This window comes from Lithobates pipiens, unplaced genomic scaffold (genome assembly GCF_037356315.1).
Source record: "Lithobates pipiens isolate NorthernLeopardFrog02 unplaced genomic scaffold, aLitPip1_a1.2 Scaffold_16, whole genome shotgun sequence".
NCBI lineage: Eukaryota > Metazoa > Chordata > Amphibia > Anura > Ranidae > Lithobates > Lithobates pipiens.
In genome coordinates, this window is record NW_027507748.1 from 15,508,072 (window position 1) to 15,580,160 (window position 72,089).

The following is a 72,089-nucleotide window of genomic DNA, read 5'->3' on the forward strand; positions in this document are numbered from 1 at the left end:
GAGGTCAGATGATCTGTGTTCTGTGCCACCTGGACGGCTGTCTGGGTTAATGTGTGTCATGTGCCACGGGCTGTTAGGCCGGAGATTGGGTCTATCCCGGGGGGCATCTAGCTGCCATGCTGTGTGAGGGCCTATCCAGAAGTAATAGGGCAGTGCAGGGATGGGATTGTGGCTTGCAGTCCAATCAGAAGTGATGGTTCTGCCGGCCGGAGAACCTATCGAGGTCGGAGGTAGAAGAAAAGCTGTCGCCACTAGGGCACCAACCACCTTTACCTGGGACCACAGTGAGTAACTGAAGCTAGTACCCGAGTAGTATTCTCACCAAACGGGCATGGTGGAGAATCAGGAAACTTCAGGCAGTGATCGAGTCAGGGACCCAGCCAGCGGAGGTGGCAGAGAGCAGCCTTGTGAGTCAAGCCAGGGACCGAGCCGGTTAGCGGGGGTGAAGCTTGAGATTTATCTGGAGTGTTAAGCTAGGGACCCAGCAGGGAAGCGTGGGTGACGCTTAAGGGAGATACCACCGCAAAGCTTTAAGCGCTCCAGGGATTTAGAGTCAGTGAATCAGAAGGTCCAGTGATAGACCAGGAGCTCAAGGGGCTGAAGAGCTACAAGTAGAAGTTGTAGTGAAGCAAAGAGGACTGTAACGATTTGTGTTAGGAACTGTTAAAGACTGTTGCCATAGGAGACAGCAATCCTGCACATGCAGATGTGGTACCTTGCTGGGGGTCTTTCCCTGTACGGCTGTCCTCCTATTGAAGTCTCTAAGTCTGCCAAATGAAATTGTGACTGCTTAAGGGTGTCCTGGTCCAACCATCTTTCCCCCTCAAAACATAAAGGACTGTTAAAAGAAATAAAAGCTATTTTACATCCAAGAAGTGTCTGGCACCCAATAACTTCATTCACCTTGAACCCACTATGCCTCACAACCCACCACATACAGGAGGATGTCAGCTGTCTTTGGCCCTGAAGGTTCTCAGACTGGAGGAGGCTAGAAACTTTGCTACACATTAATGTGGAATGCATTTTCCATGCTAAAGAACATAATTTTTTGCCAATCTGTTATGGGTAAAGTTTTGCTTTAAGTTGCCGCTACAAGAATGGCGCCATCTACTGGAGGGATCTTCACACCGTATCCTGATTTATACCAATCACAAGAACCTCCAGTTCCTGCAATCTGCCTGACGTTTGAATCTAATGCCACGTACACACGACCTGGACTTTTTGACAGCAAAGGTCCGACGGAGTGAGTCTGTCGGACAATTCGATCTTGTGTGGGCTCCATCGGACCTTTGCTTGCCAAAAATCCGGCGGACTTTAGAAAGAGAACATGTTTTAAATTTTCCCACCGGAACTCCGCCGGACCGAGAAATCCGTTTGTGTGTGTGCTAGTCCGACGGACAAAAACCGACGCTACGGAAGCTATTGGCTACTGGCTACGAACTTTCTTATTCTAGTCCGGTCGTACGTCATCACGTTCGAATCCGTTGTGCTTTGGTGTGATTGTGTGTGGCCAAGTCCGTTCATTCGGAAAGTCCGTCGGAACTCCGCCGAAAGTCCGTCGGACCTAGTCCCTCGAAAAAGTCCGGTCGTGTGTACGTGGCATAAGACAAGAGCGATGGGCTCTATTTTCTGCCAGGTTTAAGTTTGATATTACCTTTCAGCCTAGTTCCAAAAATGGCTGTGCTGATGCCTTGTCCAGATCATTTGACATTTCTGGCTCTGAGTGACATGTTGTACTGGAACTCGTTATTCCTGCCAATTGGATCTTGGCCACCACCCATCTTCAACCTTCATGTATCCCACCCGGAAACACCTTTGTGGTGCCTACCCTTCACTCCAAGCTTCTAAAATGGGCACATGACTCTGAACTCTTGGGACATCCTGGTGTACAACGTACCTGTGATTTCTAGCAGCATTATTACTGGTGGCCTTCCCTTTGGAAAGGATGTTGAGGGTTATGTTCAGGTTTTCTCCATTTGTGTGCAGTCTAAGTCCTCCACATCTGCTCCAGCAGGTCTCCTTTTCCTTCTACCTATTCCAGATGAACCTTGGTTTTGCATCTCCATGGACTTTATCCTTTATCTACCCACCTCAGCAAGCTCCACCATTATCTGGGTGGTTGTGGATAGGTTTTCTAAAAGTGTCACTTAATCCTATTCCCGGAAATACCTTCAGCTGTCATTCTGGCTTCCATTTTCATTAAGGAAATCTTTTGTTCAAGTACAAAGTAGCTGCAGATCATCAGCGCCGTGTGAGTCACAAATTTCTTCCTGGAGATGAGGTTTGGCATCTACTAAGAATATCCATCTCCGAGTACCCTCTTTGACATCTGCTCCTCATTTCATTGTTCCCTTTACAATTCTCCGACAGGTTAATCCTGCAGTTTTCAAGTTCCATCTCTCTTCACATTTAAGGATCCCTAATGTCTTCCGGGTTTCTCACCTGAGTCCATACATCATCAGTAGGTTTTCCCATCCACTTTGTCGTCCTTCTCCAACGGTCAATACCATGGATGAGTATGAAATCAAGCAAATCTTGGGATCCAGGGGAAGGCTTTTATATCTAGCTGACTGGAAGGGATATGGCCCAGAGGAAAGGTGTTGAATTCCTTCTACTGATGTTTCCACCACCCGGTTTTTGTGAAACATTTTCATCAGAAGTTTCCACTCAAGCCTGACCCTAAACGAATGGGGAACTCTTGTAAGGGGGATGGGGAGGGGGGACAGGGGGGCGAAGTAGGTACTGTTATAATTTAGCCTGCAGTTTTTCTGCCTGTGGAATTCTTACCTTCTTGCTGCAATGTCCTCAGGTAAATGATTGGATTTACTAAAAGCCAATTGGCCACTTACATCTGGAAAAAACAAGCAGACGTATCTGGATGTCTGAGGCTCTTAACAAAGAGGTTTGTTGAAGAAGTGGATACTTTGAAATGTGTCACCCTATTGGTCTGTGGCATCTCCCGCCTCCTGCTGATGTCATCTTCGGTCCGGCGGCTTCCGCATTCCACGCTGGTTACTTCTGCCTTCCAGCTGGTGCCCCTATGTTTTTCTAAGGACATGCCAGGCTCAGGAGTACCGCACATCTTGGGATCCCAAAAGATGACTTTGGGACACCCAGCCACATTGGCCTCAGACATCCAGCTATTCCTGCTTGTTTTTTCCAGGTGTGGTGGTGATTAGGGACACTGTGACTGGTGTGGCGGTGATCAGGGACACTGTGACCGGGGTGGCGATGAGCAGGGACACTGTGACTGGTGTGGCGGTGATCAGGGACACTGTGACTGGTATTGCGGTGATCAGGGACACTGTGACTGGTGTGGCGGTGATCAGGGACACTGTGACTGGTCTGGCGGTGATCAGGGACACTGTGACTTGTCTGGCGGTGATCAGGGACACTGTGACGGGTCTGGCGGGGATCAGGGACACTGTGACGGGTCTGGCGGGGATCAGGGACACTGTGACTGGTGTGGCGATGAGCAGGGACACTGTGACCAGGGTGGCGATGTGCAGGGACACTGTGACTGGTCTGGCGGTGATCAGGGACACTGTGACTGGTGTGGTGGTGATCAGAGACACTGTGACTGGTCTGGCGGTGATCAGGGACACTGTGACTGGTACGGCGGTGATTAGAGATACTTTAATTGGGGGGCGTGGCTTGCGCCTGATGGAATAGGCAGCGTGGTGTGCTAGCTCTGCCAAGAATCTGAGCTTTTCTCCTGTTCTTGCAATCTTGATACACCCGATTTACTCCTAACCCGCTCTGGAGGGATCCCTTCATCACTCCCGGAGAGTGCGAAAATCTGCGATCCAGCAGCTGATATGTCCCGCAAGGGGGGAAAAGACTCTCTGCCTGCAGCAGAACATGGAGGGCAAGATGGCAGCCGGACCCAGCGGTCAGCTAAGGAGGCGGCCATGAGGATGTTCGGCGGATCTCTGGGAAAGGGCACCCTGCCCAAAATGCCTTTCCTCCTCCTGGAATTTCCAGAGACTGCATGGCCTGAGAATAGGGTTGCGACCTGTCCAAGATTCACCCGGACAGTCCGGGTTTTGAATCATGTGTCCAGGTTTCAGGGGGACTGAAACCCGAACACATTATTCAGACCGGAAAGTGATCAAGATAGTCACACACAAATCTGTTGCCATCCTAGAGCTGTGGCGGGCTGTCTGGGGGCAGGTTCGGCATCACTGGGGAGGGGGTGCAGGGTGATGATGTCAGCAAAAGAAATTTGGCTGCACCCAGGGGCGTTTTGCTAGGTTCTTTAAAAGATCTTGGGCTGGAGCCCATAGCAGCGTAGTAAAGAAAGTCATACACTTGGGCGGGCATACACATGTATATACAGTAATATACGTGTGTGTGTGTATATCCCCAGAGAGCCCTCCACTTACATCAGGGTCCCCAGAGAGCCCCCCCCCCCCCTTACATCAAGGTCCCCAGAGATCCTCCTCCTTACATCAGAGTCCCCAGAGAGCCTCCCCCTTACATCTTGGTTCCCAGAGAGCCTAAAGAAACGGGAACAATCATTGCAAACACAATATAAGAACAAAAAACAAATGCAAGCTGAACACTATAGGCAATCACATATGCCTAAAAATAATTTGTAAAACAATGGTAAGTGCAGTGCAAAAAATCTATTAAGGAGAAGAAAAAAGTCCAATTCAAATGAATGGGAATTCCAATAACCAGATAGATGGAATAAAGGTCCCTCGTGAAGAAAGGTGGGGATAAATTCTTCCAATATTAGCCAAAATACGCTTACCAGAAATGGTGGACCTACTTTTTACAGAAGGTCAAAAGCGCGTTTATCCCCACATGGATGTAGTATAACCTCCAGCAGGGCTTGAACGATTCTCAATCTAGGTATATGGAGATCCTATCCAGCAATGAAATCCAGCAATGGAAGCCTCAAAACCCAGGGGTGATAGGTGGTATAAAAACCCTTCCCAAAAAGAAAAAAGGGACACACTCTTAGCCCTTGTACACACGGTCGGAGATTCTGACAACCAAATCCGCCGGACTTTTTCCGACGGATTTTGTCCGAAACTGTTGCATACACACGTTCGGACAAAGTTGTTGGAAAATCCGACGTGATTACGTTATTTCGTTACGACGGGACTAGGTTCAGGCTAGTAGCCAATAGCTTTGGTGTAGGAATTTGATCTGAGCATGCGTGGCACTTTGCCCGATCGGAATTCTCTACACATGATCGGAGTATGTCCGATCGGAGCATTTTGTCTGAAAATTTTACCGGCAAGTTGGAAAAGTTGGTCCGTCGGATACTCCGATGGAAACAGTCCGATGCAGACCACACACAGTCGGAATATCCGACAAAACGGTCCAATAGGACACATTCCGTCGGAATCTCCGACTGTGTGTACAAGGGCTAAGTGTACTCCGCTAATTTATTTAAATGTATAAATATGATAATACAGCGCTCGCTAGCACAAATGGATAAAAAAAATGGCAATAATAAAATTGAGACAGCACAATCCATGGATCAAGTGCACAGCACATAGAGGTGGCAGTGGGTGACATCCGTGCGGTAAGCTCCTCCCCCGAACGGACGTCACCCGCTGCCACCTCTATGTGCTGTGCACTTGATCCACAGATCGTGCTGTGTCGATTTTATTATTGGTGGCAACCCTACCTGTGGACTCATCATGGGATGCAGTGAGTACACCAGCCCCTGATCGCACACCCAGGGGCTCTAGAAGGCCAGGGGCTGCATGTACGTGAACTGACCCTAATGCCGCGTACACACGATCAGACCATGAGGCGGACTTGGGCTCCTCCGCTAGTAAAAGAGCTAGCAAAATAGCAGAAGATAGTGGAGGAGTCCGGCGAGAAGACTCCCAAACATGGAAGAAGACCCCCAGAGCTGTCTAATAAAGTACTTTAAAAACCTGTGTTGTGTTTTTTTTATTAACACTTTTTCCCCCCAGGTGAATGGGTAGGGGTACATCGTACCCCATACTCATTCACATAGGGTGGGGGCCGGAATCTGGGGCCCCCTTATTAAAGAGCCCCCTGCCCGCAGACCCCGACAACCAACGGCCAGGGTTGTCGGGAAGAGGCCCTTGTCCTCATCAACATGGGGACAAGGTGCTTTGGGGTGGGGGGGCCGCAGGGCGTCCCTTCCCCAAAGTACCCCCCATGTTGAGGGCACATGGCCTGGTACGACTCAGGAGGGGGGGGCGCTTGCTCGTCCCCACCCCCTTTCCTGATCGGCCGGGCTGTGTGCTCAGATAAGGGTCTGGTATGGACTTTGGGGGGACCCCCACGCCGTTTTTTCAGTGTAGGAGTTCCTCTTTAAATCCATACCAGGTGACGGGCTAGCGAGGTGTCGATGTCGCCGATGGAGGCAGCGACATTGACTTCCTTTGCTAGTTCTGTCTACCTGGAACCACATTCAAAAAAATGAATGGACTTTACACCGTGTGTGGGCAAGTCCGTTAATTTCAAAAGTCCGGCGGACCCCAGCCATAGACCGGCGGATTGTCCGCCGTGCCTAGTCCGCCAGAAAAGACTGGTCATGTGTGGGCAAGTCCACTCGTTCGGAAAGTCAGGTGGACCTCCACTGCAAAGTCTGGCGGCTTGTCCTAAGTCCGCTGGATAGTCCAATCGCATTAGAGACATTTTTGCAGCAGTCATCTCCTGTAACATGTCTATTACTACCCTGACCACTGAGATTAAAGGGGTAAAACTGGAGCTGAATCTAGTTAGACAGGATATGCAGAAACTGTGTGACCATACTGCAGCCATAGAGGACAGAGTGAGCAATGTGGAGGATGATGTTGTGCCATTGCAGAGAGAAGTTTGCCATATGCAATTGATTATCACAGGCCACTCAGCCTGTTTGGAAGACATAGAGAACAGACAGATACGCAATAATGTCCATGCGGTGGGCATACCAGAGAAGACAGAGGGGAAAAATTCTGTGGCATTTATTGAAAACTGTCTCCTTAACACATTTGACAAGGACTCCTTCTCCCCCATGTTTGCTGTGGAAAGGGCTCATAGAGTCCCACCCAGGCCGCCTAAACCTGGAGAGCTTCCTAGGCCATTCCTATTTAAATTGCTTAATTTCAAGGATCGGGATGCCATACTATATCAGGCCAGAACCAGAGGCTCCCTTATGAAGATCGATAATGTACGCATATCATTCTACCCTGATTTCTCTGCTGTCCTACAGCGCCTCAAGGCCAAGTTTACTGAAGTGAAGAAGCGTCTCCGCAAATATGATGTCACATATGCTATGTTGTATCCAAACTTAGAATTGCAGCGAATAGCGAGACGCAATTTTTTGATATTCCTGCTAATGCGTCCAACTAGCTGGATTGTATGGAGCACACCCTTAAAAAAGCACCAGCACCCATGGCCTAATTGTCTTTTATTTTCTACTACCGCTGAGTGAGGCTACATTTCTTTTCTCAGTCTTTCCTTTAAGGTGGATAGGAATACATAAGTTGTTTGCACTTCATTCAGGGCCATTTTTAAGGTAGGGCAAAAGGGGCAGCTGTCCTGGGCCCTGCCATTGTTGTGGGGCCCAAAGCAGCTGCCTTATACTTGGCAATTATCCCAGTTTAAATTCCCTTGTCCCTTGAGGTGTCCTGGTATCTCAGTGTGAAGTTTTGTTACTAATGCTGCCCAGCTCTGCCCTATTATTGTGTACAGACGACTCACCTGCAGACCCTGTGTTTATATGTAAATACCGACATTGATATGTAAATAGTGATGGCATTCATATGTAAATAGCGGTAGACCGGCAGGTTTCATATGTAAATAGAGGTGGTATGCATATGTATATCTTGCCCCCCTGAGGTCATATCCGCCATCACCTGTACTGAATGCTGCCCACTGGGAGGTAAAGGGGCATGCTTGAAATCCCTGCCTACAACTGTGGTCATTAAGCCTGATCTGAGAAGGTAAGCAACTTAGTGGGAGGAAGGTAGTATGGGGTGTGCAGAATTAGGCAGAGAAGGAATTACAGTTTGGGTGCACGGGTCAGCAAGGAGGGGATGTATGGAGGTAAGTAAGGTGGGTGCAAAGATGAGCAGAGGAGGCAGGTAGAGTTAAAGGGGAGGGGGAGTGGAGAGGATGGGGGAGGTTTGCAGTGCAGAGGTAAGTAGGGGTTTAAGGATGCAAATGTGTACTGACCGGTTGGATAAAGATGTAGGTCACGTGTAGGGCAGCCCATTCATTTCAATGGGCTGCTCTATGCGCTACAAATGTGGAAGAAACTCCCAAACCCTTTTCCAAAATCACACGGTGGTGGCACTGCTGTGTATCTGCTAAAGGACAGCACGTTTCTGTGGTGTCAGGAATTTTGCATGCTTTCCCAACACACAAAAAAGTGAACGCAGGCTAAATGTCTCAATTACATTGGTGGTCAGTGTAAATCTTCTCATTACATTGATGCTTGTGTAGAATCCTTTCATTCACACTAATGGCCAGTGTGAATGCCCCCCTTACATTGATGATCAGTGTAAATCCCTCCTTACATTGGTGGTTACTGGGAATGCTTCTATTACATTAGTGGTCAGTGTAAACCCCTATTACATTGGTGGCCAGTTTTGCAACTCCTCTTTACATTGGTAGTCAGTATAAAAAAAAATCAGCATTGCCACAGATCACAATCTCCCCTCCCCCCAGCACTACCACTGAGCCCAGGAGTCCTAGGATCCTTAGGAGTTTTCTGTCTATTAATGTGCCCCTCACCTCCCCAGTCCATGGTGTGCAGGCAGTGAGGAGATGATGTGTTGTAACCTCTAGCAACCAATCAGTAAGCAGTAATGATGTACAGTAACCTAAAGCAACCAGTGAGCAGTATTGATGTACAGTAATCTCTAGCAACCAAACAAGCAGAAATTATGTGCTGTAACCTCTAGCAACCAGTCAGTGAATGGTAATGTTACACTGTAACCTCTGGCAACCAATCACAATCGCTGTCTGATCTGATTCAGTAAACAGATTTTGAGTCTAGCTGCTTTTTATTGTATGTCTCAAAGCAGGTGGAGAGCGAAACTGCATGGAGGTGGGGTCCAACAAATGCTTTTGCCCAGGGTCCAATCAACATTAAAGACGGCACTGACTACATTATACCACTGACTTGGATTCGCAAGTCCCTTTGAATCACAGTTGAACTGAGACGTTGGGGCCCCCCTACCAACGTCATTCGTGGACATGCACTATGTTACCTGGCTCCTCAATTGTTAGAGGATGCAAAGACCCTTTTCCCTTTTTTTTTCTTGCCTTTTTGTGGCAGACAATGTCACCTATTCACCTGGACTTTGTCTGGGGAATCCTTTTGCTCACAGCTACTAAGTGGAGATGTGGGAAGTCCCCTGATGACTTTCTGCACCTGGAACTGTCCCTACAGGTTACTTACCATTCCGTTGTCCTATGTCTAATGTGTGTACTTTGATTTTGTGGAATGTGAGTGGGCTGGATGCTGGAGTGAAGAGGGGGTCATTTTTCTCTACAGTGAAGTCCCACAAACCTGCTGTGGTAAGCTTACAGGAAACACACTTAGCTAACTCTATGTAGCGCTGACATGCTTGTTTATTAATGTGTGTTTCCATGTAATTGTAGTGCCGGCTCCTGAAGAGCACCCGCTATGTTTTTGGAAATTTAAGGTTACACCTAAACTGCAGTTTGGTTACAATTGTTCTAAATTTGGGCCTCAGCATCAGTCTGACTGGACTATAGGGTGTTCAGCCTGGCCATAGGGGGCGCTGTCTCTTCTGGCAGGCATGGAACCACAGTCTGGTTGGGTGCTTTAAGGTTACTTTCTCTCGGAGCCTGCCCAGTGGAAGTGTCACTCTTGCTGTGCTCTCTGGGAGAGGGTACTTAAGATGTCACGTGGTTCAGGGTTCCGGTCCAGAAGTATGTTCTGTCTCCATGGCCCTGGTCCTCCTGACCAGCCCCCAGGAAGGCTATGGCCTGGGGTGTGGATCCACCCGACTTTATGTCTCGGGCTGGCTAGCCTGAGGCAAGGAAACTAACGAGAGGATTCTGAGGTGTTTGGGTGCCATCTCCGGTCATGGAGAGGCCCAGTAACTTCGTAGATATCCAGGGGAGGACTCTTCAGAAGAAGGCCACGTACGAGTTGGCTTCTTAGCAAGAGCCTGGAGGGGCTGAAGTACCTAAGTGAATCCAGTCTCGTGGGTATCGCCAAACTGGCTGAAAGATCCAGGTATCACACGAGTGTTCTACAAGTTTTAGTTTCCTGCATGTTCTACAACAACGTCTGTGGCAGAGATTTGTTCTTGAATTAAGCACCTCGTTGGCTGCTAGGCCTTGTGAGAGAGGAACTATCCAACCTGAGTAAACATCCAGTTGTGAATGGCTATTCTCTGGATCAAAGTAAGCAAGTCCTTCATTATTGATTATGACACTTGAACTTTCTTCCTAACCCTCTGATCCTATTTTAAGAGAGACTGTTCGTTGACTACGTTTTTGCAAATAAAAATCCCTTTATGCGGATCTGTCGTCAGTCTCTGAATTTACTGGGCCATCTACCACGGGAACCCCTAGACACGAGGAGAAGACGCTAACAGTAAGCCCAATCAAACCAGCAGCTCCTTCGGGGGTCAGTGCTACATAATAATCAAAAGTCTATTGACATTTATATGGCTTTGTATTTGGCGCCATCTAGCGGCCAAATACTGGTACTGAACCTAAATGTTTATTGCTTTGAAGAAAGCACAAAAGATATGTACAGGAAGTGACTGTTTTGATCAGAAAGTTGACCCTTTTACCCAGGAGGCTTGATGACTTACCCATGAACACTTTCTCTGGCAGTGCATGTTGGGTAGGACATAAAAGGACCCTGAGCGGCCATTTTAGCCCTCTTGGGATCGCATGGCCAGCTATGAGGATCTGTGGAGAGGCCCTCCCGGAGACAGCGACCCACAGCATTTGCGGAACGCAAATCTCGCTTGTTTGTGCGAGTGATCTGATGGTGCCAGAGAGACAGTGACCGGATTGGAAAGATCCAGAGACACTCGTTTGCGTTTCGGAGAACCGGGCTCACCCAGCGGAGCGGAGCGACAGGGCCACCTGACGGAGAAGCAAGCTGCAGTCACCGGACCAAAGTTACTACACGGAGCTCTGATCCAGTTGGTGAGCGGGTCACGGCCAACAGTTTAACTTTCACACGCAGTTAGATTCATACATAGGCCTCACTGGGATTTATAGTTCCACGGAGGAGGAGCAGAGTAACTGACACTGAGCAGGCTTGAAGCCTACCTACTCTGACATCCCAAGCCTTGTAGTATAAGTACTGAAGTTATACCAGGAGCACCTTTACCTCAACTTAACTTACTTTAACCTGTAGATTACAAATCACAAGGAATTTGTTTAGCTAGCGAAGACAAGAAGACCAAATACCAAGTAATTTAAGTGAGATCTCACGCATAGCTTAAAAAGTAAGGGGAGCTCCCAGGTATTTATCTATATGTACATTGTTTGAAATTGTTTAAATTGAATTCCAATTTCACCGTCGTCCTATGTTGGGATGACAGTGCAATTATTGTAATCACCTCTTTGAATATTTTCACAGTAAAATACACTGTTTAAGCATTCAGTTGTGTGGCGTATTGTTTTCTCCCAGCAGGTGGAGCCAGTAGATCCTGAGGTTATAATAAAGGTACCTTGCATTGTATTATATTGTACTGTATTGTATTGCACCACATCTGTGTCAAGGGGATAGAGAACCAAGTTAGTGGGGTGTTCTTACTAGAGTGCAGGCCCAAATCAAATCATCCGCTCCTTCGGGAATCAGTGCTACATCTAAATCTACACTTAAGAAACATAGTTGTCCAACCCAGTTCCAATCCACTCAAAACAGCTTACTCAAGGGGTGTCGGCATACTAATTGTGCATGCTGTCCCTGGTTGATGATCAGGGACGGCACATTTTTCTTTTATTATGCAAGCTAGCAGGGTTGACATGTATTATTGCAAACATCTATGTCCCTCCACCCTTCTCCTTTGACAGCATGAAGTGTCTAGCACAATTTATAGCCTCTTACTCCAACATCCCTATTTGGGTGATGGGAGATAATGTTATGGATAAGCAGCTGGATACATTTTCACCCAGAGCTAGTGGCAATCCTCAGCCGGGGGATCCTACCCACTTTGCTCGATTCCTTTCAGAAATAGGCCTGCGAGATGTGTGGAGGAACAAGAATCCTAATATGCACCGCTTTTCTTGCTATTCAGCGTCCTACAAATGCCTCTCTCTCGCATAGGTCTATGTCTATGTCTGGGCAACACCTCAGCTGACTGACTCCATGATGTACACTCCACGCAACATCTCAGATCACTCTCTTCTACGTGTCTGCATAGCATAGCTGTTTCTCCTAGCCGTCAGCATAGGCTGTGGAAGGTCAACCCCATCCGGGTGACCTCATCCACATGCTTTTTTTTTTTTTTAAATCCACAAAATAGAGGAGATACTTTAACTGGTGTGGCGGTAATTTAGGGACAATATAACTGGTATGGTGGTGTTTAGGGACACTGACTGGTGACAGCATGTAAAGAACAAAAAATAAAAAATAAAATGTAATTTAAGGCTTCACATGTTGTTTGTCTGTTTACTTGATGCAACCTCATCTTTTATATTTTACCAAAAAATTAGGTAGTATCTAGTGTTTGTGTGCACTAATAGTCAATTTAGTGTATTTTTTTTTCCCTAAAAATATTTGATAAACATTTGCGCAACTGTTGTACAACATAAAAAAAAATGCAATTACCATTTTATTTATTCTACAGGGCTTCTTTCAGAAAATGTATAAAATTGAATGGGCAAAATAAAGTGCCATTTTCTAAGGAACCCTAATCTTTCCCTATGCAGTTTGTTAGCTTTCTCTACACCAAGCACTTAACTAGGCCCCCCCATTAGTTGCCCTGATGGAAACCAAGGCAATTGACCTATGTTCAAAGGCCCGCAGTGGGCCCTGTGGATCATGAACAGGCAAGATCAGCCCGAACCTTGTCCCCACTCCCCACCTACTACAGTACGTACAAAAGACCAGACACCACTTCCAACTGAGTATTTTACAAAGCTTTATTGAACAATTGACATGGTAAATAGACAGGGACACTGCAACCATCCCTCTAGTAGTGAATACATTGCATCAGTGTAAATACTGTATAACAATAGTTGATTAAACAGGAAAGATAAGCATGTTGATTGGAAAGCGCATTTGATTTTGGTGACCCACTAGCCATTAAGATTGACCAACACTTAATGGCAACCAATCAGTGACCTTTATTTTTTTTCATCAACTGATGTCCTAGAGGCAGGTTTGGGAGAGGACTGACCCAGCCAATAGTCAGTGATGGCAGTAGGGAGGTAGGATAGAGGAAGGTAGTACAGCTTGCAGTCCCAGCCGGGTGAGTACCGGGTCCAGGGGTGGACAGCAGTCAGGGCGTGCTCCATACAATCTGGGACTTTGTACGTCTTTGGACTGGCTACTGCTGGTAATGCTTCCAGAGCCTTGATACCTATTGGGTATATCAAAAGTCAAACACTGATAATGGCAGTACTGGTTATATATTAAAATTTATATATATATATATATATATATATATATATATATATATATATATATATATATATATTACACACACACACACACACATACACACATTTGTGCCAATCATTTTAGGGGTAACTCCCCTCATAACTCCCATCCTGTTGGTACAGCACTCTGATGGGGGGCTCCGTTGGGGACCCTAATGCAAGTGAACTGCCCTGATGGGGACCCTAATGCAAGGGGACTGCCCTGATGGGGACCCTAATGCAAGGGGACTGCCCTGATGGGGACCCTAATGCAAGGGGACTGCCCTGATGGGGACCCTAAAGCAAGGGGACTGCCCTGATGGGGACCCTAAAGCAAGGGGACTGCCCTGATGGGGACCCTAAAGCAAGGGGACTGCTCTGTTTATATAAATATATTATATACTGTATATAGAGGCATATTTGTGCCAATTTCAGAGGTAACTCCCCTCATAACTCCCATCCTTTTGGTACAACACTCTGATTGGAGGGGCTCTGATGGAGACTCTAATGTAAGGTGGGCTCCGATGGGGACCCTAATGTATGGGAGGCTCTGATGGGGAGCCTAATGTTAGGAAGGGGGCTCTAAAGGAGACCCTATGGTAAGGGGGATCTGATGGAGATCCTAATGTAAGGGGGGCTTTTGATGGAGCTCTGATGGGGAGCCTAATGTATGGGGGGGCTCTGATGGGGACCCTAATGCAAAGGGACTGCTCTGATGGAGACCCTAATGTAAGGAGGGGCTCTGATGTAGACCCTAATGTAAGGAGGGGCTCCAGAGGAGACCCTAAATTAAGGGGGGTTCTAATGGAGACCCTAAAGCAAGGGGACTGCTCTGATGGAGAACCCAATGTAAGGGGGGCTCTGATGGAGACCCCAATGTAAGGGGGCTTTCATAGAGACCTTAAAGTAAGGGGGCTCCGATTGAGACCCTAAAGAAATTTGACTGCTCTGATGAGGACCCTAATGTAAAGGGAGCTCTGAGGGGGACCTTGATGCAAGGGGACTGTTCTGATGGGAGCCCTAACATAAGAGGGGCTATGATTGACAACCTAATGTAAAAGGGGCTCTGATGGAGTCCCTATTGTAAAGGGGGCTCTGATGGGGACCCTAATGGAAGGGGACTGCTCTGATGGAGCCCCTAATGTAAGGAGGGGGTTCTGAACGAGACCCTAATGGAAGGGCAGGTTCTGATCGAGACCCTAATTTTAGGGAAGGCTCTGATGGAAACCCCAATATAAGAGGGGCTCTGATGGGGACCCTAATATAAGGAGGACACTGACGTGAAAGACTGATGGGAACGCTAAAGTAAGGGGTGGCCTTGTAACCAAAAATGTCCTAAGACAATGCTTTAAAGTTAAAGGATACCTTGTGGTTAGGATGCAGCAGGGCAGCAGCTTGGCAGAGTACCCAGAATACAGCGACAATCACTGTAGTAAGGGTAACTACCACAGTGATTATCCAATTCCACAGCAGTCCCACAAGTATGGAAAATGTATACTTCCATTGGTTCAAACTGGTCTACCGTCCAATGCAACTATGCCAAAAAAAATCCATACTTCTCGTTCAGCTTTAAAATGTGAAAGAGATGAGACCAAGCACTCCAGAAACCTAGCATGTGCCCACATCTTACCTACTTAAATTTGCATCAACCTAATCAGGGTCAAAATTCATAGCCAGTGAGCTTTATAACATGGTTTAAAAAAAGAAGATTTAGAAAACTGAATTTTAAACAGACATATCATTTGAGGCCCGCTGAGCATCACATAAGAATTGTTTCATGCTGGAGACATGGATCCTGCACTCCTATCTGAAAAGGATGAGGGGGATACTTCCTGCTCTAGGGTGACAACACTGCTCCTCCATAAATAAAAGCACACAGTGAGCATTGTCACCCTAAATGCCGCGTACACACGATCGCACATTCCGACAACAAAAATCCATGTGTTTTTTTCCCTGATGGATGTTGGCTCAAACTTGTCTTGCATACACACGGTCACACAAATCTTGTCGGAAATTCCCATCGCCAAGAACGCGGTGATGTACAACAAGTAAGACGAACTTAATTTTTCTCGGCTCAATTGCCATTGCAGCTCTTCTGCTCGGTTTCGAGCATGCGTGGAATTTTGTACACACGATCGGAATTTACGATAACGGATTTTGTTGTGGGAAAATTTGAGATCCAGATCTCAAATTTTGTTTGTCGGAAATTCCGGCTAAAAATGTCCGATGGAGCCTACACACGGTCGGAAATTTCCGACAACAAGCTCCCATTGAACATTTCCTGTTGGAAAATCTGACCGTATGCACGCGCCATAAGACTGGAAGTGCATTACTTGCAGGATCACCAGGTTAAAATAAAAGAGGGAAAGATGAAAAAAATAAATAAAAATAAAAACTTTAAAAGGAAAGAGTCATGAGGCTAAGACAGACATCCGATACATATAAAATGTACACCAATGGCTAGGAACATTCAGGTGTGGTGCGCTCTCTGCAGTAACAAAATGCTACAATGTGTGCGTATTTACGTTATAGCTTACATTGATTGAGGTAGTCCTCGCCATAGCTCTCCTTAATATGCGCTGGAAGTTTTTCCCACATTTGGTTTAAGTTAGAAATATAATTATCCACAACCATGCACGCACGGGTTTTGAAAGCTCCCGGCTCAATGATAGAAACCTTTACACCAAAATCGCGCATCTCCCTCCTACAGAACAGAAAAACAGTACAAATGTAGTATAAATGTTTTGACACAGACCACAAAATCATCATGGACTTCAATAACTAGTTCACCGATTCTTACACCTGTACATCGTCTACGAACCGCAACAATTTTTACATATCTGTTATGGGCCTAATGATTCAGCAATAACTTGTAGCCACTTCAGCTTTGGAAGGTTTTACCCCCCCCCCCCCCCTCATGACAAGGACATTTTTTGCTATTCAGCATTGCGCTACTTTAATTGGTGTTAAACAGCGTGTTCGTGCCATGCTGTACCCAAATGTAATTTATATCTGTTTTTCACATAAATAGAGCTTTCTTTTGGTGGCATTTGATCCCCACTGGGGTTTTATTTTATATTAACAAAATAAAAAAAAATTATAATATATATATATATATATATATATATACAGTGGTGTGAAAAAGTGTTTGCCCCTTCCTCATTTCCTGTTCCTTTGCATGTTTGTCACACTTAAGTGTTTCGGAACATCAAACCAATTTAAACAATAGTCAAGGACAACACAAGTAAACACAAAATGCAATTTGTAAATGAAGGTGTTTATTATTAAAGGTGAAAAAAAATCCAAACCATCATGGCCCTGTGTGAAAAAGTGATTGCCCCCTAAACCTAATAACTGGTTGGGCCACCCTTAGCAGCAACAACTGCAACCAAGCGTTTGCGATAACGTGCAATGAGGCTTTTACAGCGTCCTGGAGGAATTTTGGCCCACTCATCTTTGCAGAATTGTCCCAATTCAGTTACATTAGAGGGTTTTCGAGCATGAACGGCCTTTTTAAGGTCATACCACAACATCTCAATAGGATTCAGGTCAGGACTTTGGCTAGGCCACTCCAAAGTCTTCATTTTGTTTTTCTTCAGCCATTCGGTGGTGGACTTGCTGGTGTGTTTAGGATCATTGTCCTGCTGCAGAACCCAAGTTCGTTTCAGCTTGAGTACACGAACAGATGGTCGGACATTCTCCTTCAGGATCTCTTGGTAGACAGCAGAATTCATAGTTCCTTTTATCACGGCAAGTCTTCCAGGTCCTGAAGCAGCAAAACAGCCCCAGACCATCACACTACCACCACCATATTTTACTGTTGGTATAATGTTCTTTTTATGAAATGCAGTGTTCCTTCTACGCCAGATATACTTGGACACACACCTTCCAAAGAGTTCCACTTTTGTCTCATCGGTCCACAGAATGTTGTCCCAAAAGTCTTGGGGATCATCAAGATGTGTTGTGGAGAAATTGAGACGAGCTTTGATGTTCTTTTTGCTCAGCAGTGGTTTTCTCCTTGGAACTCTGCCATGCAGGCCATTTTTGCCCAGTCTTTTCCTGATGGTGGAGGCATGAACGCTGGATTCCCAAAGCTTTGGAAATGGCTTTATAACCCTTTCCAGACTGATAGATCTCAATTACTTTCTTTCTCAATTGTTCCTGAATTTCTTTGGGTCTCGGCATGATGTGTAGCTTTTAAGGATCTTCTGGTGGACCTTACTGTGTCAAGCAGCTCCTATTTAAGTGATGCCTTGATTGTGAACAGGTGTGGCAATAATCAGGCCTGGGTGTGGCTAGAGAAATTGAACTCAGGTGTGGACAACCACAGTTATAGTATGTTTTAACAAGGGGGGCAATCACTTTTTCACACAGGGCCATAATGGTTTGGATTTTTTTTCACCTTTAATAATAAACACCTTCATTTACAAATTGCATTTTGTGTTTACTTGTGTTGTCCTTGACTATTGTTTAAATTGGTTTGATGTTCCGAAACACTTAAGTGTGACAAACATGCAAAGGAACAGGAAATGAGGAAGGGGGCAAACACTTTTTCACACCACTGTATATATATATATATATATATATATATATATATATATATATACACACACATATACATACATATATACATATATACACACACACACACACACACACACACACATACATATATATACATACACACTTTTTTGTTTTAAAATGTTATTTTCTGCTATAAAAACCATATCCAATACAAAAATTTCTTCATAAAATTTATTCTACTACACGTCTTTGGTAAAAAAAAAATAAAAAAAAATCCTAATAAGTGTATATGGATTTGTTTGTGTGAAAGTTATAGAATCTAGAGTAGAAAGGATAGGATATATACTGGAATTTTTATTTATGTATTTAGGTTTACTAGTAATGGTGGTGATCAGCGACTTATAGCGACTGACAAGCTGACACTAAACGGACATTTACATTTCCAGTGACACTAATACAGTGATTAGTGCCATTAACTGCTTCCCACCCAGCCAATGGTCATAAACGGCCTGCTGGGAGCTTCACTGTTCTGAGTGGACGTACCTGTACTGAAAGCCGACCGGCCTTTCCTTATATAAAAAAAAAAAAAAAGCCTCCACCCATTTCATGGAAAAAAATAAAATAGTTAATCTACAAAACATTGAAATGCTTGGCCAGTCCATCACCTTTTCACAGCTTCTTTAGCAAGGCAGTGCTTATGTTGGAATACTGCCCTACGGCCCAGTCTACGACGGGAGGAGGGCTATGTCACAGTACATGTTGGCATTCATGGTCCCCTCAATGATCTGTAGCTCCCCAGTGCCGGCAGCACTCATGCAGCCCCAGACCATGACACTCCCACCACCATGCTTGACTGTAGACAAGATACACTTGTCTTTGTCCTCCTCACCTGGTTGCTGCCACACACGCTTGTCACCATCTGACACCAAATAAGTTTATCTTGGTCTCATCAGACCACAGGACATGGTTCCAGTAATGTCCTTAGTCTGCTCATCTTCAGTGGGCTTTGTCAATCATCTTTAGAAGAGGCTCCCTTCTGAGACGACAGCCATGCAGACCAATTTGATGGTCTGAGCACTGACAGGCTGACCCTCCACCCCTTCAACCTCTGCAGCAATGCTGGCAGCACTCATACGTCTATTTCCCAAAGACAACCTCTGGATATGACGCTGAGCACGTGTTCTCAACTTCTTTGGTGGACCATGGCGAGGCCTGTTCTGAGGGGAACCTGTCCTGTTAAACCGCTGTATGGTCTTGGCCACTGTGGTGCAGCTCAGTTTCAGGGTCTTGAACAATCTTCTTATAGCCTAGGCCATCTTTATGTAGAGCAACAATTCTTTTTTTAAGATGCTCAGAGAGTTCTTTGCCATGAGGTGCCATGTTGAACTTCCAGTGACCAGTATGAAAGAGTGAGAGACGATAACACCAAATTTAACACACCTGCACCCCATTCATACCTGAGACCTTGTAACAATAACGAGTCACAGGACACCGGGGAGGGAAAATGGCTAATCTGGCCAATTTGGACATTTTCACTTAGGGGTGCACTCACTTTTGTTGCCAGTGGTTTAGACATGAATGGCTGTGTGTTGAGTTATTTTGAGGGGGCAGCAAATTTACACTGTTATACAAGCTGTACACTCACTACTTTACATTGTAGACAAGTGTCATTTCTTCAGTGTTGTCACATGAAAAGATATAATAATATAGTTACAAAAACGTGAGGGGTGTACTAACTTTTGTGAGATACTGTAACAGTGAACAGTTGCTTAGAGCCTGCTGAATCTTTTTCCCCTGGAATGTCTATCAAGCCAAAACTTTCCCATTTTGGAGTTGGAGACAAATACACTGCTAAAAAAAAAAAATGAAAGGAACACTTTTTAATCAGAGCATCAAGTAAAAAAACTCCTAGGATATTGATCTGGTCAGTCAAGTAGCAGAGGGGGTTGTTGTTAATTTCATTAACACCCAAAGCAGCTGAAACTGATTAACAGGTGAACTAGATGGGCAACAATGAGATGACCTCCAAAACAGGAATGGCTTTACAGGTCGGTGGAGGCCACTGACATTTTTTTTCCCCTCCAACTCATCTTTTCTGACTGTTTTTCACTAGTTTTGCATTTGGCTATGGTCAGTGTCAGTACGAGTCGATACCTGGACCCTACAGGATGGCACATCAATACATGCCATTGCCAGAAGGTTTGCTGTGTCTCCCAGCAGTCTCAAGAGCATGGAGGAGATTCCAGGAGACAGGCAGTTACTCTACTCTAGGAGAGCCGAACAGGGCCGTAGAAGGTCCTTAACCCATCAGCAGGACCGCTATCTGCTCCTTTGTGCAAGGAGGAACAGGATGAGCCCTGCCAGAGCCCTACAAAATGACTTCCAGCAGGCTACTGGTGTGAATGTCTCTGACCAAGCAATCAGAAACAGACTTCATGAGGGTGGCCTGAGGGCCCGATGTCCTCTACTGGGCCCTGTGCTCACTGCCCGGCACCATGGAGCTCGATTGGCATTTGCCATCGAACACCAGAATTGGCAGGTCCACCACTGGTGCCCTGTGCTTTTCACAGATGAGATAATGTTCACCCTGAACACATGTGACAGACGTGAAAAGGGTCTGAAGAAGCCGTGGAGAATGTTATGCTGCCTGTTACATCGTTCAGCATGACCGGTTTGGTGATGGAAAAAAAATTAGTACAATCCAAAAGAATTAATCAAAAAACATATACACACACATTATATATATATATTTATTAAAAAAAATGCAAAAAGTCCCAATATGAAGAAAAGGTTCAACAAGTCAGAAGCAAAATCGCCCTCCACCACATCAAACAGATAAGTAGATAGCAAGGTCCCGTCACCATCACCCAATAAGACAGACCCTTACCATCAATACATGGATAATGCACATGTAATGTCACCAATTCAGGTAAGCAATTTCTCCCAATCAGTACCCTGGAGCAGGCTCTCTGAAAGCATGGAACAGGTATAGAGATTCTTGCGTGGCTCAATAATCATATGAATGGAAAAAAAAAAAAAACCACACACACACACACACACACACACACACACACACACACACACACACACACACACACACACTATCTTAAAAAACATTCATCAATTTATTGCTGTTAAAAGTTACACTCACATTTGGTTGAATAATAAATGCAAAAATTGAAGCATCCAGCGCTTCAAAAGTGGCCGCTGTAGTGTAGTTCGTCTGCCTCCTATGTCTAGCCCGGCTCCGCCCCAAAGTTTCGTCATAAAAATTTGTCATCAGGGGCGACAAACTCAACTGGAAGTGGAAGCGCTGTGCGGTTTAGTGATGGGTCAGTGATGGTCTGGGGTGGCATATCCATGGAGGGACGCACAAACCTCTAAAGGCTAGACAATGGTCCCACTGGCTGCCATTAGGTATCGGGATAAAATCCTTGGACCCATCGTCAGACCCTATGCCGGTGCAGTGGGTTTCTGGTTCCTACTGGTACACAACAATGCCTGGCCTCATGTGGCGAGAGTATGCAGCCAGTTCCTGGAGGATGAAGGAATTGATACCTTTGAATGGCCCCACGCTCGTCTGACCTAAATCCAATAGAACGCCTCTGGGACATTAGGTTTTCGGTCCATCCGACACCCGCCAGGTTGCACCTCAGTCTTTTCAGGAGCTCAGTGATGCCCTGCTCCAGATCTGGTAGGAAATATCCCAGGACACCATCAGTCGTCTCAATAGAAGAATGCCCCAACGTTGTCATGCATGCATACAAGCGCGTGGGGGCCGTACGAACCACTGAGGACCATTCTGAGTTGCTGCAATGAAATTTTAGCAAAATGGACTTTCCTTCTGCATCATTTTTTCCCATTTTGTTTTTCGGGATGTCTTTGAATTCAGCCCTCTGTAGGTTGATAATTTTCATTTCATCATCAAAGAATGTGGCATCCTTTCATTCCTAACACATTACCCAGTCCATAAAAGTATACAGTGCCTTGAAAATCTTCCACATTTTGTCATGTTACAACCAAACACGTAAATGTATTTTATTGGGATTTTATGTGATAGACCAACACAAAGTGGCACATAATTGTGAAGTGGAAGGAAAAATAAATAAAAATAAATAAATAATAATAATAATAATAATAATAATAATAAATGGTTTCCAAAATGTTTTACAAATAGATAAGTGAAAAGTGTGGGGGCATTTGTATAGCGCCCCCCTGAGTTATTACTTTGTAGAATCCCCTTTCTCTGCAATTACAGCTGCAAGTCTTTTTGGGGGTGTCTCTACCGGATTTGCACATCTAGAGAGAGGGACATTTTTGCCCATTTGTCTGTGCAAAATATCTCAAGCTCTGTCAGATTGGATGGAGAGTGTCTGAACAGCAATTTTCAAGTCTTGCCACAGATTCTCAATGGGATTTAGGTCTGGAATGTGACTGGGGCACACATGAATATACTTTGATGTAAACCATTCCATTGTAGTTCTGGCTGGATGTTTCGGGTCGTTGTCCTGCTGGAAGGTGAACCTCCTCCCCAGTCTCAGGTCTTTTGCAGACTAACAGGTTTTCTTCTAAGATTGCCTTGTATTTGTCTCCATACATCTTCCCATCAACTCAGACCAGCTTCCCTGTCCCTGCTGAAGAAAAGCATCCTCACCACATGATGCTGCCACCACCATGTCTCACGGTGGGAATGGTGTGTTCATTGTTAGTTTTCCCCCACACATAGCATTTTGCTTTTAGGCCAAAAAGTTCAATTTTGGTCTCATCTGACCAGATCACCTTCTTCCACATGTTTGCTGTGTCCTCCACATGGCTTCTCACAAACTGCAAACAGGACTTCTTATGACTTTCTTTCACCAATGTCTTTCTTCTTGTCACTCTTCCATAAAGGGCAGATTTGTGGAGAGACGACTAATAGTTGTCCTGTGGACAGATTCTCCCCCCTGAGCTGTGGATCTCTGCAGCTCCTCCAGAGTTACCATGGACCTCTTGGCTGCTTCTCTGATGAATGCTCTCCTTGTCCGGCCGGTCAGTTTAGGTGGACGGCCATGTCTTGGTAGGCTTGCAGTTGTGCCATAATCTTTCCATTTTCGGATGATGGATTGAACAGAGCTCCGTGAGACGTTTAAAGCATTGGATTTTTTTTATAACCTAACCCTGCTTTAAACTTCTCTACAACGTTATCCCTGACCTGTCTGGTGTGTTCCTTGGCCTTCATGATGCGGTTTGTTCACAAAAGGTTCTCTAACAAACCTCTGAGGGCTTCACTGAATGAACAGCTATAAGTATACCGAGATTAAATTACACGTGTTCCGCAAAAAAAAAAAATATTATGATACACATACGTGGACTACATTTACTAATTAGGTGAATTCTGAAGGCAATTGGTTCCACTAGATGTTAGTTAGGGGTATCAGAGTAAAGGGGGCTGAATACAAATGCCCCCCACACTTTTCAAAATAAATAAATAATAATAATTGAAAAACATTTATCATTTTCCTTCCACTTCACAATTATGTGCCACTTTGTGTTGGTCTATCACATAAAATCACAATAAAAGACATTTAAGTTTTTGGCTGTAACATGACAAAATGTGGAAAATTCAAGTGGTATGCATACTTTTTCTAGGCACTGTAGATATCCAGCATGATATTTTTCCCCATTGAGATCTGATCTGTTTTCAAAGCGTTCCTTTCATTTTTTTTTTAGCAGTGCATTTTATTCACACTTTAAAGAGGAAGTAAACCCTGATGGGTTTACTTCCTCTTCATTTTCCCTGCAAAAGTAAAGCATAATGGGCTACTATGCATCGCATAGTAGCCCATTATGTGTTACTTTCCTGACACAGGAGCCAGCGAAGTCACCGCTGTACTCTTCTCCACGAAGCGTCAATCTTCCCTCCGGGTCTCGCGGCTCCGGTGCTGTGAGTGGCTGGAGCAGCGATGACGTCCCTCCGGCGCATGCGTGCGGGAGCCATAAGTGACGGCATGTTTGCCTTCACTTGCGGCATGCCCAGTGCGCCTGCGCCGCTGTCAACGGCGCACATGCGCTATACAGAGCGTTGCCCTTTTTTTTGTAAAATATCTCCTTAATGGTGTGGGTTAAGGAGATATTTCTTGGAACTACAGGTAAGCCTTAATCTAGGCTTACTTGTAGGTCAAAGTGGTCTGTAAGGGTTTACAACCAACCACTTTAAGAACTCCAACGTAATGCAACTTTGGAATGCAATTTTGACACAACTTTGGATGTGACATGTTGTCCCTCTGCAAAGTCAGACCCTCTGTTGCATGTAAAACATTCAGGTGTGACTTTCAAGCAACTTTTGAGGGTTAAATTTGAAGTCTGTGACCCTCAAGTTGCACGAGAGTCGGACCAAAGTGGTGTGTAGTGGCCATAACCCTTGCAGGGCGGCCTTAACGTTTGGGCTTACCGGTTACCTCCACTTGGCTGGTTCTTCCAGGTCTAGGAGTTCCCAGGGTTAGTACCCAACAAGTTTGGACGCCGACACCATAAAAGTCCTTTAGAAAGGTTTTTATTTGCAGGGGTAACATCCAACAAACACAGTCTCGTATAAGAACAGAGGGCAAGGGTGAAGAAACTCAGGCACCTTGAACTGCTAATCATCAGAAAGTCTCCAATACCACCCAGAGAGTAGCCCCTCGCAACTGGGTTCTTCAAAGCTGAACAAATCCCAAGCCAGAGATTATGGCAGTCAGCACTTTGATCCAGAACTTGTGAAGTCTTTGACCTTGAGTAACTTGTAACAGAAGTGAACAGGAACCTTTTTCCTCAGTACCTGGAACGTTCTCTGTCTCCTTTGCAGTATTGGAAAAAGCGTGGATTCGTCAGTGTCCTTCACAACCCAGCAACCAGGCACTTCTCAGGATGCCAGCTTGTTGGCCCTGCTCCGAAGAGTCCTCCCCTGGTCGCTTACATGAGCTGTGGTGCCCCTCAAAGCCGAGGGCACACCCGGATGCCTTGAATCCTCCCTCAGTTACTGCACCTCAGACCAGCCGGTTCCGAGACTTGGGAACAGACGGATCCCTATCCCAGACCAGGCGGGTCTATTGGGGTTAGCCAATCAAAGCATGTTGAACGAACGCTCCCGTGACTAGGACCCCTCGCTGGGCTACCCCGGTCCAGAATCAGGAACAGGCAGCTAAGGCCTCACGAACGAACCCTGAACATGTGACTTCCAGATCTGAAGTACCCCTTCCCTAGACTCCTCAGCGGGGCCCGGCGCACCCACTGATTGGCTCCAGGAAAGCTGATACCTAAAACGTTCAACCAGGCCTGGTTCTGAGCCTGTCATGTGCACCCAACTGTACCCATGACCAGGCAGAACTCTAACACAGCCCAGCCAAACTGATGTCAAAGTTAAACCTACATAATGAACCCTCAGAACCCCATTACTGTTCTGGAGGCAAAAACTAAATTTGAACATGACAGACACTTTGTCCAAAGTGTCATCACTACAGGTGCATAAACTACTGCAAAGTCGCTATGACTTTAGTCATGCATATACTTTTTGGAATGGTGATTATTGTAAAAACATAAAGGTACAACTTGTCATGCGACTTTGACATCCAAAGTGTAAATGGGCTGTAAGGATGTGGTAGCATAATGTATTACTGTGTTCCAAAATCATTTAAAATGTTGGAACACAACCAGAAGACATGCAATGGATCTACAGTAAGTGTCCTCATTTCAGCCCGCTAGAACAGCCAGGGCCGTCTTTAAGGCAGGGCAAAAGGGGCAGCTGCCCTGGGCCCTGTCGTTGTTGTGGGGCCCAAAGCAGCTGCCTCATACTTGACAACTATCCCAGTTTAAATTCCCTTGTCCCTTGAAGTTTTAGTCCTGTGCTGTGTCCCGATATCTCAGTGTGAAGTGCTGCCCAGCTCTGCCCTATTGTTGTGTACAGATGACTCGCCTACAAACACTGTGTTTACATGTAAATAACCGTCAATCATATGTAAATATTGTCAGCATTCATATGTAAATAGCAGCTGCATTCACTTGTATATAGCTGAGGCCGACAGCATTGATATGTTAATAAAGACAACATTCATATGTATACAGGGCTGGTGCAAGACTATTTTGCACCCTAGGCAAGATCGAGTACTTGCGCCCCCCCCCCCCCCCCCCTAAAAAAAAATCTAAATTAATTCAATAATTTTAGCACCAAAACTCCTGGTGGAGGGATGGAGCCAGGTGGACAGGAGAGGGGGGTGCAGCCAGGTGGAGGGAGGATGGAGCCAGGTGGTCAGAAGTGGGGGTCAGCCAGGTAAGGAGATGGAGCTAGGTGGATGGGAGAGGGGGGTGCAGTCAGGTGGAAAGGAGGGGGTGCAGCCAGGTAGACAGGGGGGTGCAGACAGGTGGCGGAAAGGAGCCAGTTGGACAGGAGAGGAGGTGCAGCCAGGTGGAGGGAGGCTATAGCCAGGTGGTCAGGAGAGGGGGGCAGCCAGGTGGAGGGAGGATGGAGCCAGGTGGACAGGAGGGGGGGTTCAGACAGGTGGAGGAATGGAGCCAGTTGGACAGAAGAGGAGGTGCAGCCAAGTGGAGGGAGGCTATAGCCAGGTGGACAGGAGAGGGGGACAGCCAGGTGGAGGGAGGATGGAGCCAGGTGGACAGGAGAGAGGGTGTAGCCAGGTGAAGGGATGGAGCCAGGTGGACAGGAGGGGGGTGTAGCCAGGAGGAGGGATGGAGTCAGGTAGATAGGAGGGGGTGTAGCCAGGTGGAGGGGGTGTAGCCAGGTAGAGGAATGGAGCCAGGTGGATAGGAGGGGGGTGTAGCCAGGTGGAAGGATGGAGCCAGGTGGATAGGGGGGTGTAGCCAGGTGGACAGGAGAGGGGGTGCAGCCAGGTGGAGGGAGGATGGAGCCAGGTGGACAGGAGAGAGGGGTGCAGCCAGGATGGGGGGGGGTCAGCCAGATAAGGAGATGGAGCCAGGTGGACGGGAGAGGGTGGGTGCAGCCAGGTGGAAAGGAGAGGGTGCAGCCAGGTGGACAGGAGGGGAGGTGCAGACAGGTGGAGGAATTGAGCCAGGCGGACAGGAGAGGAGGTGCAGCCAGGTGGAGGGAGGCTATAGCCAGATGGACAGAAGAGGGGGCAGCCAGGTGGACAGGAGAGGGGGATGTAGCCAAGTGAAGGTATGGAGCCAGGTGGACAGGAGGGGCGTGTAGGCAGGAGGAGGGATGGAGCCAAGTGGATAAGAGGAGGGGTGGAGCCAGGTGGACAGGAGGGGGGGGGGTGTAGGCAGGAGGAGGGATGGAGCCAGGTGGATAAGAGGGGGGATGTGGAGCCAGGTGGACAGGAGGGGGGGTGTAAGCAGGAGGAGGGATGAAGCCAGGTGGATTCAGACACACACACCAGTGAAAAATGTCTGACTGGAAGCCTTCATCCCCAGCAGCACTTCCCCCACCACCTGACAAGTTCTTACCTTGGGGCACTTCTTTTCAGCTCTGTCCACATGGCAGCAGACGATTTGTCACAAGTCCCAGGATTAGGAGATGGGGTTTCCTACAGGCTGCGAGTCATAGCTCATGCACGGGAGACCTCCTCCAGCTTGTCCCCCATCCGATCAGCTGATCATTTGGTTCCACCCCCGGGCTCCGGCTGACGACCGCGGAGAGGTTGGGTAAGCAGGGCGGGCTGCAGGACCAGCGTGTGTCCTATGGCCAGTCCATCCGGCTGTCTCTGTGCATAATGCCGCTCGCCCTGCTCCTCCAATGGCTGCACATCACCCAGGGAGGGAGGCGGGGCGGGGAGGGCAGAGAGCTTACACACACGGCTGCTGGACATTGGTATGGTTGGCTCTGGGGGAGGGGGGAACTGCCTCTTCCTACTCGCCGCCGAGTGACTCTGCAGCCAGCCAGATGGAGCTGCGGGAGCCACCTCCCACTATACTCGGCACCGCACCAGCCAACACCCACCAGTCCTCGAGGGGACCCAGCGGCTGTGGCTGCGCCCCTAGGCGGCAGTGCGCCCTAGGCAGCTGCCTAGTTCGCCTAGTGGGAGCGCCGGCCCTGTATGTATATATGCCCCCCAGCAGTGAGGAGAAGATGTGCTGTAACCTAGAGCAACCAGTCAGCAGTATTACTGTACAGTAATCTCTAGCAACCAATCAAGAAGCAGAAATCATGTGTTGTAACCTCTAGAAATTAATCAGTGAGCCTTAATGGGTGCTGTAACCTCTAGCAACCAGTCAGTAAGTGGTAATAATATACTGAACCTCTGGCAACCAATCACAATCGCTGCCTGATCTGATACAGTAAACTGATTTTAAGTCTAGCTGCTATTTATTGAATGTCTCAGAGCAGGTGGAGAGCGAAATTGTATGGGGGTGGGGGGGCCCCCGAGAATTTTTTTGCCCAGGGTCCAATCAATATTAAAGCAGGCCCTGAGAACAGCCTCTCTCAACTGGGGGTGCTGGAAATTCAAAAATCTGAAAAAATAAAGAAAAAAAAAAAAATCTGTAAAATTTGAAATAACTAATAATAACTATTAAATTATAGGTATTGGAATTTCCTTTCAAAATTTGTCTGTTAGTGAATGTAAGGAGTACGAATTTATCCCAAGTTACGAATTATCGAATGCCGTATTTAAAAGAATGGAACATAACGAACTAATAATAATAAAACCTGTGACGGATCCTAGCCCACACTCCGTTGATTGCTTCCATCAGTAATACTGCTTCCTCCAGTCTGACAAATCAGAGAGATATATTAGCATAGCTGCATTGAATATAAGTGTAGCGCCGGCTCCTGGAGAGCACGCGCTATGTTTTTTTTTTAAATGTAATGTTACCTCTGAACCGCAGTTTGTTTTGGGTTTAATTACTCCAAATTGTGACCTCAGCATCAGTCTGACTAGACTATAGGGTGTTCTGCCTGGCCAATGGGGGGTTCTGTCACTTTTGACAGGTATGTAAACAGTCTTGTTGGGTGCTTTAAGGTTACATTCTCTCGGAACCAGCCCAGTGGGAGTGTCACTCTTGCTGTGTCTTCTGGGAGGGGGTACTTAAGGTGCGGACATCACGTGTTTTGGGGTTCCGGTCCAGAAGTATGTTCTGACTGTATGGTCCTGGTCCTCCTGACCAGCCCCCAGGACTTCCATGGCCTGGGGTGCGGATCCACCGACTTTACATCTCGGGGCTGGCTGGCCCGAGGCGAGGAAACTAAAGAAAGGATTCGGAGGTAGTCCGGTGCCATCTCAGGTTATCCAGGGGAGGACTCTTCGGGAGAAGGCTACACAAGGGTTGGCTTATCAACAAGAGCCTGGTAAAGCTGAAGGACTTAAGTGAATCCAGTCTCGTGCGATATCGCCGGACCGGCTGCAAAATACTGTTACCACGCGTGTTCAAGTTTCCTTGTTCGTGTTCTATAACAAAGTCTGTGGCAGAGACTTGTTCCTGACTCAAGCACCCTGTTGGCTGCTAGGCCTGGTGAGAGAAGGACTATCCAACTAGGGTGAGGATCCAGCTGTGAACGGCTATTCTGTCAATTTATTCAAAGTGAGAGAGTTCTTTTTTTTATATACTGACTTTGATACCAAAAGTACTTTTCACCTAAACCCTCTTTTGCAAATAAAAATCCCTTCAAGCGGATCTGTCGTCAGTCTCTATAGTTCTTGGGCCATCTACCTCGGGAAAGCCCTAGATGCAAATTGAGGTGAAGAAGGCAACGGTAAGCCCATTAATCTCAGCCGCTCTTTCGGGGGTCAGTGCTACACAAAAGTCTAGCCAAAAATAGCTTGTAGAATCATAAATGATTTATTGGACAGAATACAGCCTTTTTTTTTATTTTTTTATACACTTAACACAAGGGGTTAGATAAAGAGGTAGGGCTGGCTCATTGATACCCCCCCCCCTCCCCTCTAGCAACAACTTAAAAGATAATTATATAATTAACATGTTAACACAGCACTAAAGGCAGCCTAGGTGACCAGTCTGTCTCCGCAGGTCAATGTGATCAACTCTTTCAAGGATCATGTATTGTTCAGAATTTACAACCAAGAATAGTCTTTGGGCAAATCCAAGAAAACCTTCTCACAATAGCGGGGTTAACCACTTCGCACCCAGGGCCAATTCTGACATTTCTCTCCTACATGTAAAATTCCTAATTTTTTTGCTAGAAAATTACATAGAACCCCCAAACATTATATATGTTTTTTTAGCAAAGACCCTAGAGAAAACAATGGCGGTCATTGCAACTTTTTATCTCGCACAGTATTTGCGCAGAAATTTTTCGAACACGTTTTTTTCAGAAAAAAAAAACAGTTTCATGCTTAAAAAAAAACAAAAAAAAAAAAACAAAAAAAAAAACCAGTAAAGTTGGCCCAATTTTTTTGCATAATGTGAAAGAGGAGGATACGTCGAGTAAATAGATACCCAACATGCCACGCTTCAAAATTGCACGCGCTCGTGGAATGGCGCCAAACTTTGGTATTTAAAAATCCCCATAGGTGACTCTTTAAATTTTTTTACTGGTTACATGTTTTGGGTTACAGAGGAGGTCTAGAGCTAGAATTATTGCTCTCGCTCTAACGTTTGCGGTGATATCTCACATGTGTGGTTTGAACACAGTTTTCACTTACATATGTGTTTGCTTCTGTGTGCGAGCTCACGGGGACAGGGGCGCTTTACATATTTTTTTTTTATTGTTAATTTTATTTTTATTTTTTTAGTTTGACACTTAAAAAAAAAAAAAAAAATAATAATTTATTGATGACTTTTAAACATCCCTTGTAATAGGAATATGGCACGATCGGACATATTTACAGTGAGATATGGGGGTCAAAAAGACCCCACATCTCACCTCTAGGCTGGGAAGAATAAAATCAAAAAAAAAAAAAAACGATCCTGGCTTTCCTACCAAATCGGCGCCGTTAATTTGAATACCGAGGCCGGGCGTGACGTCATAACATCGCACCCGGCCTCCGAACGATCATAGAGACTCCGGGGACGATCTGGTCCGCTGGAAATCTCTATGGTAACTGGTGGGGGCCGGCGGATCCTGTCACCAACTCACCGATGGAAGCGGTGAGTCGGTACAAGCACCGGAGGGCAGCGGGAGGGGACAGCCGCTATGATCGTTCTTATAGTGCAGGGAATCACCGGCTGAAAACGCCGATAACTGAATGATGTCTGTGGCCTCAGGCATCATTCAGATATAACCACCGAAAGCCCATGACGTCAATAGAAGTGGTTAATTAGCATAAACAATGGGTGATAGACTCTTAGAGCCCACACTAGCCTGATTCACAATAAACACATTATAGCATACAACAGACAGGTAGCTGGAGTTGATGACATCAGCATCTTCTATGAGCCCCAACATTATGAATCAGTCACTATTTACAATATGGCCGATACAGGGTCCCCAGAGTCTGTGTGTCCTGGGGTACATGGACCTGAATCTAAAGGAACACCACCTCAAGGGTCCCCAGGCATACAAAAGCCTCTGTCCTGGGCGATTGTGACAAAACCTTTATTATTATTAAATTTGTTCCATTCCATTTGTTTAGATGCGGCATTCGTTATTATGGATAATTCGTAATTTCTGACAAATTTGTATTCGTTACGTTAACACAAACAGACAAATTTGAAAGGAAATTCCAATACCTATAATTTAATAGTTCGTTATTAGTTATTATTTTGAATTTTACCGATTTTCTTTTTTCGGATTTCTGAAAAAAGCAAAAAAAAAATAAAAAATTAACAAAATTTTGTCAGTGCACATGTCTACTTCTAGATCAAAGGTTTTTTTTTCTATTAATTGACAGCTCATTGTGCTAGCCAATGACAATGGGCTGTCAGCCAAAAAAAATAATAATCCAGCCAATCAGGAATGAAGGTGTGATGTCATTGTTTCTGGAAACTCTAGCTTTCCACATCTGACTTTTAAAAAGGTAAAAATTGCAGAGTTTCACAGCTGCTACCTGTGGCGTGCTAGATAGAGATGACAGGGTAATAAAGAGCCTATAAAAGCCTCACAAGTACTTTTAGATGAAAAGAACAAGGGGTAATTTTAAGCTACAATCCTTTTTACCACCGGTCATCATGGCAACTCACCTTAGGCTGTCTGAGAAAGCCTCCAGGCCAAACTTTGAAGGACAATATCCGCCAGCCACAAAAGCCAATCTTCCATAGGCACTGGACACAACGACAATGCGTCCCCGGGCTTTCCTGACAAGAGGCAGCAAGTGCACCGTGACATCGATGGTCCCAAGAAGGTTCACATTCAGGACCTCGGAGAAGTCTTCTTTTGTTTGCCACTCAGTGGGAGCAAAAGTAGTGGTAAAACCAGCATTGTTCACCAATCCCCAAAGCCCTATGAGCCATGAGACAGAGTAATGTCAGTACTGAAATCAGCAAACTACCATAACACTTTGTAAATCTTTAGCTATAAGAATGTTTCTAAAGAAATTGCTTCATTTGAGGGTCCAACAAAGATGCTTATAAAACCAGGCATCTTCTCTTTTTTATTTTTTTTATTTCCTAACCTGAAAAAAAAGAAGTCTTCTGATCAACAGCAGCCTGTACATTAGGGGCGCATGGGCACCCCCCGCCCCCCATCCATGCATCAGGCCCCTCAATCTACTTACAGGGCGCCGGACACATGGATTCCAATGATGGGGGTGTGTTTTTTTGAACCACGTGATTAGAGCTAGAGGCTCTAATAGGCTTCAAAAAAAAAGGGTGGGCTCAGGGCTCAGCGCACTGCGTCCCGATCCCACCCACTTGTGTGCCATCGCCACACTTATCCTCTTCCCAGCAAATCAGAAAGCTGGTTTTGAGACCCGTCACCCAATTGGCTGAAAGGACAGGTGATCCTATTGGATGCCTAGGAGGAGGAGGAGGGAAGAGCCACACGGCAGAAGCCACCATGATGCAGAAGAAAAGAAGAGGACACAGGAACCCGCAACCTGCCTGCCGCCCATAGGAGCCTGTAACCCGGCTGCTGCCCGCCACCCATAGGAGCCCGCATACCTGCCGGCTTGCAACCTAGATGGGGTAAGTGCCGGGGGGGGGAAGAGAAGGGTGGCGCTGACAAACCTGACACGTCAGGGGCTTAGGGGCTCACCTAACCCCCTGACATTCAGAGCCTTTCCCCTTATAGAAGGGATAAGGGGAAAGATAAGTTATAAGGGGGCATAAGGGGCAAGATAAGTTATAAGGAGTATAGAAGAAGTTGTCACATTTGATGTCTGGATTTTTGAGGCCAGCAGCTTCTCAATGCCAAAGAACCTCCAGTGTTGTGGCTGAGAAAATCTGAGATTGGAGTGCCACACCCAGTGGTGGCTGGTGCTCAATTTTCTTGGGGGGCAGCCTGCGGCCCCCCCAGCCAGCCAAGCAACCACATAACCCACCCACCCACCATCGCTCGCCCACCAGGCCACCGGCTCCGCAGTTACTCCATCCAGGTTGCAGCTTTGGTGGCTTCCCCATAGCTCCTCCTCCTTGCGGTCTCTTCTCCTCTCGGCCAATCAGGAATTAGGATTCGTGGCCATTTGGGTTTTAGGATTCCCGGACAATCAGGTCTCAGGACCCGCTTCCTGATTGGCCGGGAGGAGAAAAACTGGAAGACACATGCTTTGAAAAAAAAAAACCCTATTGGAATCCATGTGTCCACTGCTCTGCATGTAGATTAGGGGCCGGGCGCATTGGATTTGGGGGGGGGGGGGCAGCGCCCCTGTCCCCTGCATGAGAGGCTGCCAATGGCCACACCAAAATCTGATCAGATATACCATTTATTCAGCGATTTAACTAATACCTTCAGGGCCATAGTGCAAGAAACCATGAAGGGCCCCTCTGACCCCAGCCGGGGCCTGGTCGCAAGTGTGACCCTTGAGACCCTGGTAGTTGAGTATTTTTTTTTTACCATTTATTTAAATTTACAATTTTTTTTCCCGGTTCCATTTTAGGAGCCCCCTTGGGGGGCTTTGGTGAGATATCAGGGGTCTAAACAGAACTCTGATCTTTTGAGAAAGAGAAAAGAGACACAGCCCTCAATCTCCTTCTCTGCAGCCTCAGCTACACTGAATGAATGGACACTAATAGCTTGGTACAGAGTTACCCGTTCATTCACATGTAGCACTACCCCCACAAAGGCTGATGGCAGCGGTCTTCCCTATTCCTGCACAGCCAGGAAACGTGCATTTTTCACTTGCATCCAAAACACAAGAAATCAAAGGGAAACAAAGGGTAAAGGGAACAAACTTGCAAAGGGTGACTGTACAAATAGATAAAAAAATAGTGTATGCACATTTGATATATATACCCAGCAATGAATATATACACATATAAAGGTGCTCCGTTTGGAGAATGCCTATTGGTAATATATAAATTGCATGCATGTTTCCTTGATTGATGTTCAATCAAGGAAACATACATACACGCAATTTATAGATTACCAATAGGCATTCTCCAAACGGAGCACCTCCCCCTAAAGGGAAGCCCTCCCAGCAGGAAATTTACATTTTCAAAAGAAAATAATTGAAGGGCCAGCACAAAAGGGGGACAGCCATCTACAATGAACCTGCAGATAAGAAGAGGAAGCACAACCCTCACACCAACTTAAAGTGGCTAAAACATTCTGCCAGCAGGGAGTTATAATCCTGCTAACAGAAGAAAAAACAAAAAAAAAAAAAATTAAAACAAACACGCACACACAAGTCTTTTGAAATTACTGGGCCTCTCCAACTACCGGAGACGGCACCGGACCACCTCGGAATCCTTCTTTAGCTTCCTTGCCTCAGGCTAGCCAGCCCAGAGACAATAAGTTGGGTGGATCCACACCCCAGGCCATAGCCTTCCTGGGGGCTGATCAGGAGAACCAGGACCATGGAGTCAGAACATACTTCTGGACCGGAACCCCAACCACGTGACATCCGCATCTTAAGTACCCTCTCCCAGAAAGCACAGCAAGAGTCACACTCCCACTGGGTGGGCTCCGAGAGAAAATAACCTTAAAGCACCCAACCAGACTGTGGTTCCATGCCTGCCAGAAGAGACACTGCCCCCTGTGGCCAGGCTGAACATCCTATAGTCCAGTCAGACTGATGCTGAGGTCCAAATTTAGAATAATTATACCCAAACCAAAGCCATTGCTGGACATCAGCTGACCCCAGCCTGAGTCCTTTAGCCCAAGCTAGCAGTTGCTCCACTTCCTCTGCCCTCTCAGCTAGCTCTGGTTTAAGGGGTCTTTCTGACGGCCCCATCAGTATCTCTACTTCCTCCTGAGTGCTTCCCCAAGCCCACACTTCTTCCGACCACTGTCTTCCAATCAGCCTTCAAGGGCCCAAACTCTGCCTGCAGTCTTGGTGACCCCCAATCTATTTCCCCGCAACTGTCACTCCCCTCTGGCTCAGCTGAAGATGAGCTGTCTTCACACGTGCTCCTTCCAGGTGGGGCTAACAGGGTGTATGGGTACAGCCCACTTTCCAGGGACGTCTACTTGTTCCTGCTGGGCAGCACTGGTGGGCACCCACCCTTGAGCAACGTGACCTGCTTAGCTGCATGCCATGATGGACTCCTAGCCTGTTATGGGTGTTGTCCATCTTCCTGGGGGAATCTCTTTCCTGGGACTCGGCCCCAAATTCTGAATTAATCCTCCACTTCTCTCTGGCCAACCAGAACTTCTGTGCATAGGCCTGATTGCATATCCACATTGTATGTTATGGGTGCCAGCTAGGGTGACCACATTTCCAAACTGCCATTCAGGGACACCCACTCTTCCCCCCCCCCCCCCCAAAAAAAGATGATTTTTTACATCTTTTTTTGCCAATTTTTGGGGCAGGGGCATATGAAATCAGCAGACCTGTGTGCAAGATCAAAAGCGGGCCCTAGGCATTAAGAACAACAACAATATGGCGTGCAAAGTGCGTCGTGGTGAACAGTGGACATGTCTTAAATTGCACTAAATATTGGCTTAAAGGGGGTGTTGTTTAGGGCGGCAACTAATGATTATTTTCATAATCGATTAGTTGGCCGATTATTGTTTCGATTAATCGGTTAATAACCTTAAAAAAAAAAAAAGTGTGTCAAATTGACGTTTAATAAATAGGGAATGCGGAGTGTATGGTGGTGAGTAGTATGTACAGGAGAGGAGTGCAAAATGTATGGCGGGGGGTAATATGTACAGGAGAGGAGTGCGGAGTGTATGGCGGGGGGGGGTAATATGTACAGGGGAGGAGTGCGGAGTGTATGGCAGGGGGGTAATATGTACAGGGGAAGAGTGCAGAGTGTATGGCGGGGGGTAATATGTACAGGGGAAGAATGCAGAGTGTATGGCGGGGGGTAATATGTACATGGGAGGAGTGCGGAGTGTATGGCAGGGGGTAATATGTACATGGGAGGAGTGCGGCGTGTATGGCAGGGGGGTAATATGTACATGGGAGAAGTGCGGAGTGTATGGCAAGGGGTAATATGTACAGGGGAGGAGTGCGGAGTATATGGCAGGGGGGTAATATGTACAGGGGAGGAGTGTGGGTTTATGGCAGGGAGGTAATATGTACAGGAGAGGAGTGTGGAGTGTATGGCAGGGGGGTAATATATACAGGGGAGGAGTGCGGGGTGTATGGCAGGGGGGTAATATGTACAGGGGAGGAGTGCGGAGTGTATGGCGGGGGGGGGGTAATATATACAGGGGAGGAGTGCGGAGTGTATGGCAGGGGGGTAATATGTACAGGGGAGGAGTGCGGAGTGTATGGCGGGGGGTAATATGTACAGGGGAGGAGTGCGGAGTGTATGGCAGGGGGGGGTAATATATACAGGGGAGGAGTGCGGAATGTATGGCAGGGGGGTAATATGTACAGGGGAGGAGCGCGGAGTGTATGGCAGGGGGGTAATATGTACAGGGGAGGAGCGCGGAGTGTATGGCAGGGGGGTAATATGTACAGGGGAGGAGCGCGGGGTGTATGGCAGGGGGGTAATATGTACAGGGGAGGAGTGCGGAGTGTATGGCAGGGGGGTAATATGTACAGGGGAGGAGTGCGGAGTGTATGGCAGGGGGGTAATATATACAGGAAAGGAGTGCGGAGTGTATGGCAGGGGGGTAATATGTACAGGGGAGGAGTGCGGAGTGTATGGCAGGGGGGTAATATATACAGGAAAGGAGTGCGGAGTGTATGGCAGGGGGGTAATATGTACAGGGGAGGAGTGCGGAGTGTATGGCGGGGGGTAGTTAGTGGAGAGAGGAGGAAGAGGAGTGCACCTCCTGATAGTCTGTCAAAGTTCCCAGGATACCAGACAGTACAATTATCTCCGTGATAGCAGCCAGTTTGTCTTTGAAGATGGGGAGGGGGCAAGTTGTGAAAGAAGAATACTTGCAGTGATTTGGGGGGATAAGAGCGTGCTGGATGTTCTAGGAGGGCACACTTTGGGAGGGGAGAGAAATTGTGCAGGAAGGGGGGGGGGTTGAATAAAAAAATCTGACCCCCCCAGCACAATTTTCTCTCCTCTGCTAAAGTGCCTCCTAGCACATACAGCATGCTCTTATCCCCCAAAATCGCTGCAGGTATTCTTTTTTGACAACTTGCCCCCCGTCTGGGCCGGTTCACACAGGGGGCGACACGAGGCGACACGACTTGCCGTGCCGCGACCTGACAAGTCGCCCCCGTTCTGTACAATGGAACCGTTCTAAGAGGAGCGACTCGAGTCGCTCCGACTCAGAAAAAAGGTTCCTGTACTACTTTTGGGCGACCTCGGGGCAACTTGCATTGACTTCTATACAGAAGTCATTTGCAAGTCGCCGCTGAGGTCGCGGCAGGTCGCGGCGAGGCAAGTCGTGTCACCTCGCATCGCCCCCTGTGTGAACCGAGCCTCTCTGTGTCTTCTCCTGCAAGTGCCAAGCATTAATATTCTGTACAAACCTCAGATCAGCACATCCCGTCCTGTTGTGTCCGTTCTTCTCCCCCTCCTTCTCCTGTCTGTGAGCCGAGGAAAAGGGGGAGGGGACTTCAGTCCATGTTTTAGTGTGAGGTGGGCAGGAGGGGGGAGGAAGGGAGAGATGCCATGCAGTACACACTGTAATCGCAGTGTGTGGGAACAGAAACACCCCACACAAGCTGCAAGCCAGCTACTGGAGCCAATTGCAGAGGTAAAAGAACCAGCAGTGACTCCCAGCAGCACTAGCGCGGAGGAGGAGGATGTAAAATCCTCCTCCGCATTCAACGCTGGGCTGTGATGTCACTGGTTGCCAGACGCAAGGCGGCTATAGCAACCAGTGATCAGGAGGTGGAGGCGGAGCTAGAGCCAGCGCTATGGCAGCTCGGTCCGCCCCTGTTCCCAGATTGTCAATTTCATTCCGGGACACTTTATTGTCCCGGAATGAAGGTGCCCGGGACTGGGGACAGAGGTATAAATTACGGGATAATCCCGGGCAATCCGGGACACGTGGGCACCCTAGTGCCAGCTTGCTGGGTGGCAGCCTCGTCACGGGTTCACCACACTTGATTCATGCGCTGACCATGGCAGTGGGTCTCCTGAAGCCAGGACATATCGGACACAGCCTTTCTCTTCCTCAGCCAGAGGGCAAAACCCCCCCAGTGCTCTAAATGCACCCAATAATCCACCAGTAGGGATGAGCTTCCTGTTCGAGTCGAACGTACGTTCGACTCGAACATTGGCTGTTCGTCCGTTCGGCGAAATCCAAACACTTGGTCCGTTCGCGTCAAAATTCGTGTGGCGCGCACGGCCCACAATGCACTGCGATGGCGCAGTGCGTTGCTGGCTCATGATTGGCCAAGCATGCACTGTGACCCCGCATGCTTGGCCAATCGCAGCGCCAGCAGTGAGGAGAGCCATGATTGGCCACAGGCATCCTGCCTGTGGCCAATCATAGCTCAGGCTGTGTAGTGCACGCCCCACACTATATAAGGCCGCCATTGAGGCGGCCTCGTGTAGTGTGTTGGCATCTGAAGCAGTGGGTGTTCTGTGTACCTTCAACACAGTACACACCGATAGTTTTTGGCCGATTTCCTATCTTGCTGCTGTGTAGTGGTTATTGTCTGTGCCCTGACCGCAGTATACACCACTATATTCACTATTCACTTCACTATATTTATATATCTTTAATAATAGAGCTTGCAGTCAGTAGTGTTAGGAGATAGTGCGTGCTGTCTGCGTGCTCTGTACCCAGTACATACCGCTATAATCCACCTACATAGCTGTTCTCTATTTGAGCCCAATTGCCATCTGCAGGAGTTATTGGAAGTTGTGTTTGCCTCCAGCACAGCACAGTATACATCTGTATATACCCCTTTATCTCTGGTGTTCTATAAAAAAAGACATCTGCAGGAGTTAGTGGGTGTTGTGTGCCTCCAGCACAATATACACTACCCAACTGCTGTTTTACCCAACTCCCTTCAGGCCATTACCATGTCTGGAAGGCCAGCAAGGAGAGGCAGACAGGCGCGAGCCGATAAAAGAGGGCAAGCAGGCTCTGTGTCTAGAGACAACAGTGCTGGTCGTGGACGCGGTGCATTGTCATCAGCACGTGGCCATGGGACATGCTTGTCCTTTTCGGCAGCTGGACATGTTGAACCGCAACATGCCAACGACTTGGTAGAGTGGATGACCAAGCCCTCTTCATCCTCCTCATCCTCTCTCACCCAGTCTCAGGGTAGTAGCAAAGCAGCTGCCAACGCATCGTCTTCCCTCCTCTCAATGTCATCATCAGTGACTCCTTCCCTAGACCCACCACGTCCTCCTGAGGAGTCTCCTGAACTCTTTGAGCACAGTGTTGGGTACATGCTCCAGGAGGATGCCCAGTGTTTGGTGGGCTCTGATGATGACACTCAGCTAGAGGAAGGCAGTAGCGTGAGCGCAGAGAGAGGGGATGCTCAAGAAGGACAGCAATCTGGCAGTCATGTTCCACAAGCTGCAGCATACTGCCAGGTTTGCTACAGCGATGAAGAGGGAGGGGATGATGAGGGCACTGACTCCACGTGGGTGCCTGGAAGGAGGGAGGAGGAGGAGGAGGAGGAGGAGGCGGCGGCGGCACATGTCCAACGAGGCAGGATGCCCTCCGGGGGCCAGCTTAGGGGCAGCACACCGACTGAATCACACCGCAGAGCTCCGCCTGTGCAGGGCGCTGTCTCTGCGTGTTATTCTAAAAGTTCTTTGGTGTGGGCCTTTTTTGAGACGAGTGCATCAGATCGCACCGCTGCTATTTGCAACATATGTCTCAAGCGTATCTCACGTGGCCAAAACATCAGCCGCTTGGGCACCACATGCTTGACCAGACATATGTTGACCTGCCATGCAGCTCGTTGGCAAGCGTACCTCAAAGACCCACACCAAAGAATAAAGCGGACCTCTCCTTGCTCCTCATCAGCTGGCATCTCCAACCCCACTAGACCTTCAGTCCTCTCTGAAACCTGCACTGAGAGGAATGAAGGTGTAGAATTAGGTGTGTCACAGCCAAGTGCTTCCGGGAACTCTGCTAGTGGTACACCCACGTCCGATTATAGCAGGCAAATGTCCCTGCCCCAGCTGCTGGACCGGCAGAAGAAGTTTACTCCCAGCCATCCACATGCCCAGCGGTTGAATGCTAGCTTGGCTAAATTGCTAGCACTTCAACTGCTGCCTTTTCAGTTGGTAGACTCGGCCCCCTTCCGTGAGTTTGTACAATGTGCGGTTCCTCAGTGGCAGGTCCCCAAACGCCACTTTTTCTCACGGAAGGCGATTCCGGCTCTATACCGGCATGTGGAAGGCAATGTCCTTGCCTCGCTGGACAGGGCGGTCAGTGGTAAGGTGCATATTACCGCTGACTCATGGTCCAGCAGGCATGGACAGGGACGTTACCTGTCTTTCACGGCCCATTGGGTCACTCTTCTGGCTGCTGGGAAGGATGCAGGACAAGGTGCAGTAGTGTTGGAGGTTGTTCCGCCACCACGCCTCCAAAATGCTATTGGTTGTGACACACCTCTCTCCTCCACCCCCTCCTCTTCTTCTTCCTCCATGGCCTCTTCCAGTGCTCTGTCCTCAGAACCAGCGGTGCTCCATAGGCGTTCCAGGGGATACGCAAGTACGCAGGCAAAACGATGCCATGCCGTGCTTGCGCTGGTTTGTTTGGGGGACAGGAGCCACACTGGGGCGGATGTTTTGTCAGCTCTGCAGGGGCAGGCCGAGAGGTGGTTGACACCACGCCAGCTTAAGCCAGGAATGGTGGTTTGCGACAATGGCACCAACCTCCTCTCCGCCCTCCGACAGGGACAACTGACCCATGTGCCCTGTGTAGCTCACGTCCTTAACCTGGTGGTGCAGCGGTTCTTGGGCAGGTACCCCGGCTTACAGGAAGTCCTGAAGCAGGCCAGGAAAGTCTGTGTGCATTTCTGCCGATCATTTAATGCCTGTGCTCGGCTGGCTGAGCTCCAAAAGGAGTTGAACCTGCCCAAGAACCGCCTTATATGTGACATGCCCACCAGATCGAACTCAACATTGGCCATGCTGCAGCGGCTGCACACACAGCAGAGGGCCATCAATGAGTACCTGTGCGACTACGGCACCAGGACAGGGTCAGGGGAGCTTGGTTTTTCTCACCACGCCAGTGGGGCATGATCAGGGATGCATGCACTGTCCTGTCACCGTTTGAGGAGGCCACAAGGATGGTGAGCAGTGACAGTGCATGCATCAGTGACACTGTACCTCTTGTCCACCTCTTGGAGCATACGCTGCGTGGAATAATGGACAGGGCACTTGAGGCAGAACAGAGGCAGGAAGAGGAGGACTTCCTTGCCTCTCAAGGCCCCCTTTATCCAGACAGTGTTCCTGCTGTGCCACCCATCACACAGGAAGAGGATGAGGAGGAGGAAGAGGAGGAGGAGGATGATTGTGTCAGCATGGAGGTGGAGGCTGGCACTCAGCATCAGCATCAGCAGCAGCAGCAGCAGCAGTCTTATAGGGATGATTTACAGTCCCAAGAAACACGTGGACTTGTACGTGGCTGGGAGGAGGTAGCTGCGGATCATGTTGTCCTTAGTGACCCAGAGGACTCCGGACCGAATGCCTCAGCTAACCTACGCTGCATGGCCTCCCTGATCCTGCAAAGCCTGCGGAAGGATCCTCGTATTCTTCGGATCAAGGAGAGGGACCATTACTGGCTGGCCACTCTCCTTGATCCACGGTACAAGGGTAAGGTTGCCGACCTTATCGTGCCATCGCAGAGGGAGCAGAGGATGAGACATCTCCGGGAGGCCTTGCAGAAAGGTCTGTGCAACGCGTTCCCAGAGACTGGGAGGTTACAAACTCCTGGTCCTGGACAACGTGTTGCTGAGGCATCGGTCAGAAGGAGCGGTGAGAAGGTGGCCGTCTGACTGATGCTTTCAGACAATTTTTTAGTCCGCAGCCCCAAGGTATGATTGGTTCCAGCACCCATCGCCAGCGTCCGATTTACATGGTGCAGGAATACCTAGGGGCAAGGTCAGACTTGGACACCTTTCCCACCAAAAATCCTCTGGCTTACTGGGTCTTGAGGATGGATCACTGGCCAGAGCTTGCACAGTATGCAATTGAGCTACTGGCCTGTCCTGCATCAAGCGTTCTTTTGGAACGCACCTTCAGTGCTGCTGGTGGCTTTGTTACCGATCACAGGGTGCGCCTGTCCACCGAATCAGTTGATCGACTGACCTTCATCAAGATGTATCAGTCTTGGATCACCCACAGCTACCAAGCACCTGAAGCTGATGTAACCGAATAATTTTTTTTAAAATACCACATCCCTTCAAGACTGCCTATGCTGATGCTGAGTGACTGTCCTGTTATGTTGATTGTCTATCCTCTTCCTCCTCCGCTGATATGTTGGAAGAACATTTTTGGTTCTGGGTGATGCCAGCAGCCCAATTTTTCTGCCCCCGTTTAACAGGGGCGTTTAATTACAATTTTGTATGCAATGCTTTGCAGCAGGGCTAATTCCTGCAATAAAACTAGAGTATATGGCAGAGGTTGCAGTGTGGTGGCACCAGCACCAGTGCCAGCAGCCCAATTTTTCTGCCCCTGTTTAACAGGGACATGTAATTACAATTCTTGATATAATATTTCACAGGAGGGCCCCTTCCTGTGCCCACCCAGAGTAACGGTGAGGACTTATAGTGTTGTGGCACCAGCACCACAAACCACCAAAGGTCAATTTTTCTACCACTGTTCAACAATGGCATGTAATTACAATTCTTGATATAATCGTTCACAGCAGGGCGCTCCAGCGCCCACAAAGAGTCACTTTGAGGGCTTACAATGTGGTGGCAAAACCAAAACCTTGTTCCGCCATTTCTGCAGAGCATATAGGGCAGGCCCCTACTTTCAAACATCCAACTTACAAACATCTCCTACTTGCAAACGCAAGGAGACAGCAGCAAGTGAGATGAAAAAAGATGGACGACAAAACAAATTATACAGGGGTGATAACCCTTCCCTATGTTTTCCAAAAAGCTTAAAAATAGTTTTTTGACTGGAGCTACACTTTAAAAATGTACCAGTTGAAAATTACAAACAGATTCAACTTAACACAACAAACCTACACAGTCCCTGTCTTGTTTGCACCGCCTGTATACTGCTGTTCTGAGTATATAGGGCCTGGGGGCCACACGCATTTCCTTTTTTTAATATGGGTACGGGGTTCCCCTTAATATGCGTACAAGACCCAAATAGGCTGGTAATGGGCAGGGAGGGCTACCCATGCCATTTTTCTCAATGATTTTCAACCATATTGCAGGAACCAGATATAACATTAAAACCGCAAGCAGTTTTAAATGGTGTTATTTCCGTTAAATGTCATTTTGTGCAGGGACTGTTCTAAACACGGGAAACACGTGGCACTTCACAGGCATACTACAGACACCCCCCAGGCACCATATTTAAAGGAATATTTCACTTTTTTTTTTTCACTTTAATTGTCATTAAAATCAGTGCTCCCGCCAAAAGGGCAGTTTTTAAAACTTTTTTTTGCATTGACCCATGTCCCCTGGGGCAGGAGCCAGGTCCCCAAACCCTTTTTAGGACAGTATCTTGCATATTAGCCGTTAAAATTAGCACTTTCCATTTCGAACGTTCGAGTCCCATAGACTTCAATGGGGTTCTAACGTTCGTAACGAACGTGGGGTCCGTTCGAAAGTTCTGGTGCGAACCGAACCGGGGGGGTGTTCGGCTCATCCCTATCCACCAGCATCGCCTTCTGCATTTCAGGCAGCCAAGACAACATAGGGTATACATGTGCACCGTCCTCCATCTTGCTCCTCTCTCACACTCGCTGGGTGTACTGGGCTTGCTTTACTATGCAGCTCAGCCCCGCCAGACACTGACTCCAGCACCCCTGTTCTGCTGGACTTTTCCTGCACTGGCTTTAACCCTTGTGTAGCCACACGGAAAGGTGTGTAGCGGTGGTACTCCTGAAGAGTACATGCTATATTTGTAAATTTAGTTATTCCCTAAACTATAGTTTGGTCTTGGGGTTGATTTCACTAAATTGTGATTCTGGCATCAGTTTGGCTGGACTGTACTATGTTCTGCCTGGTCATAGGTGCATGTATCACCTCTGACAGGCATTGGCACGCAGTCTGGTTGGACGCATTGGGTATCAATCTCTCTCTCTGAGCCAATCAGTGGGGTGCGTTTGTCTCGCTGTGTATTCCGGGAGAGGTTACTTAAGGTGCTGAAGTCACGTGGTTCTGGGTTCCGGTCCAGAAGCATGTTCTGACTCCGTGGTCCTCCTGACCAGCCCCCAGAGGCCCTCGTGGCCTGAGGTGCGGATCCATCCGTTTTCCAAGTCTCGGGCTGGCTAGTTCAAGGCGCAGTAACTGGAAGGAGGGTTTCGAGGTGGTCTGGTGCCGGTTCAGGTTTTGGAGAGGCCCAGCAACTCAAAATGCAACCAGGGGAGGACTCTTCGGAAGAGGGCCACGCATGAGGCTGGCTGCTCGGTAAGAGCCTGGAAGCTGAGCTGAAAGGACACCAAGTGAATCCGCATTTCTTACGGTATCGCCGGTCCGGCTGCAAGATTCTGGTACTGTAAGAAAGTTCCTAATTTCATCCTTCGGTTACAACTAAGTTCCTGTGAGAGACTTTCAGTGTTCATCTAAAGTTTTACAACCAAGTTTGTGGCAGAGACTTTGCCAAGTTTGAATCACTTGTCGGCTGCTAAATCCATGAACCAGGATTTTATTCAACAGTTGAAGTATCCAGTTGCGAGTGGCTATTCCCTGGATCATCTAGAGAGAGAGACATCCTTATGTGTCAGTACCTGAATTTTTCTACCCATACCCTCTATTCCCAACTGAGAGACCTTGTTTTGCTCAAAGTTTTATGCAAATAAAAATTCCTCAAAAAGGGGATTCAAGTGTCGGTCTCTGCAGTTATTGGGCCATCAACCTCGGGAAACCCCTAGACAAGAACAACGAGGTGGAGAAGGTAAACGGTAAGCCGAAATCAAACCAGCCGCTCCTCCGGGGGTCAGTGCTACAGGTGCCCGCTACAATGCGAGCATGAGAGGCGTTGGACATAAGAGCAGTTCACCGACATTGGCAGAACTTGTCTGGACATGGACACTTGGTCCCAGACACTTTTGGGCAGCAACGGTAGTACACTTGTTAGTGGCAATCCTCGGTGGTTGCTATGGGCAGCTGGGCAGCGGTGCACACAAACGTAATTGACACTAAAAACTGAACAGTCACTAAACCCAAGACGCTTTTGGGCAGCTGGATGGCCTTTTAACTTCAGGAAAATCCCCACACAGCATTTCTTTGGCTCGCTTTGTAAAAGATACAGTCCTCTGGCTCGTTGGTTGCCAGTTGCTATGGGTAACAGCTATGCAGGTTACCATAAAGAGAATCACACACACACACACACACACACGAGAACCCCAAAAATTTAACATTACCCACGAGGGCTGCTGGTAGCGGTCTCCCTTATTCCTGTGCACCAGGCAATGTGCATTTTCCACTTGTATCCAAAAACAACAGGAAATCAACCTCTGAGCTTGTTTTGTACAATGGGCATTTTCTGGCTTTCCAGTGGTAGGGGTACCAGTTGCCAGCAGCCCCTCTGGGGGTTCTGCTACACTAATGCCGCGTACACACGGTCCGACTTTCCAGCAGAAAAAGTCATACGGAATCTTTTCATCGGATATTCCGATTGGGTGTGGGCTTCATCTGGCTTTTTGAAAATTCGGACCTAGAAATAGGAAATATTTAAAACATGTTCTACGGAATCAATTCCTATCAGGAAAACCACTGGTCTGTATGCTGTTCCAACGGACCAGAAACGACGCATGCTCCGAAGCAAGTACGAGACGGCAGCTATTGGCTACTGGCTATTGAACTTCCTTTTTCTAGTCCCGTCATACGTTTTGTATGTCACCGCGTTCTAGATGAACGGACTTTGGTGTGATCGCGTGTACGCAAAGACAGTTTCAGCGGAACTCCATCGGAAAAAAACATCAGGAGTTTATTCCGATGGAAAAAACGGTTGTGTGTACGCGGCATAACACTAGTAGCACACTAGAGGGTTTTGAACCAGCTGACACCATCCGCACTTCACGGGCATTAAAACTCCATGGGAGACACATCCTCGGACCCAGCGAGGTCCCCTGAATCTCCCCAGAGATATATTTTCCGGACACCATTCCAGCGGCATCCTGCGGAGCTCCGGCGGGGATTTCCACCGGCCGCCGCCATCTTGACTCCCCGAGGCCTCCTGGACACCACTGCAAAGAACCACCAGGGAAGGTAAAGGACCGCCATCCGCCCCCCTGCCGCACATTACTTGGCCCGGGTCACCCTAGAAGCAATTTGGGGCTTTTAAATCGCCCAGAAAGATCGCGGCTGGCTCCGGCCCGGTGCGGCCTAGTCAGGCCTGAGGATCCCCGGCCTTTCCTGTGGCTGTGGCCCGCGGAGGCGCTCCGAGCACGGCCTGACCTCCCGCAGTGGACAATCCATATCTTAACCTGAATGCAATAGCTGCCCTGAACTCCCCCCTCTACTGATCCGGCCCTGCGGTGCATCTTTCAGGGTTCAGCGGCTCTGCAGGACTGCAGTCGGCACGCTGCGGCCTACACCCCCCCTGGAAGCCAGCGGCCCTTTCAGCTACAAGCAGAGCTACAGGGGGCTCTAGCACGCAGCCCAACAGGTCGTCCACAACCTCAAGGTCCCCGTTATGCAGTAACCCCCATCATGCAATATGTTTATGATGATGTGAGAATGTAACTGAGACGCTCCATCCAGCATTCGGCTCTGAAGCTCCGACTATGCCAGCAAGAACGCCCGCAACACGCTCTACATTGGCCAAGAAACCCAAAGCAGCGGGAACTAACCAAGCCACCACTGGGTCCATCCAGCGCTACTTGGCTGCTGACAGAACCAGCACGGGGAGCAGCCATGCCAGGTACACAAAACGAAGCGCATCTCCCTGTTCCCTGGTGACCCGTGCTCACCTGCATCATCGTGCTGCTCGGACCTTATGGAGGAACCCATGTCCCCCTCTGGCTCAGAAATGTCATTGCTTCTAGGCGGCCTTAAAGAGCTGGCCGGGACGTTTCACGGCCTTGAAAAATCAATAAAAAAGGAGATCACAGGTGTGAGAGCAGATATGGCGCACATCCTCGACAGGGTGGAGGAAACAGAACAGAGGCAGGAATCACATGCAACAGCCATCAGAGAACTTCAAGACTCTGTCACGCAACTAGCCCTTGCTCACCGCGCCTCCCTGTACAAGCTCGAGGATCTCGAGAATAGGAACCGTAGGAACAACTTGCGCATTAGAGGTCTGCCTGAAGCGACTGGTGACAACGATCTGGAACCGTCGATCCGCAGAATATTTAACACTATCCTGGGAAAGCCTCCTACCGATCCTCTGCCCTTCGACCAGGTTCATCAAGCCCTCAGGCCCCGCAACCTTAACTCAGAGCAGCCCAGAGACATTATATGCCGTCTACACTACTTTACGGACAAAAATACCATCATGGTCAAGCTAAGGAACACCCCCAACATAGATTTTGACAGCGCGATTCTCAATATTTTCACTGATCTATCCAAGGATACTTTAGACCGACGACGAGCCCTCAAGCCACTGTTGGAACATCTACGCTCCAATGGAGTAACCTATAGATGGGGTTTCCCGGCTTGTCTCATCGCCATGGCCGCTCCCACACCATACGGTTCCCTGAGGATCTGGCACAATTTCTGAAAGACCTAAATGTGCCGATGATGGAACTCCCGGGATGGCAAGATCCGGTTCCTAAGCTCTCTCGTATTCAGGACTCCCAATGGCAACAATCCCCTTCTAAAAAGCAGAGCCCTTCTGCGCCAAGCTCTACACAACACCGTAGATGAACATCGGATGACCGTGCCTAAGTGTTGTTTTCTCTCTTCTCCGGCTATTTTTCTCTTTTAATTGCAGGCCCCACCGTAGCAGGATATGCTCAAAAGACAGCAAACCCAATGAGTGGAGACCTCACCCTCTCAGCACTGACGGAACCCTGAGGGTACTATCCTCTAGGTCCATGTTCCGGGTCCCAATAGAGGTTCCCACATCGGGTCTGATCCTCGGAGGGTTATGTAAGCCTGCAAAATGTTTAGCTTAATGTTTAGCTTAAAGTGAAGCATCTTGGCCGTGAGAGAATATTTGTTCGAATTGTTCTATTGCAGATCATTGTTTTACGTTTTTCTCCTATATTCTATTTGACTGGAAATATGCAGCCAACTCCAAACTTTGGGTGAGCCTTAAACACACCCTCAGCAAAACAGATCTTGCAGTTACACCTTGGCTGCTGCGCTCTCACAGGCGCCTCGCCCCGACCACCTCCTCAGTGACAGCCTCCACACTAGACATATGGGACGCTTTGCATAAGAAATTCTCTTGGACTTATGCTTCCCCCCTGTTACCACTTCTCGACCACAACTACTTTCTACCTGGTCTGTTAGACCCCGGATTTAAGACATGGTCACCAGGAAGACCCCTGCTTCTGCATCATGTACTCCAAGCTAATACTCCTAAGCCTTTGGCAAAAATTGTGGGCCCCAAGCCACTTACGTTCCTAGACCAATGGAGATACACTCAACTGCAGGGTTTTCTCAGAACGCTACCTAAACCGCTAAGGGGGATACAGGACCTAAACAATATCCAGGAGATACTACACCCGCAGGATCCGCCAGAACACAGTGTCTCGTTGTTCTATAAAGCGCTTATCAAACTCCAAGGGGACACTCACCCTCACTTCCTCGCCAGGTGGGAGTCAGACCTGGAATCCTGTCTCCCACAGGGTCAAAAAGATAAAGTCCTGCGGTTGGCTCATACCTCCTCAATCACATCAAAGATGGCCAAGGTCAATTACAAATTGCTAACCAGATGGCATTACACACTTCATCAGATATTCCCCGCCAATTCCCCGTTGTGTTGGAGGAATTGTGGGAGAAAAGCAACACATCCGCCCCTTCTGGTCTAGCATTATCCGACTGACCCATCAAATATCCGATGTCTCTCTCCCTTCAGACCCATGGACCATTCTTTTTCATGCCACCTCAGAACCAGTTGGAAGGTATAAACGATCCATAGTTTCCCACTTACATAACGCAGCTAAAGCACTCATACCAACCCATTGGGGCCAGCCAGAAACTCCAACCGTGAAAAAGTGGCTTAAAAAAATCTCTGAGGTCCATCTCATGGAAGAAATCACCCACCGCATCAAGGACACTTATCAACGACACACTCTAACTTGGTCCTCGTGGGCGGAATTAAAGCACACCGCAACTTACAAGGAGATAATTACACAATCCCACTGAGACTTGTCTATACTTAAGGCATTTTTGTTGATTACGCTATTATTACCTGCCATCGTGATCTTAAAATCGACCCCCTGAGGTAACACCTCACATGAGACTGTGTTATTCGGTGTCATATTCTCAACTGTGCTCCATGCATGCCAGCCCCCTCCCCCTCTATCTCTTTTCCTTTCACCTCCTTTTCTATATTTTCTACTGGGAACCAAGCTCACTTTTCCCCATTTGACCCAAAACTTAAGGGTTTTTTGTCTGGGCTATCAATAGCATTGCTGAGAGCAATTTATTCAAAGTGATGAAAGGAGTATGCAAATGGTTTGAGAATGCTCTTTTGGGTCTATGAATGTACCATCCAGTCATTAATGCCCTAGACCAGTGATGGCGAACCTTGGCACCCCAGATGTTTTGAAACTACATTTCCCATGATGCTCATGCACTCTGCAGTGTAGTTGAGCATCATGGGAAATGTAGTTCCAAAACATCTGCAGTGCCAAGGTTCGCCATCACTGCCCTAGACTCTACTTACAGAATCTTTATTGTCAGGTCATGTTCAGGTTCATGCTTTTATGTCATGTGTATTCCCTGCCTTTCTGTTTTTCTTTTTTCCTTCAATAAACATTTATTAAACAAAAAAAGTAGCACACTAGAGGGTGCTACACACAAACTGAAGCATAGAAAACATAGTTTAATATGTTTCAGTTATGAATGGACAAAGTCAGTGATCTGCACACTGACCCTATTCAAATCAGAAAAGGAAAGGGCTGGCAGCTTCTCAATGCCAAGAACCTCCATTGTCTCCTTATTTTGTGGTAGAGAAAAATCGGAGCTTGAAGTTCCACACCAAAATCGGACCGTCCAGTAGGGATGAGCTTCGAGTGCGAGTCCCCAAAACTGTTTTTCTTTTTTTTAAATATTTAATGCTGCACTTCTTTTGTTTACATTCTGTTGTCAGCGGAGAATCCCACCGACAGCAGATGAGTCATGGTTGCCAAGGACGTGACAGCTGCCTGCTCCTTAACAACCAGCTATTCACAATGAATCCCAATGAAACAAATGCAATTTTGTTGTTGTTAATTTTGTTATACATTTTTTTTTCGGATTCGTTGACAGATGCATTCGAATCTCCAAAAATTAAATTTTTGTCCGAAAAACTAATCAGAACGAAGCAAAAGCAAAACAAAGTAGAGTATATCTACCTGTTTTACCTTCCCCCGATCTGCCTGTGTGAAAGAAACTGAATCTGCATTTTCTTGTTGGTATGATATTAAAAGAAACTAAAACTGATAACTTAAGAAGTTTTTCTTTTCTCGTATTCTCTTACAATAATATAAAAATTGGAAAGGGATCATTTATGTGTAAAGCATATACAGTATATGGGGGGAAAAAAAACCTACCTTCATTTCCAACAATGCTTGATACCCATTCGGCAGCAGAGCTCACACTTTTGCTGTCGCTGATATCCAGGATTCTTGTCCTCAGTCTGCTGGAGGTCTCTTTCTTCAGATTTTCGGCGCCCGTCTCCGTCAGACAAGCAGCCAGGACCTTCATCCCACGTTTGTCCAGCTGCTTAGCCAGCAAGTTCCCAAATCCAGAATCGCATCCGGTGATGAAGACATATTTGTCGGTGAGATTCTCCAGTATCTGGCTCTGCCTGTACCACCTGTACAGAAGAATCAAACCCAACGCCACCAGCAGGGGGAGCCACAAGATGCACATTTGTTCTGCAATAAAAATATATTGATAGACCACAAAGAAACAACGGCAAATCTTACCCAGGACAGTCCCTACTATCTTTTTTTTTTTTTTTTTTTTAAATGATTTTTATTGACAAATTTTTGCATACTTTAACTGAGACAATGCAATTGGTTCAAACAGTTGGTAATGCAGTTATATGGTTTACATCTCAAGCAAAAAGAATAACAAACAAAACAAAAACACAACAAAAAAAAAAAAGGAAGGAAACAGAAAGAAAACAAAAAGAGAAACATAAGATAACCATGTAGAAATAGCGATCAAATCCAAAATGCTGCTTTACGCTTGAACGTATTAAACTATTACTTCTCGCTTGTTTCAGAATCACATCATAGTACTATGTGTTTATTTCCAGCATTTACCTCTACAACATTAGAATTAACTAAGCTCTAAATGTAAGAGCGAACCTCCCTTTGACATTAGTAACTGTGTGGCGATGACATCTGTGGGGCTCCTCCGCACCCCCACTGGGATCACACTGTGACAGAGGAGCCACCCAGGGCCCCGCCAAGAAGAGTTCTAGCCAACTATCACTAGATAGAGAGGAATCTGCTATTTCTTATACCACTCAGTCCAACATTTCCACCTCGCGTCTATATTATTGCCACAAGAGTTTCTAAGGGCCAACAACCTTTCATATTGATAGTTAAGGTTAACTTGGATTAAAACTTCCGATGGGTTAGGGGATAGTGTGGTTTTCCAATGGCGAGCAATGATCAGTGTGGCTGAATTTAAGATTTGGATTACTACTGTACGGAATTGGGTCGGATAATTCTCTATACCTAGGTGTAAAATTGCCAGGGCGGGATCCGGTGTTTGTAATATGCCTGTAATTTCGGCAAGGATGCTGAACAGTTTTCTCCAGTAGCTGGAAACACTCTTGCAATGCCAGAATATATGTAAAATAGTGCCCACATTGCCACAGTCTCTCCAACAGAGAGGAGAGTGTGTGTTAAACATCTTGGCTAATTGATGAGGCGTCCTATACCACTTGTGTAGTATCTTTTGGGTAATTTCCCAATGAGTGACACAACGAGTAGCCCTATAGTTGTATCTGAAGGCTTTGCTCCATTGGATGACGTCATATGATCTGCCCAAGTCTCTTTCCCATGTGAGCATGGAAGGAGTTTTTACCACCGTTCGTTTGTATTGGAGTACGTTATAAATTAAAGAAATACCTTTACCCACCATGTTGGAATTGAAAAAGTATTTCCACGCCAAGCTATCCATTTCAATATGTGGTGGGGGGAACTTCGAGAGAAAGGATGAAACTTGGTTATAGAGAAATGCGCTTGATTGGGGTAAGTTATAAGTAGCTTTTAAAGAGTGGAATGGCAAAAGGTTTGCATCGGAGTATAGTTCATCTACCCATTCCAACCCATTTACCTTCCATGCAGCTATTTTACTGTACGGGAGCAGAACCTCTAGTGTTTGGATTGGGATTCTGATTGCAGTACTGGGGTTTTTGTCCAATCGCTGATGGCTTAAGTGTCTCCAGGCTAATATGGATGCCGTAATTGTAGGGGAGAGATGCGTTGTGTTTCTAGGTTTCCAGGAGTCTGCCAAAAGAAGGAGACCCAAGTGTGAAGTTTCCGCTATATGTGCTTCTAGATTTGCCCACAGTGGATCAGGGTTTTGTAGGAACCAGTGTTTGGTTTGTGCTAAAACAAGTCCCTACTATCTTTCAGTCTACTCTCATATGACCCGACGACACAGAAAGGGTGGACTAACACACCCTACCTCCAGTATCTAGAATACGATTGTATCCTTATATCCACCTGTAACAACACCTCTGTACTTACATGTTCTTATGTAACTTTGTAATTGATGTTGCTCATTATTTATATGTTCTTCTGATAAAAATATCAATAATAAAAAAAGAATTAAAACAAAAAAAAATAAAAAATATGTTGATGTAGCTGAACTTCATGTTGATATAAAAAAGTTGCAAATTCATGCAACTATGTAATCATTTATCCCTTTCATGACTAAGCCTATTGCTGACATTTGGTGTTTACAAGTTAAAATCCGTATTTTTTGCTAGAAAATTACTTAGAACCCCCCAACCATTATATATAGTTTATCAGAGAATCTGGAAAATAAAATGGCGAGTGTTGCAATATTTTATGTCACACGGTATTTGCGCAGCAGTGTTTTAAACGCAACTTTTTGGGAAAAGGGACACTTTCATGAATTTAGAAAAAACAAAAACCAGTAAAGTTATCCCAATTTTTTTGTATAATGTGTAAGATGATGTTACGCCGAGTAAATAGATACCAGACATGTCACACTTTATAATTGCACGCACTCGTGGAATGACGACAAACTTTGGTACCTAAAAATCTCCATAGACGATGCTTTAAATTTTTTTTACAGTTACCAGCTTAGAGATACAGAGGAGGTCTAGTGCTAGAATTATTGCTCTCGCTCTGACTATTGCTGCGATACCTCACATGTGTGGTTTGAACACCGTTTACATATGCGGGTGCGACTTCCGTATGCGTTTTCTTTGCTGCTCAAGCTCACGGTGACGGGGGCACTTTGGAAAACATTTTTTTTTTCCTTATTTATTTTTATATTATTAAAATTGTGTTTTTTTTTTGTTTTTTTTAATTGATCACTTTTATTGCTGTCACAAGGAATGTAAATACCCCTTGTGACAGTAATAGGTGGTGACAGGTCCTCTTTATGGAGGGACCAGGGGGTCTAAAAGACCTCCAATCCCTCCATTGCACTATACACAACGGTGTATCTGAATACTGTATATTTTTTAAAATCAGGCGCCATTGCCAGCCGAGTAAACAGGAAGTGACGTCATCGCCGATCACCTGCTCTAAAACAACGGTACTGGGAGCAGGAAGGGGTTAAACATCATTAACTGTATTTTTTCAAATGCATGCAGTGTAAGTACCTGAACTTGACTTGGTTTCAGCCGTTTGCAGTCTCGTGTACAGCAGAGATTAGGCTGGGAGAGGGAGAATCAGCACAAGGAGACAACCCCCCCCCCCCCCTCATCTTCCTCCTGCAGCTGCAGAATGCCCACTTCTTCTCTTCTCCTTCCCACTGGTATTCAGAGGTTAAAATAAAGAGAAATGGCTGCACATCGGGTGGTTCCAAATGCGGAATCGCGATGACGTCACTACCGTGCATGTGCGTGGGAGCCGCTGGTAACGCCACACTCACTGAAGCAAACGGCACGTACATGCCATTGCTTCAGTTTGCTGCATTGCGCATGTGCCGATGACGGCAGGACATGCAAATACAGGGGATATCTCCTATACTGTGCAGGTTTAGGAGAATTCCATGTCTAACTACAGGTAAGACTTATTATAGGCGTACCTGTAGCAAAAAGTGGACTGTAAGGGTTTACAACCACTTTAATCATTGCTCAAGTATTCAGAGGCTGCAGGAGGAAGATGGGGGGGGGGGGGATTGCTTCCTCTATATGTTGCCGCCCATGCTGCCCTTCCTATCCAGCTTCCATGTGCTGCCCCTGGGCCCCCTTCTGGGCTCCTTGTGCTCTCTCCCGGCCCCTGCAGATGCTGTCAGGATGGAGAGCAGGGAAGGGGCCGGTAAAGTAGAAAGTTGACAGTCCAATGCATTTAGAAAGAGCCATGGTGAGTTTTTTAACCATGTCAGCCCCAGAAGATTTTACCCCCTTCCTGACCAGGCCTTTTTTTGCGATTCGGCACTGCTTCATTTTAACTGACAATTGCGCGGTCGTGCGACGTGGATCCCAAACAAAATTGGCGTCCTTTTTTTCCCCCACAAATAGAGATTTCTTTTGGTGGCATTTGATCACCTCTGCGGTTTTTATTTTTTGCGCTATAAACACAAAAAGAGCGTCAATTCTGAAAAAAACAAAAAACGCATTTTTTTTTTACTTTTTGCTATAATAAATATCCCCCCAAAAAAATTTTTAAGAACATTTTTTTTTTCTCCTCAGTTTAGGCCAATATGTATTCTTCTACTTTTTTTTCCCCAAAAATATCGCAATAAGCGTTTGATTGGTTTGCGCAAAATTTATAGCGTCTACAAAATAGGGGATAGTTTTATAGCATTTGTATTAATAATTTTTATTTTTTTTTAACTATTAATTTTACTATAATAAATATCCTCCAAAAATAAAAACAAATTTCCTCAGTTTAGGCCGATACGTATTCTTCTACATATTTTTGGTTAAAAATAAAAATCGCATTAAGCGTTTATTGATTGGTTTGCGCGAAAGTTATATCATCTATATATAGGGGATAGATTTATGGCATTTTTATTAATTTTTTTAATTTATTTTTTTACTAGTAATGGCAGCGATCTGCGATTTTTTATCATGATTGCGACATTATGGGGGACACGGAAAATTTTGACACATTTTTGGGACCTTTGGCATTTAAACAGCGATCAGTGCTATACAAATGCACCGATTCCTGTGTAGTTGACACTGGCAGCGAAGGGATTAACCACTAGGGGGCAGGGTAAGGGTTAAGTGTGTCCTGGGGCGTGTTTCTAACCGTGGAGGGGTGTGGCTACATGTGACACGTCACTGATCTCTGCTCCCGATCACACAGAGCAGAGAGCAGTGTCCTGTCACTAGGCAGAATGGGGAGATGCTTGTTTACATTACCATCTCCCTGTTCTTCCTCCCCGTGAGAAGATTGCGGGTATCGAGTCCCGTCCCGACTCACGGAGGCCTCGGCCAGCGCACACAATGGCACAGCAGCAAATTTAAAGGGAGGTACCTGTATGTCCATTTGCCGATCTGTGCAATTCTGCCGACATACATCGCCGTGTGCGCCGGTCGGGAACCGCTTAAAGTTTTAGTTTTTGTCACAATTTTTATGAAAAAAAAAAAATTATATATATATATATTTTTTAATACTGTCACCAGTACAATAATCAGGGACTCTGTAGTAGTGAATTTTGCTGTTATAAACAACCATTTTTATTGAATAAAATCAATTCATTCAATGTTTATTATTGCGATTAGCTGTGATTGGCCACAGCTAACTGCATGGTACAGATGGGCTGTACCATGTGATCGCTGTGACCAATCACAGCAAGCAACATAAATGTACACAATGAATGGAAGCGATTGCAGTGATCACATGGTAGCAGCAGCAGGTACACTGATCTAGCAGGTGGCAGATCCTGCAGCAGCGCAGCCAGTGGGGTGCATTCCAGGAGGATGTCATATGACGTCCACCCAGAACAAGAGAGTTCCCACCTGTCTGTCATTTGACTATAGGTTGGGCGGGAACTGATTAATAATGCCTGGGCAGCAGCTGGTGTACAAGATGACCTTGGCCTTTTGTCATTGTGAATGGCTGAAGGTGGAAGCAGAGATGTTGCTAGGTGGGAAAAAGACCAGGGGATTCAGCCCGAAGGTAAGTTTGATAACCCCCCCCCCCCCCACATTTTAATGCAAGTCCAGTCCAAGCCTGGCATCATGGGGGGGGGGGGGGTTAGTTTCACTTGCTGGTTGCTGCCTGGCTCACCAGTGCCCATCAACACAGCCTCACCAGTGCCCTGCCATCAGTGCAGCCTTACCAGTGCCCATCAGCTCAGCCTCACCAACGCAGCTTCAAGTCACCAGTGCCCATCAATGTAGCCTGATCAGTGCCCATCACCTCATCCTCACCAATGCAGCTTCAAGTCACCAGTGCCCATCAATCCAGCTTCAAGTCACCAGTGCCCATCAATGTAGCCTGATCAGTGCCCATTACCTCAGCCTCACCAATGCAGCTTCAAGTCACCAGTGCCCATCAATCCAGCTTCAAGTCACCAGTGCCCATCAGTGCAGCTTCAAGTCACCAGTGCCCATCAATGCAGCCTGATCAGTGTCCATCAGTGCCCAGCCCCATCCCATCAGCTTGGCCTTACCTGGCTGTGCTCATCAATGCAGCCTGATCAGTGTCCATCAGTGCCTGGCCCCATCCAATCAGCTCAGCCTTACCTGGCTGTGCCCATCAATGCAGGCTGATCAGTGTCCATCAGTGCCTGGCCCCATCCAATCAGCTCAGCCTTACCTGGCTGTGCCCATCAATGCAGCCTGATCAGATAGCATTGCCCAGCCCCAGGCATTAGGAGAGGAGAGCCTCTGCTTTACACAGAGTGGGCCCCAGGTATCTCCCCACTTACCCGGCGCATCCAGTGTCACACTAAGGCCCCATTCACACCTGAGCGTTTTGTAGCTTGAAGCCTGAAGCTACAAAACACTGGAGTGGGAAACAAAAAATCCATTATTCTCTATGGAGATGGTTCATATCTCCACTCCAAGTCACGTGAAGCTCAAACAAGTTCTGGACCCTTTTTTTGGTCACTCAAATCGGGCAGATTTGGACGTTTTTGGAGCAGGAAGCAGAAGACAAAATCTAAAAACATAGCAACAAATGATGAAACAGATGATCATTTTTCCTATTGGCTAATAAAAAAAAAACCACCAAAGCTCAAAAACACCGGAAAACGCTGCATGGAAACGTGCAAAAACGTTCAAAACCGCTACTCTCAGGCGTGAATGGGGCACTTACACTACAAAACAGATTACGACACACACATACAAAAATGACATTTAACCTGCAAGGCTAGTTAAAAACACCTGAAAATGGGGGGGGGGGGGGGGGGTTGGTTACACTATATGGTCATATAGCGCTAAGCCCACTCACTGCGACAAAGTACCCCGAATTATTGGTTCCTACCCTAGTAATAGAATGAAAGAACCTGCATCTCAACCATGGGAGATAAACTCCTCTATGTGGGAGAACTGAAGGGATTCCTCCTCTGCACTGGTGGCCACTAATAAGAGGTAATGAGGAGGAGGGGGAGGGGTGCTCCAGCCCAAGAGACCTGGTCAGGGTCCGTATGATATACAAAAACATACTTGGGGGGGGCACACCCTAAAATGCTTCACATCCAAGATGGTGCTGCTATAAGACCAAAAACTATTTTCTACTGTTTTTGGTCTTATAGCAGCGCCACCTTGATTTATTTTTTTTAAATGCCCCCCCCCCCCCCAGATTTAAGCCATAAAGCACAGCATACTAGTACATTATGACAGACTTGCCTACAAGCGTGTCCCTCCAGTGCTGCGCTCTCCCTTGTCCCTGGTCTCTCTTCTTGGTATGTGATCTTCGGCCTCTTGCTTGGCTGTGCCAGGGTGACGTCACTCCCGCTCATGCACACAAGAGTCACATCGCAGGCGGCACACGGAGGGAGCCGTAAATGACGTCTGAGTTGGGACTGGGCATCTTTTGCAATCAAAATGACCGTATGTATCCCAATATAAAATCCCCCCTGTGATTAAAAAATAAAATCTTTAAAAAAAAAAAAAAAAAAAAAAAGCATGCATTGAAGAGAGAAGATCACATCCTGAATGCCTGGCAGCCGCTGCTCTCCTCGAAGGGGATCCACCGCAGATCCCTTTTTCGGAGGGCAGTAAAGGGTGCCAGCCATTCGAAAGATCCCTCACTGATGCCATTTCAGCAAACAAAACTTATTACTCAGAATTTATCTTCAGATCTGTAGATGAAAGCTTAGAAAGAAGAACTCCGTTGGTACCTGGTCACCTGTAGAGGTGGATATGAATAGAAGGGTTCCTGAGCCTCGCGAGCGACGTGGCGCCTCCAACGGAAGAAGTCTTGGCGCCGCGTTCCTCCAGAAAGAGAATTCTGTCCTTGTTGGGAGAAAACAAACTGCCTGCCCAGCAGAGAGGGGTGGGGAAGCTGGAAGAGGCCAGCCTATATTTATTTCGGAACAAATAATAATAAAAAAAAAAATAAATAAAAGAAGAAAAAAAAAACGTGCAAAACAGTTGAAGCGCCATCAGCATCCAGAGTCACAAGGACTTGGAACACAAGTATGCCGGGGGTTGGACGTATATTCTGTGTCCTGCTATAACCCACGGACTGCGCCTGCACCCGACACCTCTGTGTTTATGCTAAAGAGTTCTCATCGCATCTTACTGACTTTACAGGGGCTTACCTCCCAACTTTTCGAGATGGGAACGAGGGACACCTATTAGCAAAAGTATGTAGGCATAAAATACGCCCTCTTAAAGGAGAATTATACAAAAAAAAATTGTTAAACCCACAAGTGATTTTTTTTTTTTACCACTACTATTCCTTTATATTAAATATTAAATTTAGAAATTGGATGAAAGGTTTTGCACTGTAAAACACTTTTTTTTTTTTTTAAGATAAAAATGTTATATACAACTATATAGATCAGACCAAAATGAGGGACAAATGAGGAGGAAAGAGGGACAGAGGGACTTTGCGCCAAATCAGGGACAGTCCCTCAGAATCAGGGACAGTTGGGAGGTATGCAGGGGCTTATGCCCCATACACACGGTCGGAAGTTCCGACGGAAAAGGTCCGAGCGGATTATGTTGTCGGGAAAATCCGATCGTGTGTGCTCTATCGAAAAAAAATTAGAGAGCTGGATCGAAAATTTTCCGACAAAAAAATCCGATCTGACTTTTTCCAATCCTTTGTAGAGAATTCCGAAAGTGCCACGCATGCTCAGATTAAATTACGAGACCAAAGCTATTGGCTACTAGCCTCTGCGTAATCCCATTGTACGCAATGAATGTCGCCTAGTTCGGAACGATCGGATTTTCCGACAACTTGCAACACAAGTTTCAGACAAAATCCGTCGGAAAAAATCTGACGGATTTTGTGGTCGGAATGCCCGACCGTGTGCACAAGGAATTAGTGAGGAGTAGAGCTGCACAATTTTGACTAAAATGAGAATCGCAATTTTTATTTTGCTTAGAATAAAGATCACGATTCTCTGATGATTCTCACGGTGTAACATTTACAGTTTTTTTTATTTTTTATTCATTAACCACTTAAGGACCGCCTCACGCCGATACACGTGACAGAATGGCACGGCTGGGCACAATCACATACCGGTACGTGATTCTTTAAGTGCCCAGCTGTGGGTTGGGAGGGCGCCGCCGGCGGCGCCCTCCCGACCTGGTCCTGAGCTCCGTGACCGTTGCCGCGGGACCAGCGGACCCGATCGCCGCTGGTGTCCCGCGATCGGGTCACAGAGCTGAAGAACGAGGAGAGGTCTGTGTAAACAAACCTCTCCCTGTGCTTCCCTGTGTGGCTGTCACCGGTCATCTCTTCCCTTTTATAGGGAAGGACAATCAGTGATGTCACATGCCAGGCCACGCCCCCTACGATAAAAAAAAACACATAACGTCATACATAACACTACACTGCCCCCTAGAGGTTAACTCCTTCACTGCCAGTGTCATTTACACAGGAATCAGTGAATTTAAATAGCACTGATTGCTGTATAAATGACAATGGTCCCAAAAATGTGTCAAAAATGTCCGATGTGTCCCCCATAATGTCGCAGTCACAATAAAAATCGCTGATCGCCGCCATTACTAGTAAAAAAAAAAATATTAACAAAAATGCTATAAAACTATCCCCTATTTTGTAAACGCTATAACTTTTGTGCAAACCAATCAATAATCGCTAATTGCAATTTTTTTTTACCCAAAATATGTAGAAGAATACGTATTGGCCTAAACTGAGAAAAAAAAAAATTTTATATATTTTTTGGGGATATTTATTATAGCAAAAAGTAAAAAATATTGCATTTTTTTCAAAATTGTTCCTCTATTTTTGTTTATAGCGCAAAAAATAAAACCCGCAGAGGTGATCAAATACCACCAAAAGAAAGCTCTATTTGTGGGAAAAAAAGGACACCAATTTTGTTTGGGAACCACGTCGCACGACCGCGCAATTGTCAGTTAAAACGACGCAGTGCCGAATCGCAAAAAGGGGCCTGGTCTTTTGGCTGCAAATTGGTGCGGGGCTTAAGTGGTTAAAGTGTATTTTTTAAACAAAAATTGTGCTTGAAAGACTGCTGTGCAAATACGGTGTGACATAAAATATTGCAACGACCACCATTTTATTCTATAGGGTCTCTGCTAGTAAAAAAAAATATGTTTGGGTGTTCCAAGTAATTTTCTAGCAGAAAATAATGATTTTTACTCGTAATCAACAAATGTCAGAAAAGGTTTGGACTTTAAATAATTAAACTTTCTTCATTTACAGGCCACAGTTCTTTCCTTTGATAAAAGAACGAAAAGATACTTTGTTTCTATGTTGTAACTTGGCAGGCTGCCTTTTCTCCCAGCTGTGAGAACTCTCTGCATTTGTTAAAGAGGAAGTAAACCCTGACAAAAAAATAAAAAAAAAAGCACCCTGCAGGACAAAGGCAGAATGAGCTAGTATGCATAGCATACTAGCTCAATATGAATTACTTACCTGAGATCGAAGCCCCTGAAGCGACCCTCGTTCACCTCCTCCGTCGCGCGCCATGATACCCGGAGTGACTTCCGGGTTTTGCTGCTCCGGTGCTGTGAGTGGCCGGAGCAGCGATGACATCATTCCGGCGCATGCGTGCGGGAGCCATCAGTGATGGCATGATTGCCTTTAATAACGGCACGCTCAGTGCGCCTGCGCCGTTGTCTATGGCATGCTTGCGCCATAGAAATCAGTGCCCGTTTTTAGGAAAATATCTCCTTAACTGAGTAGGTTTAGGAGATATTTCTTGGACCTAGATTAAGGCTTACCTGTAGGTTAAAGTGGTCTTTAACCACTTCAATACCAGGCACTTTCGCCCCCTTCCTTCCCAGCCCAATTTTCAGCTTTTCTCGCACTTTCAATGACAATTGCGCGGTCATGCTACACTATACCCAATTTAAATTTTTATCATTTTGTTTGCAGAAATAGAGCTTTATTTTGGTAGTATTTATTCATGACTCAGTTTTTTATTTTTTGCGATATAAGCGAAAAAATAGCGTACATGTGGGAAAAAAAACAACATTTTCTTCTTTCTATTTTAAAAGAAATCCAATAAAACCAAATTTTGTCATAAATTTAAGCCAAACTTTATTCTGCTACATGTCTTTGGTAAAAAATTTCTGTTAAATGTATAATAATTGGTTTGTGTGATCAAGGACATATGTACGCAAATGATCATGGACATATGTGTGCAGATAATCATTGGGACATGTGATTTTAGTGGGACATATGTGGGGGACATGTGTTTTTATTATTGGGGACATGTGTGTTTTGGGGACATGTGTGGGGACATTGCGTTTTCACTGTGTTTTAGACTAGACTGATGATCAGAGTGTAAAAAGCTGTAAAAAAACAGCTCATACTCACTGATCACCAGCCGGCTGCAGCGATCTGCTCTCCTCTCCTCACCGACCACTTCCGTGTGAGGAGAGGAGAGCCGATTACCTAGAAACCGGCTGTTTGTTTACATCACATGATGGCTGTGATTGGACATGGCCGTCATGTGATCAGGAGGGCCAATCACAGAGCCCTCCTGCCGATCCGAGATGCTGCGTGTCCGGGTGACACGAGCGCATCGGGATCGCGCCACTGCACGGGCACGCGCACGATCCCCCTACTTCTGAAGGACGTTCAGGAACATCCAGTCAGACGTAGAAGTAGTTAAAGACTCATGACCTGCTGTTTTGAAGATCGGGAAGAGAAAAGGATCGCAATTTTGATTCTTAACGATTAATCGTGCAGCTCTAGTGGGGAGTAACTCTGCCTGGCAGCACTGGGGTCCCTAGTTCAAGATCTGGTCAGGACACTTCCTGCATAAAGTTTGCATGTGTGCTTGTTAGGGTTGTCACCTCTTCTTCAAGCCACACTTTTGCGGCACAGAGCATTTTATTTCTTTATTTTTTTGCAGTAAACACTATAGGATTATAAAAGACCTGGGACATATTTGGGTGCCCCAAGGAGAGTATTAATGCAGCGCACAGAGCGCCCCAGTGGGTGTGGCCAAATTTCTCTTGTTGACCTCATCACCCCACCCTTTCCGTGATGCCAAACCTGCTCCTAAACAGCCGCCAGCAGCGGCAACAGATTTCTGTGTGACTATCTCGGTTACTTGGGGGAGCCACAGCCTGGTCTGAATAATGTACCCGGGTTTCGGGTGGACTGAAACCCAGACACATGACTATAAACCAGCACTGTCAGGGTGAATCCTGGACAGGTGGCAATCCTAGTGCTTGTGCGGGTTTCCTCCCACGTGCCAAAGCTGTGCTGAGATGTTAGTTGGGTGCTTTCCATGTTGGCCCTTGTGTGTGTGTGAGATAGAAATTTAGATTGTAAACTCCTCGAGCGGACTGATGTGAATGATATATTTAAATTGCAAATAATAGCAAATAAATAAAACAAAAATGGAAACTTCAGCTGAATGGTAAAGAAACAACTTGTTTGACATTTAAAGTGGAGCTCCGCCTAAAAAAAATTAAATAAAGTCAGCAGCTACAAATACTGCAGCTGCTGACTTTTAATATAAGGACACTTACCTGTCCAGGATGCCCGCGATGTCCTCACCTGAAGTCGACAGGTCCCTGGTGCAGTTACCGGCATTGCTAGTAAGGGAATCAGGAAGTGAAGCCTTGTGGCTTCACAGCCTGGTTCCCTACTGCGCATGCGCGCGTTGCACTGTGTGTTCCGAGTGGTCCTTGGTGCTGTTTTCTGGGACCTGTGATCTTTCCCCGGAAGGGACAGCAAATACCTGTATTAGACAGGTATCTGCTCCCCCTCCCCCCTGAAAGGTGCCAAATGTGACACCAGAGGGGGGGAATCCGGACAGTGGAAAGTTCCACTTTTGGGTGGAACTCCACTTTAAAGTTCAACTCCTGACAAATAGCTAAAAACATCACTAAAATATATACAGTATTGCAATACATGTTTAAACGCTTAAGGACCGCCCTACAGCGCAAAATCACATACCTGTACGCCATTCCTATCTTCAGCTCTGGGGCGCGCATGCTTGCGCAGCCGGGGGGACCCGCTCCAGCTGCGTCTGGACACAGTGGGCGACAATCAGCGACTCCAGCAGCCGCAATGGCCGCCGGGACCCACCGATTGTTCACAGGAGAGGCAGAACGGCGGTCTGCCTATGCAAACAAGGCAGGTCATCGTTCTGCCAGAGAGGAAAATGGAGATCTTTTGTGGCGAGCCCAACCTTTTTTGAAGGCTATTAGAGCCTCTGGCTCTAATCATGTGCTTAAAAATAAATAAAACACCCCCACCATTGGAATCCATGCATCCCGTGCCCCAAATGTAGATTAGGGGGCCGGACACATGGATATGGGGGGGCGGCGCCCGTGTGCCCCTAATGGATGGGCCATCACATCCATTCTGCCTATGTAAACAAGGCAGGTCGTCGTTCTGCCAGAGAGGAAAATGGAGATCTTTTGTGGAGAGCCCAACCTTTTTTGAAGCCTATTAGAGCCTCTGGCTCTAATCACGTGCTTAAAAAAAACAACAACCCCACCATTGGAATCCATGCATCCCGCACCCCAAATATAAATTAGGGGGCTGGACACATGGATATTGGGGGGAGGGGCGGCGCCCATGCGCCTCTAATGGATGGGCCACCACATTGCTGGTGAGTTGCCAAGAAAATGCACCAGACTTTTCCAGTGTACTGCATAGCAGCACACATGCTTTCCAGTGCATGCCATGCGTTGTTGCATTGTCTTGACGGTCAGGTGGGTTTGTTGTGACCCTACATGCATAATTGAGTGCTGTCAGAAATGGACCAGTTGTGCCCCCCCATGGTGCTTGCAGCATGCATGCTTATAAAGTACATCGGTAGACTTTGATGCGTAAACCACAGAGCATCATATCCCCCACAATGCAGGTAACACACTATATACTCTTGTGTATATTTTAGAATAGTATAGGCAGGTCATTATTTTTTGCAACTTTACACACCCACCACTAGGTGTCTCCAGTGAGACATATTTTGTGGACAGACCTGTTTTTAGTATATGTCCAACCTGAACTTGCTACTAACTTAGTTACAAAGTTGCAATAGACAGTGTAGCGTAGCTTTGTTACATGCATTATGGGATTATTCATTGTGGTCTTATCTTCTTGTATATAATAAACTACATTTTCCATTCAATTTTTCTTTTTTAATGTCCCTTAAACCATTTGTATTTGTTTCTAACTGTGGAATCATCTCATGTATGTCTATGATGTAGCTGCTGATCACAGATGTGCTTCCTATTTAGATGGATAGCTTGGATGTTAAAGTGGAGTTCCGCCCGCCCCTTAAAAAATTAAAAGTCAGCAGCTACCAGGGGCGGACTGACAACTCATGGGGCCCCCGGGCAATAGAAGATTATGGGGCCCCCGGGCAATAGGAGATTTTGGGGCCACACAGTATACACACACATACAGTATACACACACAGAATAGGTACTGGAGAGGCGGGGCAGCTATAATCTTGGGATTTAAAAAAAACACAGATTTTTACATACTGTCCCTGGTTTTATTGAGGCTGGCAACCCTGATGGGGCCCGAGTGCCCCAATGGTCAGTCCGCCCCTGGCAGCTACACATACTGCACGCATACTGTACCTGCTGACTTTTAATATTAGGACACTTACCTGTCCTGGAGTCCAGCGATGTCGGCACTGCAGCTGATGTTTCCATCGGCTGATCTGGTGCGGCCGCCGCTATTTTTGGTAAGGGAACCCGCCAGTGTAGCCTTTCAGCTTCACGGCCGGGTCCCTACTGCGCATGCACAAAGCATGCTGTGCTCCTCCACTGGCCCGGCAGAAGGGAAGGAGGACCAAGCTGCTGATGTAATTCCCCCCGGCCCAGTCTCCCGGAAGTGGGGACAGGGTACTCGTAAAAAACAGGTACCTGCTCCCCCCCCCCCCCCCCCGAAAGGTGCCAAATGTGGCACCGGAGGGGGGAGGAATCAGATACGTGGAAGTTCCACTTTTGGATGGAGCTTCGCTTTAATGTGTATGTCAAGTTAAAGCGGAGTTCCGATGATTTATTTATTTATTTACTGCAGCTGCTGACTTATAAAATATGGACAAATACCTGTCCAGGGTGCCCGCAATGTCCTCACCCGAAGCCGATCTATCCCTCGGCTCTTGGGTGCTGCCGCCGCCATCTTCAGTAAGGGTTCCCTACTGCGCATGTGTGACTTGTGCGTGTGTCTCCCAGAAGACAGTGGGGGGGGGGGGGGAGGTGGGAAGTGGTGTAGATACCTCTGGGTGGCACTGGCATCTATGCCCAGAAGTGGGAGCAAAATACCTGTATTAGACAGGTATCTGCTCCCTCCCCCCTCCCCCTTGAAAGGTGCCAAATGTGACACCGGAGGGGGGGGGGGGGAATTTTGAAAAGCGTAAGTTCCATTTTTGGGTGGAACTCCGCTTTAACATCGTTTGCTTTTAGTTTTGGGTGGAGCAGGGAAGGATTAGAATTGTTTCTGTTTTTTACTGACAACCAGGGCTCCCTAAGGCCCCTTTCACACTGGGGCGGTGCGGGCGTTGGCGAAAAAGGGTTAAAACCGCCCACAAAGCGCCGCTGCAGCGGCGATTTGCCGGCGGTATAGCCGCGCTGCCCCATTGATTTCAATAGGTAGGAGCGGTTTAGGAGCTCCAAAGATGCGGCTAGCAGGACTTTTTTCACCGTCCTGCTAGTGCCCCGCTTCTGTGTGAAAGGGGCCATTTTTTTTCAGGCGCCACACGGGCACTCTTTTTAGCACTGTAGCGCCTGAAAACCGCCCCAGTGTGAAAGGGGCCTTACAGGTATTTCCTCCCTCCTCCTGTCCTGCTGATAAGTTTTTACCAGGGAGAGAAAATCTGAAACAAATTGCAATAAAAAAAACTGACAGGGGTTCTAGTCTTCTCCACCCTACCAAAAGAGTTTATTTCTTAAATCATCCTCCAGGACATTTCACTAGTGGGGTGGCTCCACCCAACTGCAGGAAACCCACGATCAGAGAGTTTAGTGGGCTCCCATCACCTTCAGTTCTTGTGCTAACTGCCTCCGGAAAACACTCCATGGTACAATAAGTGTTTATTAATTGGTATATTAACCACTTTCCTCCCAGAAGATTTACCCCCTTTATGACCAGACCATTTTTTGCGATAACGCACTGCGTAACTTCAACTGATAATTGCGCAGTCGTGCGACGTTTTACCCAAGTAAAATTTACCCCCCGCAAAGAGAGCTTTCTTTTGGTGGTAATTGATCCCCTCTGCCATTTTTATTTTTGCGCTATAAACAATTTTGAAAAAATATATATATATTTTTAACTTTCTGCTATAAAACACATCCAATAAAAAAAATATATGTAAAAATCTAATTTCTTCATCTTTTTATGCCAATATATATTCTGCTACATATTTTTGGTTAACAAAAATCCCAATAAGCGTATATTGATTCGTTTGCACAAAAGTTACATTGTCCACAAACTATGGGATATTTTCATTAATTTTTATATGTTTATACTAGTAATGGTGGCGATCAGTGACTTTTAGAGGGATTGCAATAATGCGGCGGACAGTTGGATGCTAACTGACACTTTTGAGAATTTTTGGGGACCAGACACACTAATACAGTGATCAGTGCTAAAACTGTACTAATGACACTGGCTGGGAAAGGGTCAAACATCAGGGGTCATCAAAGGGTTAGACTGGGAGTGCCCAGCTAGTTATTTTGTGTACTGTGGGAGGTGCTTTTACTAGGGGAAGGCATGGATCCTTGCCCCCGCTTTGCAGAGACACAGGATCTATGTCTTCTCTACTGACAGAACAGCGACCTGCTTTGTTTTCTCCTTCAGTACTGAATGATTGGCGGGTGCTGGTGGACATCGAGTCCGCAGTACCTGCCATCAGCTCCCGTTGTGTATAATCACAGTGGGAGCAGGCCAGTTGCAGCGTGCATGCCCACCCCCTACCCAGAAGTGCAGGATCACATACTAGGTACATTATCCTGTGCAACTTTGCTGCCGTATATGTAGGTTACCATATTTATTCGAATCGGGGGAAATCGTGGGTGCGTGTTATACGCCGATCCCCGCTGATTGTGAACGGATCGATCCCCGCTGAGATACACATAGCTGACTGTACTCGGCTCCGCTCACAGTCACGCCCAGTCCCGCCATTGGACCTGTGTTATGTCCATCATAGGGCGGGAGTGGGCGTGACTGTGAGCGGAGCCGAGAGGAGCCGAGTACACTCGGCTATGTGTATCTTTTGGTGACCGCTCCGCTCTACCCAGTCTCAGTGATCTCAGTGGCACTCGCTCCGCTCTGCCCAGTCCCTGTGATCTCAGTACCACCCAGTAACAATGACAAGGCTGAAATGGACACTGGGGCAAGACTGCACTGACAAGGCTGCAATGGACACTGGGGCAAGGCTGCAATGGACACTGGGGCAAGGCTGCAATGGACACTGGGGCAAGGCTGCAATGGACACTGGGGCAAGGCTGCAATGGACACTGGAGCAAGGCTGCAATGGACACTGGGGCAAGGCTGCAATGGACACTGGGGCAAGGCTGCAATGGACACTGGGGCAAGGCTGCAATGGACACTGGGGCAAGGCTGCAATGGACACTGGAACAAGGCTGCAATGGACACTGGGGCAAGGCTGCAATGGACACTGGGGCAAGGCTGCAATGGACACCTGGGCAAGGCTGCACTGGGGCAAGGCTGCAATGGACATTGAGGCAAGGCTGCAATCAGGGCCGGACTGGCCTACCGGGATATCGGGAAATTTCCAGGTGGGCCGGCTGCCTGCTGTGAGGGCAGCGGCGCCTGAAAAAAAATATGGCTGTGGGGCCAGGCCGACATGAAACTGCGCAAGCGCCAGCGCTGTTCCAGCGCTGGCCGTGCTCGGGCCAAGCCCGTACACTCTCTGCAATTTTCGGAAAGGCGGGAGCATACGCAGTCACACGATAGCGCCGAGCGGCGCCATTTTTAAAAGTAAGGCAGCGCTCATTGAGGTCTTGTCTGGTGGCGTGTGCCTCTTCTTACGTCCCCCCCGCAGCCTCTGACCTCCCGAATGCCCCCCTCCCTCTGCAGCATCTGACCACCTGTCCGCCCCCCTCCCCCCTGCAGCCTCTGACCTCCTGTCCGCCCCCCCGCAGCCTCTGACCTCCTGTCCGCCCCCCTCCCCCTGCAGCCTCTGACCTCCCGAACGCCCCCCTGCAGCCTCTGACCTCCTGTCCGCCCCCCTCCCCTCTGCAGCCTCTGACCTCCCCTGTTCCCCCCCCTCTGCAGTCTCTGTCCTCCCCTGTCCCCCCTGCAGCCTCTGTCCTCCCCTGTCGCCTCTGACCTCCCTTTTCACCTCCTCCGCAGCCTCTGACCTCCCCTGTATCCCCTCCTCCACAGCTTCTGACCTCCCCTGTCGTCCCCTGCGCAGCCATTGACCTCCCCTGTACCATCTGCAGCCTTTGACCTCCACTGGAGAGGAGTCAAGAGTGGGAGTGCCGCCAGGATGGGGGTCAAGGGAGAAGTAAGACATGTATGGACTATGGGATAAAACCAGAGCCACGAGCTGAAGCCGACTGACTGAGCCCTGCACAGTACACCTGAGAGGAGGTCAGTGACAGCCTGAGATGTGGGTGGGGGGGTCAATACAATATTGTAAGGGGGCACTGATATAAAGGTTTCCCCTTTATATTGGTAAACTTTCTCATCTCAGTGTTTTCTTTCTGCGGAAGGTGGTCTCTGGTCATCAGAGTCCTCCCCATATTCCCAGAGTTCCCCTTTACATCATAGTCTGCAGGATTCCACCTTACAGTGCAAGGGGGAACTCTGATGTAAAGGGCAATGCTGCAGACCCTGATGTAAGTGAGAACTCTGATGTAAAGGGGAATGCAGTGGACTCTGATATAAGTGGGGTCTCTGGTCACCAGTGCCCCCCTTTTTATATCCGAGTTCCCACTTAGATCATGATCTGCAATGTTCCCCTTTATGTCAGAGTTCCCTTGCACTGTAAAAGGGGAATCCTCCTGATGTAAGGGGGAACTCTGTGCTGGGATATAATAATCTGGCCTTCATGTAAATGGACAAATATGGTTTTTGACTTTTGTTTAACTTAAACACATTGCTAATAGCATTAGCTACATGTTTATAGTGTAAATATTGATATTTGCACTGAAAACTGACATTTTTGGCACCTTATGTGCCAGTAAGGCTCCTTTCACACTGAGGTGCTTTGCAGGCGCTAGAGTGCTAAAAATAGCGCCTGCAAAGCGCCCTGAAACAGCCACTGCTGTCTCTCCAGTGTGAAAACCCGAGGGCTTTCACACTGGAGCGGTGCGCTTGCAGGACGCTGAAAAATGTCCTGCAAGCCGCATCTTTGGAGCAATGTAAGATCGGTGTATTTACCATTCCTAAAGCTCCCCTTCCCATTGAAAACAATGGGGCAGCCCTCCAAACCCACCTGCAAAGCACCGCTGCAGTGGCGCTTTGCGGGCGGTTTTAACCCTTTTTCAGCTGCTAGCGCGGGTTAAAACTGCTCCGCTAGCGGCCGAAAAGCGGAGCTAAAACTACGGTAAAGCGGCGCTAAATATAGCGCCGCTTTACCGCCAGCGTGCCCAGCGCCTCAGTGTGAAAGTAGCCTAAATGCCATGATTTTTTTGCCAGTAAACAATTGGTGCTGTTTGTAAATTCCACGTCTCTCTTATCTATATATAATATACTCTTCAAATGTGCTTTAAAATGTATGGTTTTACCTTTTGTGAACAAGAAAATAATGACATTATGCTGTTGGGCTGGTATAATAATGCTCTGGGGCTGGTATGAAATTATTTCCAGGGTTGGTTTTTATTTCCAGTCCGGCCCTGGCTGCAATGGGCACTGGGGCAAGGCTGCAATGGGCACTGGGGCAAGGCTGTAATGGGCACTTGGGCAAGGCTGCAATGGGCACTGGGGCAAGGCTGCAATGGGCACTGGGGCAAGGCTGCAATGGGCACTGGGGCAAGGCTGCAATGGACACTGGGGCAAGGCTGCAATGGGCACTGGGGCAAGACTGCAATGGGCAATGCTGCAATGGGCACTGGGGCAAGGCTGCAATGGGCACTGGGGCAAGGCTGCAATGGGCACTGGGGCAAGGCGGCAATGGGCACTGGGGCAAGGCTGCAATGGACACTTGGGGTGCGTGTTATACGCCGATAAATAGGGTATATGGTTGGCAAGTGGTTAAATGGTTTGCGCAAAAGTTATAGGATGTACAAACTATGGGATATATACTGGAATTTATGCAGCTATAGACGCTGTACTTATAAAGCAGAAACAGCCAGATCGCTGTTCTCTGTACACAGATTTCTGTGTGTGTTTATAAACGCAGAACTCTGTGCTGTGATTGGACACAGCCAATCAGCAGGTTTCAGCCAAAATCATTGGCTGATATTTGCTGGCACACTCGTGCTGTGTCCAATCACAGCACAGGTGAGCAGGAGATGCATGGATGGACTCTGCCAAGCAGGAAGTACACCACGACATGTGGGTAGGTCACGGTTCCTGGCTGTGGTGCCCGCTCTATTGTGAGAGGGCCAGCAAGAGGATAATAAATGTGAGCCAGCAAGCCCTTAACCACTTCAATACTAGCCCCCTTCCTGCCCAGGCCATATAGATGTTTTTCACATTCAGCATGGATATACTTAAAATTACA

At 47.2% G+C, this 72,089-nt stretch overlaps 1 protein-coding gene across 1 annotated transcript; it reads right to left on the minus strand.

Moving 5' to 3' along the window:
• Positions 1 to 13,050: 13,050 nt before the first annotated feature.
• LOC143981622 (retinol dehydrogenase 7-like) lies at positions 13,051 to 59,444 on the minus strand. Its single transcript, XM_077479614.1, has 5 exons — positions 59,157 to 59,444; positions 51,248 to 51,574; positions 32,161 to 32,419; positions 16,104 to 16,270; positions 13,051 to 13,508 (listed from the first exon to the last, which is right to left on the minus strand). Exons 2-5 carry the CDS (start codon positions 51,567 to 51,569, stop codon positions 13,273 to 13,275), a joined length of 984 nt encoding a protein of 327 aa, XP_077335740.1. The 5' UTR covers positions 51,570 to 51,574; positions 59,157 to 59,444; the 3' UTR covers positions 13,051 to 13,272.
• Positions 59,445 to 72,089: the final 12,645 nt, after the last annotated feature.

Excerpts from the sequence above, each read along its gene's own strand:
- LOC143981622 (XM_077479614.1), bottom strand. The coding sequence starts at position 51,569 with ATGTGCATCTTGTGGCTCCCCCTGCTGGTGGCGTTGGGTTTGATTCTT. Across the intron at positions 16,271-32,160 it reads GCTTTCTCAGACAGCCTAAG|GAGGGAGATGCGCGATTTTG; the intron begins GTGAGTTGCCAT and ends TCTGTTCTGTAG. Across the intron at positions 13,509-16,103 it reads CGAGGACTACCTCAATCAAT|GTATCAAGGCTCTGGAAGCA; the intron begins GTAAGCTATAAC and ends TATACCCAATAG.